The following is a 67,241-nucleotide window of genomic DNA, read 5'->3' on the forward strand; positions in this document are numbered from 1 at the left end:
TCTAGTTCCTTCACCAGGTTCGGGAAGTTTTGCATCATTATTTCTTCAAATAGGTTTTCAAACCCCTGCTCTCTCTCCTTCTGGTACTCCTATAATGCTATTGTTGGTGCACTTGATGTTGTCACAAAGGCCCCTTAAAGTTTATTTATTTATTCATTTATTTATTTATATATTTATTGCTGTTCTGATTGGGTGTTTTCTGCTACCTTATGTTCTAAATCATTGATTTGATCCTCTGCTTCATCTAATCTATTATTTATTCCCTCTAATGTATACTTCATTTTAGTTATTGTAGTCTTCATTTTTGACTGGTTCTTTTTTATGTTTTCCATCTCCATTTTTATGTTTCCTATCTCTTTGTTGAAGTTCTCACTGAGATAATCAAGCATCCTTATAACCAGCATTTTGAATGCTGTGTCTGGTAGATTGCTTGTCTCCATTTTGTTTAGTTCTTTTTCTGGACCTTTGTTCTCTTCTTTCATATGAGACATTTTATTGTCTCCTCATTTTGGCTGACTCATGTTTGTTTCTATGTATTATGTAGGGCTGCTATGTTTCTATGTATTATGTATGGCTGCTATATCTCCCAGTCTTGGTAGGGTAGCTTTATGAAGTAGGATCCTGTGGGGCCCAGTGGAGCTGTCTCCCTGGTCACCTAAGTCAGGTACTGCATGTGTGTCCCTTGTGTGTGTTATGTGTGCTCGCCTGTTGTTGTTAAGCCTTGGCTGCTGTTGGCACGTCAGTGAGTGGGGTTGTCCCTCAGGCTGACTGGATATGAGTAGTGGCTATAACTACAGTAGAGGAACTATTATGTGGGGACTGACCCACAGAGCACAATTCACTTTTCTGGGGCTTTGGTGCCTGCCCAATCTGCCTTTTGGGTGTGTCATTTGTGGAGGTGGTTGTGTGGAGCTCCTATGTGATCTGAAGCTGGCTACCAGGTGTGTTTGTTCTAGGGCCTCTAGGGAGGGGCTGTGTTGCAGGCCAAGGTCAGCTGCTTGCTGTGTCCAGCCTAGGGCCACCTGGTAGGAGCTACAAAGTGATCTGTGGTTTATAGCTGTGTGTGCTAGGCTTAGAGGTGTCTGGGAGAGGCTATATTGCAAACCGAGGCAGACTTCAACTAGTGCTAGGCTTAGGGCCACTTAGCAAGAAGTACATGGCCTGCTGAAACCAGCTGCTGCTTGTTTGAGGTTTGTGGACCTTTGAGAAATTTTTGGAAAGTCCACAGTGCAGGCCCAGGCCAGTTGCTTATATGGTATATGGATTTGCCTCTGAAAGAGGTTCAGGTGGAGTATGTGAATTGGGTAGGGGTGGGGTCTCAGCAAATCACCAGTGTGGGGCAAGAGCAGTGTTAACCAGATTAATGGAGACTCAGATTTGGTGCCTGACTGGGCCTGCAGGCTGTGTTTGTGTGTGTGTGGGGGGGGGGACTCAACAAAAGAACACTGGTGCCTGTCAGCACTTTAGTCCCAGAGAGAGCTCTTCCTCCAACCTTCACCCCACAGCCAGACAATTCAGTTCCTCCCCATATGTGCCTGGTGCTTTTTGAGTCCCTTCTCTGGAGCTCAGAGCAAGTGTTTGTGAGTGAGTATGTGTGTGGGCATTTTAAGAGGACACTTGTGTTTCCAGCAGCCTTTTGTCTCATCCAGATGGAATCCGTGCTGATTGTCACAGCCAGATGTTGTGGAGGTTCCTCTTCCCAGCACTGGAACACTGGGCTGAGGAGCCCAGTGTGGGGCTGGGGTCCCTTGCACCTTAGGGGTACCTCTGCAGTGGAGATATCCCTCCAAATTCTAAACTGCCATATGCGGGTGTGGGATCAGCCTGTTCCACGTCTCTGCCCCTCCTACCAGTCTTGATATGGTTTCTTCCGTATGTCCTTAGTTATAGGGCTTCTGTTGAGCTCGAATTCATTTGGCTCTCAAGGGTGGTTGTTCTATAATTTAATTGTAATTTTGGTGTAGTTGTGGGAGGAGGTGAGCACAGCATTGACCTGCTATGCCATCTTGACCGGGGGCCTTATAAGTATTTATTTGAGCCAAATTGACGACAATTGCCAGGAAGCAAAATCTCAACAGACTGAGAAAACGCTCTGAAGAATGGCAGTTTTGCAGCTTATTTTATACATTAGAATCAAAGGAGGAGATGTAAGTAAGGTTTCATGAAACCCATTGGTGGTAGATTAAGAGGATGGGAAAAAAATAAAGCCAGGAAATAGCTGGGATTGGATAAAAGTAAAATGGACAGACACATGCTTCTTTTACATTGGTGGGTGCAAGACGGTTAACATTTATAGCACATACAGCAGCTATGCCTTCAAGGGCTCTGGAAAAGAAAATTACTCTGACATTTCAAAGATATGATATCTTAGATCCACAAAGACAATAGACAATTTCAAAGGTAAAAGCTGACATTTGTCAAGGAAGCTACAGACCTAGGGCCTACACATCATGACTGCTTTCAGTTAGGAGTTTTTATGTTCAGGCCACCCTTTGTGGTTTGGTCCCTGTGTTTGTAAGGCCCACCATACGGGGCTTCTCTGAGCTTGTCAGGTTTAGTATGTGGCCCCTTTTACAACCACAGTAGTTAATTTTATTTCCTTTGTTTAATTGCTATTATTTTGCTGAGTAGTACTGAATATATATACATACATATGTATATATGTATACATATATAATAGCTAATGGATGTAAAGAGTGTTGACTTAATAGAAAATTTTGTCAGAGTTTATTTGAGCCAAACTGAGGATATATGTGGGAGTAAGATCTATTCTCAATGAATTGAGAAAGTGCTGTAGAGAATAGCAATTTTGCAGTTTTTTGTTTTTTGGTTTTTATTTTGCATTTGCAATCATTGGAGGCAACATAAGATTGCCTGAAATCCATTGATGGTAGATTAAGGAGATGAGAGAAAACAAGGCAGGGACCTTTCTATTATTGGATAAAAGTAACATGGATAAAGAAAATATTTAATATTTATAGGATAGTTAACATTTATAGCACATAGAGATGGTATGTGGGCAACAAAATAACAATATGGTCTCATGCTCTGGTGCTTATGTCAGTAGCTCATGAGTTCCTTCATCAATCTCATAGGTCAACCTATTATTATTTCAAAAGGTGACAATTGATGTTTCCTAATTTAATACTTACAGTAATTAGGGATGGTATACAGGCAACAAGAGCATGTGATCCCTTGAAGGGTCTGGAAAAGGGGGCCACTCTGGCATTTCAAAAGTTTGTAACCTAGATGTACAAAAACAGTGGACAGGGCTTGCTTAAGGCAAAGACAAACCTTTCACTGAAAAAGTAACAGGCCTGGGGCGTGACTACTCACCTTGGTCTGCCCAATTAGGAATATATGGTCAGACTGTCCTATGAGGTTACTTTTTTTTCATAGAACCCCTTGTTCATCCACAATTCCCCCTTCTGGTAATAAAATGACCAACCCTGTGGTTGGAGAGTGTCATCTCACAGCTCTAGGAAGGCTCATTCCTAGGAAGCCTCAGTATTGATTTCGTCCTGTGGAAATGGTGAACCATTGGGATGGGGCAATATCATACCCACAGGATGTGGACTGAGACTGAATTTTCCCACAGGGAAGGGCATGTAAATGCCCTTAGGAAGTCAGTCCTATACACCTTCATTACAAAAACACTCTGGATCATTTCTATCCTGTAAACTATCATGACCAGAGTTTTGCTGTCTGTCACACTTTTCTGTATTTTGCATCTAGTATAACATTACATAAGCCATAAAAAGAGTATTAAATGTTATTTTACACATCTTCGGCAATCATTAACAGTTGGGCTATATAAGAATGAGGTTTGAGAAAAGCCCAAAGAACAATTATAACTATTGTTATGACTAATATTATTAGCAGATATGTAAAGATAATTAAACAAATGGGGTCTGAGTTCAACACCAATTCACAGGTATGCAGGCCTTATCAATGTCTGGGGATAGTTGTCTACCTCTGACATAAGTGGCTTCTCAACCTTGAGGAGTCTTTGATGTCTATTGTAGGCGAGTGCCAGCAACAGGGATAGATGTCCATTTGTGGTGAGGCTTCTGATAATGTCCCTTCCAATGAGGTTGGAGAGCGTCTTTTGATGTCTTTTCCAATAAACAAAATCTCCAGGTGGCAACCCGTGATTTTAAAATATTTATCTCCTGGGAGCTCACTGTGAAAAGAAGCAATTACCAATTTGGCATTTTCTTAAAGTGACTTTATCAAACCTTGGCAATAGTGTAAGATGTCTCCTTTCAATAATGTCAGCTCAAAAATTTCTTCATCTACTCTCATAGGTCAAGCTGTTATTTCATAAGGTGACAATTGATGTTTCCCATAAAAGGTTGAATTCACAAGTTGAGGATTACCAAGGGGAGAGCTTTTGGCCACAGAGGGTAAAAATCATCTGTTAATTTTGCCAATTGAGTCTATTGTTCCATGGTTTGTGCCACCAATCCTGAGGACTAGGGGTGATAAGCACAATGGAAATGATACAGTATGGGCCAAAGCTCACAAATATACCCTTTTCCTCCGAAAATAAGACCTTGCCGGACAATCAGTTCTTATGCGTCTTTTAGAGTGAAAATTAATATAAGACCTGGTATTATATTATATTATATTATATTATATTATATTATATTATTATATTATATTATATTATATTTAAGACCTAGTCTCATATTATAGGAAAATAAGACTGGGTCTTATATTAATTTTTGCTCCAAAAGACACGTTAGAGCTGATTATCCGGCTAGGTCTTATTTTCAGGAAAACATGTATTTAATCTCTTGTCCAATAAAATGAGTTCTGTCGTTGTGTAATTTGGAGAGAATTCCCCGTGTGGGAATAATTTCTCTTCCAATAACATTTTTCCTGTACTTTATGCTATTTCTCTTCTATAAAGACAATTATAATTTTGTCTATAACTCAACCCAATGCAAGGACATAGAAATTAATACTAATATGTATTTGTAACCTTGAGATGATGGCATTTGGATGAAATCCATTTACCATATCTCAAAGATCCAGGGGTTAAAGGAAAATACCCCTGGGACCCATGGAGGGGTTTTCCAGGGTTGTATTTAGGACAAACAGAACAATGGTTATAGTTTGTGAGTCATCATGGAGGGAAGTTTCAACCCATCTGGAAAATATACATACAAGAAGAATATATTGATAACCCATACTAAGTGGCTGTTGAATGAAGTCCAGCTTAAATGCACTAAGATGCATGGAGGAATGCAAAAACAAAAACATAGGGTTTGCTAGGCAGCACGAAAGAACTAAGCAGCCATTTTTCCCATAGCCACAACTATTTGTTTAATTTACAGCCATAGTTTAACCATACAATACACCCTATGAGTTTTTCATAATTTATTTTATAACACTTCCCATGCAATTTAACATACCAAATTAGTTTAAATTAGTTTAAAATTTCATTTTTGTAAGGAGAGAAAACAAATCTTTTGGGTGTTCCAGAGGTTCTTCTGGAAAACCTCAAAGTTATTCCAAGTAATTTTAATTACTTATATTGACATTTTAACCCTTAAAACCTCAATTTATAATGGAAACCAAGAAGTAAGCAATTAACATTCTTTAGCTTGGCCAATTTATGAAGACATTTAATAACCTCTAGAAACATAGGTTCTTCTACTGGCAAATATAGTTCGTGATGAGATAGGCAAAGAGTTAGCAGAAGCGAGCCTGTAAGCTAATAGGATGAGACTGGCAAAGACTTAACAGGAGTGAGTTTATGAGCTAGCAGGAACAAGCTTAAAAATTAACTGCTTGGCTCTGAATCCCCTGGTTAGTACTGCACCTGCAAGCTGACAAGCACCCTACATCTGTCTTGGCATAGAATTAACCCCTGGTCGTTTGCAGAACATGAAAGAATTCATAAGCCTCTACAAGAGTAAGAAAAGATTTATTGAAAGTCAAAAAGAGAGAGTTCTGTTTGGAACTGGCAAAAAGAGTTTTGCCAGGGCAGTCTAATAGAAAGAACTGCAGCCGGTTTCTGTTTAGCTCAGGTTTTATATTTTTCTAAGCAGGATGTAGGGTGCTTGTCAGCTTGCAGGGCGCTGCTATTACACTTGCCTTTTCCTGAGAACTGTCCTATTCCCATCTATGATGGATATCAGCTTGCACAGGGTTGCGGTTGCAGTTGGGGACTGTTCTGTTTTCATCTATGATGGGTGTTTGTTAGTTTGCAGTGGGTTGCCATTGCAATTGGGAACTGTTTTGGTCAAACTTCTGATGGATGTAAGGTGCTTGTCAGCTTGCAGGTGCAGTGCTAGCCAGGGGATTCAAAGCCAAGCAATTAATGTTTAGCTCATTCCTGTTAGCCCACAAGCCTGCTCCTGTTAACTCTTTACTTGTCTCATCAACACCCATCATAGTGGGAATAGAACAGTTCCCAAAAGAAGACAATTGTAACAGCAACCTTCTGCAAGCTAGCAAGCACCTGACATCCTGCAAAGAAAAATATAAAACCCCGGCTAAACAGAAACCCATGGCAGCTGTTTTATTCTTGACTCTGCCCCTGGCAACTCCTCTGCTGGTGGGTGCTTCTCTCTTTTCTAAACAGAAACATGTGCCAGCTGTCTTCTCTAGACACTACCACATGCATCCTCCTGCCAGACTTTCAATAAACCTTTTAAGAGTCTCGTGAATTCTTTCACTATCTTCAAACAACCAGAGATATCCAAAAAAAAAAATTAAAAATACAGTTCTTAATTTCAACAAAGTACAAGATATTTCATTTCATTAACAGATCCAAATTTATCTTTTAGTTTCTCTGTAATTAGAGGCCAAAAGTATGTAAACCTACGTCTAGTAATTAATGTTTCAGTATTTTATCTTATTTGGAAATGATCTAGATATTCAATAATTTCTATCTTTTAACTTAACTTAGTAAAACTCTAAGGTTTCAAGTTACCAAAAGTTTTTGGGAATCCGATTTTAAGTACACATACTATAAAGCAGCTTTCACTGAAAAGTTTCACACACACACACACACACACCTTGTATCCTACTTATAGCTATTTAATTTATTAATCCTTAATAATTATATTTAGATTACCCATGAAAACTCTATAAGACATCAAAGTCAATTATTACCCCAAGTTATTTTCCTGATGACAAATTTTGTAACAGAGATAACATGAACTTATTTTTGTAAACCCATGTAAAATACAAATATTTTATTTAATATCAATAACTCGAAAGACATGTCTGTCCCACTTAAACCAATAAACTTAAACTAAGTTTTATATACTAAAGATTAATCTTAGATCATGTGAACTTGAAAAGCATTTGGGTTAGTTTCTGTGTTTCTGAGAATTTTAGAATACCCAGTCCTTCCTTACATGTGATTGCCTTCAAATCAATTAATTTTAATTTACTGAATTAACTTGAACAGTAACATCCAGAGGTAGAAAATTATCTCACATTTACAACATGCTATCAACTGAACAATAACATTGACTATGTAGTCTGTCACTAAAAGGATTTATTCGGGAGAAAGAAAAAGTACTGCAGCAGTAGAGAGCCATGCAGACCAGTCAAGCCACGTGCATTCTGCCGTATGCAAAGATGGTAGATATACACACACACACACACACACACACACACACATATATACATATATATACGTGTATATATGTGTATATATGTGTATATATATATATATATATATGTGTATATATATATATATATATATATATATATATATATATATATATTTCAGGGAGACAGGAAGTTAGACTTGCCAACGAGAAAACATTCAGCTAAAGAAAATGCTTATAAGAGTTTATTTGAGCCAAACTGATGACAATTGCCAGGAAGAAAAGTCTCAACAGATTGAGAAAATGCTCTGGAAAATGGCAGTTTTGCAACTTATTTTATATATTAGAATCAAAGGAGGAGTGTTACATGAAATCCATTGGCTGTAGATTAAGGGGGTGGGAGAAAACAAAGTGGAAAAATCCTGAGATTGGATAAAAAATAAAATGGAGAGACACACACTTCTTTTACATTGGTGGGTACAAGATAGTTAACAGCATTTTACAGCACAGAGAGATGGTATTCTGGGAGCAAGATAACAATGAAGAATTCTGTAGTTTCCTGCTCTGGTGTGGTGGGTTGTGCCCCCTGGGGGGTACAAAAAAAGGGATTACTCTGACATTCTGTTAGGTAGAAGTTAGAAAATGTAGGAGGAGGAAGGGTGGGAGGGGGTCCATAGCCTTCAGAAAAAAACTCATAATTAGCTTTGATTAACTTCCTCCAGCCATGTATCTGTTTTTAAAATAACATGAGAAGAGCTGATCTGGAGCAAGGAAAGGATCTAAGTCAACAGACCTCCACCCATCTTAGGATGTCACGCCCTCCCATGGAAGAGCACGCACCACTTTTCCCACCAAATCAATATGTAACTCCCTCACCCCACCCAGCAAACTATAAGTCCTCAGGACAAGAGCACTCTTTCTCTCTCTCTCTCTGGCCCTCGAGCTCTGGCCCTTGCTCTATCCCCCTTTCTCTCTCCCCCTTTCTCTCTCTTTTCTTCTCTCCCTCTTCCCCTCTCCTCCACCTCTCCCTCTTCCCCTCTCCACCATTCTCTTCCCTAAGAATGTATCACTAATAAACCCTGCTTGCATATTAATCTGCTTGCTGACCTTTGATTCTTCACTGTGGCAGCAAGAAGAACTGAGACTCCCGTAATATTTTGGTGCAGTGACTCAGATTTCACCCTTTGTCTCAAACCATTTGGAAGGCACTGAGTATGGATCGGCAAGCTTTTCTTGCCTTTCCCATCTTCAGAAGCGATTCTTGGCCTTTTCAGGCCTCTTTCTCCTACCTCTCAAATTTGCCTCTCCAATCCCTGAAGGCTATGCTGTTTTTGAACACTGTTGCCTAACTAGGGGTGATGCTAATACCAACAGACCAATAGGTAGAGGAATAAAGGGACAACTGCTTGCATGAGGGCTTGAGTACTTCCTTTTGGGTGAAATAATCAAAATCATACCCTGGAGTTTCCCCATTAGTCCTCTATAATTTCCCTCTCCTGACCAAGCCTTTTTTGACTCCCAGAAGAACACGGGAACTACCAGAAATCTTTCTCAACCCCCAGAAATCCTGAAAAGGGGCAGGACAGTCTCGCCACTGTCTCAAGGGGCAGTCTTGCTACTGCCCAACACCCCAGTGGACAGTCTTGCCTCAGCAAATTATATGGTGTTTTCCCTTTTCTAGATGGGAAATCAAGAGTCTATTCCCACTGGTACCCGCTTGAGATGTATCCTTCCTAATTCGTTGCAATTTGATTCTCAAAAAAAAAAAAAAAAAAAAAGCCAACTAATCTTTTTTTTGTAACACAGCTCGGCCCCAATACCAACTAGGGAAAGGGGATGTTTGGCCCCTTAATTGGACCTTAAACTATAACACAATTCTACAACTCAGCCTCTTTTGTAAACATCTTGGAAAATGGTCAGAGATTCCTTATATATAGTATGTTTCTATTTGAAGGGCCATAGAGATTTATGTAAAAAGTGTGACTTAGCCCTACTAATGATCCCTAAATGCTCACTGAACCACTCCCAGCCCCAGGGACGCCAAAGAAGGCCCTTTCACTGCCTTCTTCACTACCCCTGTACCCAGAGTCCCCAACACAACCACTCGTCCCTGCTTCTCCTGCCCCTAAAGATGTGATGACAACTATGCTCTTGCCCCTGATAGAAACAGCAGGAGAATTCGGCCCCATCTAATACAAAGACCCATCTCCCTCATTGAGCTCAGGCAAATTAAAGCTCATCTTGGGAACTATTCGGACAATCAAGACAAATATGTGGATGCTTTCCAACACCTTATTTTGGCATGTAGATTGACCTGGAAGGATGTGATGATAGTTCTGGGGACAAACTTTATCAGACATTAAACAGGAAAAGATAATTAAGAGACCAGAAAATATGCTAACAATTTACTCCTGTCTGACAACAAATACCCTATAGGAGAAACAACAGTCCCACCCATGCACCCTGAATGGGGTTACAATGGTAATTTCCAAAAGTGGGAGAGAAACCATTTCTTACTCTGTATTAAGGCAGGACTCAGGGAGGGCAGTCTGTGGGGGCAGAGTCCCAGAGAGCAGTTTCCAGGCTCTCGGCCTCACGTGGAAAGGTGCTGGCTCGGGTAGTTGATGGCCATCAGCTGTGGTTAGTTGGCTATCAGCAGTAATCAGTTAGCCAATCAGCCACTAATATAACTGCCGTGGCTGCATTGGTTGGTTGGTTGGTTGGTTGGTTGGCAGGCAGAGAACTGGGCGGCAGATTGCGGGTCATATGGATCCTACTTCGTGTTTCTCGTCTGGCTGCCAGCAAGACTGGGTTGCAGGAAGACTGTGGGGACAGAGCCCCAGAGAGTAGTTTACAGGCTCTCGGCCTCACGTGAAGGGGTGCTGGCTTGGGTGGTGAATGGCCGTCGGCTGTGGCTGATTGGCCGTCGGCTGTGGCCGGTTAGCCAATTGGCCGCTGGTATAACTGCTGCAACTATGGAGGGCCGAGGAGAGCAGAAGAGGAGGGCCGAGAGAGAGGAACAGAGTCGAGAGAGTGGAGAAGAGTCGTCGGTCGGTCGGTTGGCGGAAAAGCGGACAGCAGGTCGGCGTCCGGTGGGCCCAGCCTCCAGTGAGACCGTGGTGGTATGGCTCCCCTACCTATGGCTCCGTGGGTGTTCCTTTTCGGCCTCACCATATCCTGCGTTCTTGTGTGGGGAGCGGGAGCAGAGACCCCGCAGGCCGCCCCGCCTGAAAGATGGCGCGGCGGGAAGGCCTCCACGCACGACAAAGACCCCTTGTTGGGGTACTGGTGGATGTTTGCTCCCTGTGTCTCCAACCCAGCCACCAGCAAGAATATAGTGGTATGACTCCCCTATTTATGGTTCCATGGGTGTTCCTTTTTGGCCTCACCATATCCTGCATTCTTATGCAGGAGAGGGACCAGAGCCCTTGCATGACACCATCAAAAGGCCATTTATTATTCTAAGGTGTCTGCCATTAGCCCGAGCCCAGATGAAACTCCTATTACCTTCTTGGAAAGGCTGAGGGAAGCTCTCATTAAACATACTAATCTAGATCTAGAGTCTTATGAGAAACAAGTAATATTAAAGGACACATCAGTGGCAATGGGTGTTCAGCTCTGGAGGGTGATGGGAGGGTGGAGGGCACAGGACTGTGGTAGGTGTCTACTTGGCTTTGCAAATAATGAATACCTGTGGCACCAGGGCCAACTGGGACCCCCAGTTCGCTTCCTTCAGCGTGACATCAAGGGCATAACTACGACTGCTCCTGCAGCCCAGAGGCACTTGTACTTTCATCCTTAGCCTAGGGTCACTGTCAAGCAGGGACTCAGCTCCTACTCCCAGCACAAGAGTGCAGGATATGGTGAGGCCAAAGAGGAACAATAATGGAGCCATAGGTAGGGGAGTAGGATCGACATGATCTGCAATCCGCCGTCCACTTCTCTGCCAACCAACCAACCCCCTGGTGTAGCCATGGCAGTTATATTAGTGGCTAGTGGCTAACCGGTAACAGCTGATGGCCACCCAGCCACAGCGGATGGCCATCTGATTATAGCTGATGGTCATCTAATAACTGAGCCAGCACCTTTCCATGTGAGGCTGAGAGCCTGGAAACTGCTCTCTGGGACTCTGTCCCCCCAAGCGCCTTCTGCCATAAGGGCTTACTGCAGGTCTGGGCAGCGCACCCCTCCAGCCAAGCATTTGTGTTTCTGAGAAGGCTCAGCCCTGCATCTTCTTGTTTCTTTAAGCACTGAGTGAGAGGCTGGAACTGCTCAAGATTTCAGTTTCCCAGCAATAGAGCTCTGAGGTTAGGATACCAACATCACAAGGTGGCAAAGACTTCTGACTTCAAATGGGTCCGATTGCACTTTCCCACTTTAAGGAAGGGGAGCAGGTGCGGGGACAGAGCCAGGAGAGCAGTTTCCAGGGTCTCGGCCTCATGTGGAAAGGTGCTGGCTCGGGTGGTAGATGCCCATCAGCTGTGACTAGTTGGCCATCAGCTATTACCAGTTAACCATTAGCCACTGATATAACTGCCGTGGCTGAGCCAGCAAGTGTGGATTGCAGTTCGCAAGGGGTTCATTGGTTACCAGAAAAGTGGACAGAAATTGCAGCTAGCAAGTGGGGTCAGCTAGTATGGATGGCAGATTGTGGATCGTGTGGATCCTACTTTCTGTGTCTCCCCTTTCCACCAGTGAGACTGATGTGCAGGAAGACCCCTTGTTGGGGTACTGGCGGATGTTTGCTTTTGTGTCTTGACCAGCTGCCAGTGAGAATATAGTGGTATGACTCCCCTATCGATGGCTCTGTTGGTGTTCCTTTTTGGCCTCTCCATCTCCTGCATTTTTATGCGTGGAGCAGGAGCTGAGATCCCACATGACACCCTGCATGACAGCAGGAATAAAGCCTACTACTGGTCCTTGAAGAAAGAGGTGGGTGAATTCAGAGGGTGAAGAAAGGCTGGATTTGAAGTGTACCAGGTGTGACAATTAAGTTCGCAAAATTGTTGCTAATCTTTTTTAATATCAGAGGGATTATTCATTATGAATTTGTACCAACTTGAAGAACAGTTAACCAAAGTTACTATTTGGAAGTACTGAAAAGGCTGAGTGTAAAAGACAGAAACAACCTGAACGTTTTGCCAACAATTCATGGTTCTTGCACCAGCTCACATGGCACTGTCTGTGAGGGAGTTTTTAGCCAGTAAAGAAATAACTGTACTGAAACACCCTCCCTACTCACCTGATCTGGCCCCCAATGACTTCTTTCTTTACCCAAATGTAAAGGAAATATTGAAAGGAAGACATTTTTGTGACCTTCAGGACATCATGGTTAATACGACAACAGCTCTGATGGTCATTTCAGAAAAAGAGTTCCAAAATTGCTTTGAAGGGTGGACTAGGCACTGGCATCGGTGCATAGCTTCCCAAGGGGAGTACTTTGAAGGTGACCATAGTGATATTCAGCAATGAGGGATGTAGCGCTTTTTCTAGGATGAGTTCATGAACTTAATTGTCCGACCTCATATGTGCGTGTAGTAAAAGGACTTAGAGAGCCAGACACATGTTCTCAGAAGGAGGCTAGAGAAGCATGGGAGGACCTCAGAGAGTGGCCAGAGTCAGAGCAAAGCAGGGTGCAAGGACTGAGAGGAACTGTCCAGGCTGGGCACTGCCCTCACTCCTGGACCCTGCATGAGATGCAGACACTGAGACACCGTGGGAGACTCTGCACATCTGTTCCTGCATCTTTCCTTACCTCTTCCCATACACCTAAGTATTTATCCACCCATCTTTCCATCCATTTGTCTGTCCATCAGTCTGTTCCTCCACCAATGTGCTTGTGATGAGCTAGGCTTTGTGCAGAGGGATTGACTTCTGGTTCAAAATAAAGAAGACAGGGCATTGAGCTACTGTCTTACATATTACTGTAAGACTTAAAGGGGTCACAACAAACTATTTCTGGTGATGAGAAATGGAGAGGGAAGGTGAGGCAGGAGGCGTACAAATGATTCTTCCCTCTGTGTTTTCTTACACCATCTCAGTCATAACGAAGGGGGAAATTGGCCCAAATTAAACATAAATCCTAAGACTGGAATCAAGGGTACATTTATGTATTGCCTGTGTGGATACACATAAAAAGTGAATACACAGTTTTTAAAAGGTGTGTAGGGGTGAGGCTGACCCAAGAGCATAAGGCCACAGCCAGACCCTCTGTCCTCCACTGGGGGAAAAGTGCAGAAGACAATGCAGTGACAGACTGCATTAGTCAGCTCAGGCCACCACAACAAAATACCACAGACTGAGTGGCTTAAGTAACAGAAATTTATTTCTCACAGTATTGGAGGCAGGAAGTCCAAGATTCAGGTGTCGCCAGGCTGCTTCTTCCTGAGGCCTCCCTCTTGGGCTCGCGTGTGGCCACCTTCTTCCTGTCCTCACATGGCCTTTCCTCTGGGCCCACATCCCCTTCTGCAATCTGACATCAGTCAGATTGCACAGGACCCAGCCTAATGACCTAATTTTAGTTTTATCACCCCCTTAAAGGCCCTATCTCCAAATACAGTCACATTCTGAGGTCCTACAGGTTAGAATTTTTAACACACACATTTTGGGGAGATACAACTCAGCCCAAAACACAGACAATAACTTCAACAACAATAAGAAAATGACCCTCAAGAAGCTCACACTTTCCATAGGCTCCTACAGAGAAGGGAGCTGAGCCACAATGAATGGAACCCTGTCCTGGGCAGCTGTGGAAATGCAGGATCAGAATCTGGGGAACTCTTTAACCTCGATAAGCCTTGGCCATCTCAGAAATGACATCTCGATGTCTGTGTGAGGCTTGGGAAGCTGGTAGATTGCCATGCACATCTTGGAGACTGCTGGCATTATAAACAGTGCCCTCATCTATCTACCTATCTATGTATCTATCAATCATCTATCTACCTACCTACTTATCTGTCATCTACCTACCTATCTACCTACCAGTTGAGAAAAAGCAGGAGAGGAAATGAGGCAAAATAGTAACCAATGTTGTATCTCTAGTAGAGAAAACACCTGTGCTGCTGTATCGTTGTTTTTATTATTTTAATCTATTTTCAAAGTGAAAAGGTAGGCATAGAGGTGGAGAACTACCTAACTTCTTTCCACAGCGACAGTTGCCTGAGCCATCCTTAGGAGATAAGAGCCTCCCAGGCTGCCCTTTAGGTGACTGGTGCCATCCTAATGGTATTTTGCATGGGAAATTTCTTGACCCCAGGACTAGAAAACCAGACCCCTAACCAGATCTAGGGTTATCTTTTTGACCATTTAGTGCTGCCGTTTCATTCTTTCCTTCCTAATTAAGACTGTAGAAATAGGACAATGCCTGACACAGCTGGCGCTTGTTAAGCATTATGCTCCCCTCTAAAAGCTTTTTGCAGTGGAAAAAAACCCCAACTTCCCTGACCGGGAATCGAACCCGGGCCGCGGCGGTGAGAGCGCCGAATCCTAACCACTAGACCACCAGGGAAACAACTGGCTGTGTCTTTTGTAATGTGCTAGACTAAATTTCTGACGCTACGTAAGCTGGGCGAGTGAGTATAATTGGAGGAATTTCCAGCACTACCTCCCCCTGCTCCAGACAACCACTTAGCCGCCACATACCCAGAAGAAAGGGCCACAGATGGAGAACGGACGCCTCTGGAGAAGAAAAGAAAGCAGGGGCACGGCAGGGTAGGGTCTGTAAAAGGTTACCCTTAGGGGAAGGGAAGAAAGAGGTGTGTCAGAAGTGGGATTCACCACACGTCTCTTTGGAGAGACCAGAACGCCCACAGGCAAGGGGACACCTGGAGCATGGCGCCGTAGGCCACTGGGCCATCCTGACATCAGGAGCCCCCCTCTGATGCTAGCCTGCTGTGTGCACCTGTGCCGCCCTCCCGCCGGCAGGTTGTGGGGCCGCGGGGCAGGCGGCGCAGCGCCGTCGGGGACAGGGTCTGCAGGGCGCGGGACCGCCCGCTTGCTCTCCCGCGGAACCGAGCCGGACAGAGTTGGGGAGAGGCCTGCGCAATCGGTTAGGAAACCCGAGGGGTCAGTGTCCGCCCAAGGGCGCCCGACCCCGAAAGGCAGGGACCTGGCAGCAGAAGCCGCGGCACACGGTGATTTCCTCCATTTGTCCTCACGTTGGACCCTGACTCCAAGGCAGGTCGTGGGCACTGGGACAGCCGAGGGGGCGCAAGTCCTCTGCGGACCAGCCGGATGTCACCCGTGAGGTGCCGTGCGCCCCGCGCGCCCGCTTCTCCCTGCCCTGCTCCACCTGTGCCCGGGAGGGCTGGACCGTGCGGCGCGGCTCACAGACCCCGCGCAGAACCGCCCACTGCCACACAGACTAGACCGCGCTGCGGTGATGAGCACTGCGGACAGAAGCAGCAGGCGACGGCGTAGGGAGACGGGCGACTCGCAGCCTTTCGGGAGCGACCGGAGAAAACACCGGGGAAGAGGGCTCCGGGGACCAGGAAGAGCAGGTGCAGAGTCCAGCAGAGCACGCGGCTGGGACGGAGTGACAGGGCCCGGGTCGCCTGCAGACCGCGCGGAGCGGGGAGCGTTGTAGCTGAGTTGAGAGGCGGCCCCTTTGTGCAGAGCAGACCATGGAGAGCGGGAGGGACGCGGGAACAGGACAGCAGCTGAGAGCCTGCTGCAGGCCCTGACTTGGCGTGATGGCAGCAGACCAGGTGTTGACAGATTCTGGACAGATTTTGAAGGTGGTGCCAACAGGAACTGACCAGCGAAGGGATGGCGCGCAACTCGACCTTTTCGGCTGAGCTGTGGAGGAAGGCAGTCGCTCTTTGCTGAGACCCGTCGCTGCGGAGACGCAATTTTCCACCTTCGGGTTCAGATGCCATTATAGGAATCAAATAAGCAGAGGCACAGGAGCGTCTATTCCGGCGAGAGACGTAAACTAGAAGATTGTTGGCCAATGGCTTGTATATAAAGCCATGAAACGGGATGAGCTCACCATGAAAGTGGGTGTCGAGGACTGAGCCCTGGGACATGCCAAGAAGTCGAGGGAGAAGAGGAAGCGGTGTAGCAAGCTGGGGAAGAAGGGCTACGTGAGGATCACGGGGGAAAAAGTGCAGTTGTGGAAACCATGCGGAGAAGGATGGACAAAGCAGTGAGTCACCATCCAATGCTGCACAGAGGGGACCCAGGGGACCAGGGTTCTGGTGAGGATGGAGGACAGATTGGAGGAGGTAACCGCACATATTAATGCCCAGTGGGAGGCGTCAGGTTATAACGGGGACCAGTAAAATGGAATGTTAGTAGCTACAGGAGACCTCAGGAAGGATTCGGGTTGGTTCGAAAAAAAGTTACAGGATGTGCAGTACTGATGGGAATGATGCAATGTTGTTGGGCTTCTCAACATTCTTGGACCCCTCTGACCATGTAGTGAAAGCCACAGAAAACTTTTCATGTTTTTTTTTAAACTGAGGTGGAAATGACATAACATTAAATTAACATTCAAAGTAGCATTTAGTACATTCACAATGCTGTGGTACCACCATCTTTATTTAAATTCCAAAATATTTTCATAATCCCAAAAGGACACATTACAACTGTTAAGCTGTTATTCCCTGTCTCAGTCAGCTTGGGCTGCTGTAACAAAATACCATAGACTGGGTATCTTAACTCACAGAAATTTATTTTCTCACAGTTCTGAGGGCCCGGTCCTCATGACCTCATCAAATTATTTTCCAAAGACCTGATTTTAAAATACTGTCACACACTGGGAGTTAGGGCTTCAACGTGTATATTGGGGGCGGGGGGACGCACAATGAAGTCCATAGTACTCCCTATTCCTCCTTTCTTTTAGCCCCCAGCAATCACAGATTTCCTTCCTATATCTATGAATTTACCTATCCTGGGTATTTCATATAAACGGGGTTATGCAATATATGACCTTCTGTGTGTGGTTTCTTTCACTTGGCACACACCCTAACCCTAAGTGTGCATCCATAGTGCAACATTTATCAGTATTTCATTCCTTTTTATGGATGAATAATATTCCATTGTGTGGACAGACCACGATTTGTCCATTGAGAGACAATGTAAGTTACTGTGAATAGAGCTCCTATGAGCATGAGTGTTCATGTGCTTAAGTCCCTTGTTTTACTTCTTGGGGTCTATACCTAGGAATAGAATTGTCTCTGTCATTAGTAATTCTATGTTTAACTTTTTGATGAACCAGCAATCTACAGCAGTTTCTCAAATAACGTTGTTTCATTATAACATTGATGAGATGCCATAGTAACTTAACTCTTTATATCAATTAGCCTGTAGTAAAACTGGTTTCACTATACATCTTTTTCTGAAAGTCACAGACCTATTGCTAATATTAAGTGAGGACTTTCTGTATTTTCCTCAGTGGCTGCACCACTTTACATCCCACCAGCAATGTATGAAGGTTTCAATTTCTCATATTCTATTCTTATTATTGCCACCCTAGTGGGTGTGAAGTGCTGACTCATTGTGGTTTTGATTTGCATTTCCCTAAAAACTAATATGCTTGTTGGCCATTTGTATAACTTAAGAGAAATGTCTGTCCATTTGTCAATTTTTAAAATTGGTTTGTTTGTCTTTGTTATTGAGTTGTAAGAGTTGTTGATATATTCTGGGAACTAGACCTTCATTAGCTATATGACTTGCAAATATTTTCTCCCATTCTGTAGTTGTCTTTCACTTTTTTCATAATGTCCTTGATGTACAGAAGTTAATTTTGATTAATTAATTTATCTATTTTCCTTTTGTTGTTCATGCTTTTGGTATACCCAAGAATCCACTGCCGAATTCAAATCATGAAGATTTATCCCTACTTTTTCCTAATAGTTTTATGATTTTAGCTCTCATATTTAGGTCACATTTTGAGTTAATTTTGTACGTGGTATGAGTTAGGGGCTCAATTTCATTCTTTGCAGGTGGATATCTAGTTGTCCTAACACCATTTGTTGAAGAGACTATTTTTCACCCATTGTTCAAAATCAATTGACCATAGATATATGGACTTATTTCTGGACTCGCAATTCCATTTCAGTGGTCTATATGTCTATCATTATGCCAGTACAACACTGTTCTGATGACTTTTGTTGTAGCTTTGTAGTAAGTTTTGAAATCAGGAAGTGTGAGTCCTCCAGCTTTGTTCTTTTTCTTCAAGATTGTATTGGCTATTTGAGGGCCTTTGCAATTACAGCTGCATTTGAGGATTAGCTCTTCCATTTCTGGAAAAAAGAAATCAATTGGAGTTTTGTTAAAGATTGCACTGACTCTGTACATCACTTTGGGCAGTATTGACTCTTAACAATATTGTGTTCCAGTCCACAAACATGGGATATCTTTCCATTTATTTAGGTCTTTAATTTATTTCAACAATGTTTTATAGTTTTCAATGTACAAGTCTTTCACCTTCTAGGTTAAATTTATGAATAGACATTTTATTCTTTTGGGGCGATTGTAAATTGAATTGTGTTCTATTGTAAATGGAATTGCTGGTGTATAGAAACTCTACTGAATTTTGTGTTTTAGTTATGCCCTGCAACTTTGTTAAACTTGCTTATTAGTTCTATTAGGTGGGTGTTTTTTTTTTTTTTGGTTTTTTTTTGGATTCTTTGGTATTTTTTTAATATATAGGATGATCATGTCATGTGCAACTAGAGAAAGTTTTACTTCTTCCTTTCCAATTTGGATGCCTTCACTTTTTTGTCTTGCCTAATTGCTTTGGCTAGAACTTCTTAGTACAATATTGGATAACAGTGGTGAAAGTGGACATCTTTGTCTTTTTTTCTGATTTTAGATGGAAAGCTTTTAGTCTTTCCCCATTGACTATGATGTTAGATATGGGTTTTTTCATACATGCTTGTTGTCATGTTGAAGAAATTCCCTCAGTGTTTTTAAATGCATAAGACAAAATAAATAGGATTGCAAAGGAAAATAATTATGTTGAAATTCTGTTATTAAAATACTAAAATAAATGTGATATAGTAATATGTGTGCTTATTTATTAACACATTAAATAATAAGCTATAGTAGCATTTTGAATAAGTGATAAATATAAATGACATTCTGAAATGTTTACAACTCTAATGTGATATGAAAATAGCTAAGATTTTTATTCATGACAGTAGGTCCTGCTAACACTATTATGGTTTGCTGTCTCCATTGTTAATGGAAGGAAATGTTCAATTGCAGCTAGAGTTTAGTGAAGATAAAGACATAAATTTTTTCCCATCCAAATTCATGGACCCCTGAGTTCTATCCACTGGAATCCCAGGTTAAATCTTTAGAATCCCTAAAGTTGAGAGAAAATAGGTGATAGAAAAGATGGACATGGCTGAGGTGGAGGTGTGTGGAGAGGGGATGCTGCTCTGCTCAGGAAATAGTTGGTCATCTGTTGTCACACAGCAGCCTACCCATCTGTCCCCTCATACCTACCCCTAAAGAAAGAAGAGTCTGTGAGACTGATCCTTTCAGGGACTTTGCTTCACCTTTGTGCTTACACCTTATGTCTCCCTGTTTGGCCCCAAAGGATGGCTGGTTAGTCAATGACCGGTAAGATTCCTCAAGGGAGGAACAACCTAAGACAGCACAGTCGCATAGGGGCCATCTGGAGAACTCACAGGATTGATAGAGGTGGGCATAGACCCCTACCTCCCCCCGGCTAAGGAGAGCTTCTGCCTCTGTGGCTATATTCCTTCCCACAACCTGCTTGGGAAGAGATTCAATGATGTGATAACATCAGTTCTCCATCTATTCATATCAGTAAGTTTCAGCATAAAGGTTTTGTCCCTTGGGGAGGTACATACAACAATTACTAAGACATCCTGAGACTTACGGTTCTGCTGTCTGCAGGCAAGGGTGATGGGTTTGAATCAGTTTCCTAATATAATGTATGAAATTTACAGACTGTGGAGAAAACAATGTTACTTCCTTGTGTGTACATCAAAAAAAGTAATAAGGTGGCCCAATTCAGGGCTGTCAGTCCTTTGAGGCTGGGAGACCGTTGGCCCCCAGTGCATAAATCTCTTGACTTCTGTTTCTTTCTTAATCCTTCACCGCCCCTTCTCGTCCTCTCACTGTCCGTGTTGTGCTGGACACGACAGTCATCTGAGTGCTATAGGGACAGTAGCAAAGGCTTCTTGCCAAGTGATTAGGACTCAGGGAAAGGATAAGGACATAAGGGTGTGTGCCAGGGGAGTAACTACTATGGTAGAACCTAGACTGGAAGGTGGGTAAGGTGGTGAGGGAGGACAGAGGTGGAGTGGGTCAGTGATAAGGAGTCAGGCTGGAGCTCGAGTAGGGTCAAGAGTGGACCAGAAGGAGTGAACTAGAAAGACAGGTGGTATTAGAGAGGAAGATGCTTGAAATACCTAGAATACTATGTGAGACGTGACGAAATGTTTTCAGGTAGCAAGAAGACACAGCTTTTAGGGCTGCCTGGGAAGGACTGAGGAAAGCTTTAAAGATGACATTGGACTAAATTGTATTGCTGATGGAATGCTTTATTTCCTAGAGTCATTTCCTCTAGAATTTTCAGTGCTAAAAAAAAAAAATGTTTGAATTCAGTAAAACATTTCATGCATAAACTAAAATGTGTACTTACCAAACAAGTATATTGCACTTTGCAGTTCACACTTTGTTTTGTTGTTTGGCTTCCAAGCAAGTGGCTATGTAGAATGACAGAATTGTTAAACCCAAGTTGATTTTCCATCTTCACAACCTATGGTTTATTTTGAATCCACTTAAATGCAGGTATACATGTTACCTTCAGCCATGGAGACACCATCTGTGCTCAAAGTGAGTTCAGATGGTTCCAAACCAAACTGCTACAAATTTACTTTGGAAGTGAAGATGTGTAGCTGAGTTGGTCTGTGTCCAGAGCTGACTCAATAATGGGAATTCTCCAAATTAACTTCCATGTAGAATAACTTTATTAAAGAATAAATGATGAGAATGTGCTAATTGAAGAATAAGGATCTTGAGATAGACAAACTAAACTGTTATTCTACAATTGTTTACAACTTAGACCACCAGACAATTTTATGTGGAAGAAGTGTTTTATCACAGACGTCATTTATGACTAAAGGGTATGGTGATAATAAACAGCACACTGACTTATTTGGTATTTAAATTCTTCACAGGCTCTGTCCCTGGCTCTGGTTTGAGCTCTGCTGCCTCCTTGCTGTTCACCTCCTGGGAGTAGTTGCACATTTTGAGATAAAAATGCCCTTGGACTTGTGTTAAGGGGTCTTTTTACCCTGTAGAGAGTTGGGGTGAGGGAAGAGGATGGACAGGGCAGGATGTGGGGGTGGGCTGAAGAAGTGATGCCAGGCAGGGTAGGGTAGGAGTTGTGGGGTAAAGGATGGAATAATAATGACAAGGAAGAGTTTGAACAGGGTCATCTGATTTGGATTTAGAGAGGTCCTTTCTTCCTGCTCTCAGACCTCTTTTGCCCCATGTGTTTTTGGTACCTTGGGGGTGCTTCCCTCAAGCTTCCTAGTTGTTTCTCTGCTCTCCTTTTATCTTCCTCCTTCCCAGTCCTACCCTCCCCCAAGGTAAGAATCCCACAAGATAAACTGAGCTTTGATAAGTCAGAAAGGCCCAAACACTCAGTTAGTAGCAGCCTTGGCAATACTCACACAGCATCACACCAACCATCTCCTAGGCCTCAACATATGATGTTGGCAGGGGACTCAGGAAGACTAGATGTTCAGGTTACAAAATAAGGATCTTACAGTCTGCCTTGAAAAGCCTTCCACAGAACTCTGCCTTCCTTCTTCCTCTCTCCATGCTGGACTGCAGTGGTGCATGGGGCAGGGGAGAAGGTTTCCTCCAAGCCATTCTCTGTGATCACCCCCACGTCACTGTTCTATCCTTCTCGCCATAAAGCCCTCCGAGGAAATACAGCCTTATTTTTGTCACAATGGAGATGTGAACCACCTCACTTCTCTCCAACAGTTTTTCTTTTTTGTCTGCCCCTTGAACAGCACCCACTTCTTGCCACTGAGTAACTATCAGATCCCATCTCCTCCCAGTGTCCATCCAGATCTCAGTTCATTCTAGTCTGATATTATTGCCTTCAAATATCAAGACTTCAGTTAATAAAGTTAAAATACTGGGTGTCGTAGTCATCTCAGTAGATGCAGTAGCCAGTCTTGGATTTTCCTGGCAAAGAAGGCTGAGAGGCAGGCATTTCTCTTGGGCATCATGCTGGGTGTCTTTACAGCCCAGGGAAAGGGTCGGCATAACCAGAGGCAGACCTTACAACAAAAGTTCTTCCAAACACATGTCCTCACCAAACACTTTTCCTCACCTTATTTTACTCCTGGGGCTGTTAGCATGTTACCTCCTTTCCCCTTTTCTAAATAGGGCTATGGAAGGGACATTGACGGGGACCATTTTTACACACATCTATGGCAAGCTTCCGGGATTCTTAGAGATGCTTTTGCAATCAAGTCCTGTCCATTTGGCTCTTAAGGTAGAGCATCTTTCATTAGAGTTCGGGTCTAGGAGAAAAGGGATGGTGTGGCTAGCCTCTGTATGAGTTTAGGAGAAAGCCTAAAAGGTGTCAAGGTTGATGAGGTATGAAGCCCAACACTCTGATCCAGCAGACTGCAGTCTCTGCTCAGGGCTCCAAATGGGAAGCTTAGCTACAAGTTGTAGGTGCTACTGGAGACAGTAAACTGAAGACGGACAGTGAGGAAATATCAATGTTTCCCAGAACTTACTGGTGGAAGGGGCTTCAGTTCTCACCAGCTGAATGGCAGTCTCCCAAGGGCAAGATTCACCAGCTTCTGGGAGGTACAAGCAAAAGGAGATGGTCATTTTGGGAACCACCCAGTTATGGCCTGCTGAGTGGCCTGAGCAGACCAGGAGGGGCATGCAATGAGAACAGAATCAGGAGAAAGAACTTAGACTCTTGGTAGTTCACAAGTTCTGTATTAGAAGCCTGATGTTGGAAGATGACAGTAACAGATAGGGTGAATCCATTTTGGGTCGAACTGTAAAACTTTCTAAGTACAGAGATGAAAGAATGAGGAAAAGAAAAGGGAAGACACAAGGAAGGAAAGAAAAGGGGGGCAAGAATATAAATGAGGGCCAGAAAGGAAGGAAAGGAGTAGATAGAAGTAAAAGGAAGAAATGACAGTAAATGGAGAGAACAGGAATGAGAGGACAGAGCCGAGCAGGAAAGAACAAACAGGAGCAGAGCAGAAGCGAGGAAAGCAGCAGGAATTCTATGTGGAGTCTTAGCTCACCAGGAAGTAGCAGGATAAAAGGTAGAGAGAGCAGTGGGGGGAGGGCTTCTCTTCCTCTAGGAAGCCTGGCTTAGGGGACCAGTGTTTTGTCAGCACACTGTTCTTGCCCTTCTGGCTTCTTCATCTCTCATCTCTCATGTGAATGCGCATAGGTGTGACAGTGTCCAGGTCAGTGCAGGGAACAAAGATGATTAAGAGAAGAAATACTGCACTGAGAAAGGCGGTGGGCCGGAGAAGGGGGCTGGCAGAGAGAGAGCACTTCCTCTACCAAGGAACCCCATCTTTTAGCTCTACTCACCCCTCCACTCCACAAATCAGCATACGAGCCAGGTTCTACTGCGAGCCAATTAGATTTCCCTTTATCTCCGGCTTTGCCAGGGGTGAGGCATCAGGATTAGTGGGGCGCCTGGATTCTAAGCCCCCATGTCTGTTGGACCTGCGCCCATGACTTCCCTGAGTTCCAGTGCTTTTTTTCCTTCCCTGGGCACATATTTTAGAAATGCTTTCAATTCTTCTGCAACACACCGAAGGTCAGGTGTGCAGACCTCCGCTGCAGCCTCGGGTGATTTCCAAGTTACATTCCTAAGTTGCAGTCTTCTGCAGTGCCACCGGTGGTGGTGGGGTGGACCAGTGGGGACGCAAACACGCACCTCAGAGGGGGGGCCCGCCAGCATGAAGCGCAGCTGGAGGGGCAGGAGCAGCCCAGCAGGGCCGTATCCCCACAAGACCCAGGGCCCCAGAGATGGCTCTGCTGCCAGGTGCCCTCCTGCCTGAGCCAGGTCACCTCCCTGGTGATATGGTCCAAAAGATCCTGTTGGGAGGAAAGACCTATACTCAGAAAATTATAAGACACTGAAGAAGATACAAATAAATGGAAGCATATACAGAACTCATGGATGGGAAGAATTAACATCGTTGAAATGTCCACACTACCCAAAGTAATCTACAGGTTTAATACAATCTCTGTCAAAATACTGATGGCACGTTTTTAACAGAACTAGAACAAATAATCCTAAAATGTCTATGGAATCATAAAAGGCCCAGAATAGCCACAATAATCTTGAGAAAGGAGACCAAAGTTGGAGGTATCATGCTACCTAATATCAAACTATACTACAAGTCCACAGTAATCAAAACAGCATGGTACAGGCATAAAAACAGACACATAGATCAATGGAACAGAACAGAGAGCCCAGAAATAAATCCATGTCTATATGGTCATTTAATCTATGATGGAGAAGACAAGAATATACAATGGGATAAAGACAGTCCATTCAATAAATGATGCTGGGAAAACTGGACAGATACATGCAAAAAAATGAAACTGGGCCACCTTCTTAACCATATACAAGAATAAATTCTTGTATTAAATACAAGAATTAAAAAATGGATTAAAGACTTAATTTAAGACTCAAAACCATAAAACTAAAAGAAAACATAGGCAATAAACTCTCTGACATTGCTCTTAATGATATTTGTTCTGATCTATCTCCTCAGGTAAGGGAAACAAAAGAAAAAAATAAACAAATGGGACTACATCAAACTAAAAAGTTTTTGCACAGCAAAGGAAACTATCAAGAAAATGAAAAGACTGGGCCAGCCTGGTGGCTCAGGCGGTTGGGACGCCAAAGGCCGCCGGTTGGATTCCCACATGAGCCAGGGAGCTGCGCTTTCTACAGCTAAGATTGTGAACAACAGCTCTCCTTGGAGCTGGGCTGCCGTTAGCGTCCACAGGTTGGCGTGAGCTGCCATGAGTTGCCATGAGCGGCTGGCAGCCATCGTGAGCTGCTGTGAGCAGCCAACTGAGGATGCGGGCCAGGCAGCTGTGTCCTGCATAACTAGACTGAGAAACAACAGCTTGAACCAGAGTGTGTGTGTGTGTGGGGGGGAGGCAGAAGAAGGGGGAGAAATAAGTAAACACATAAAAGAGGTCCCACTTCATCACGTGCAGTATGACAATGGTGTCTCCAGCAGCCACTGCTTCAGCACCTGCAATGCTAGGTCTCCCCATAACCCCGTTGCAGACGGAGTCCCAATGTGGCAACATTTCCCCTGGGGAGTCCCAAGCCCAGCTCCCTCCTCCTTAATGTCTCCAGCCCTGTGGACTGCAGCAGGTCCGTGCTCCTCAGATCCCTGCCCTTGTGTCTTATTTATGGTCCAGTCTGGCCACCACAGAGGCCAGGCATGCTCTGGTAGGATGGACACAGGGCGAGGGCACCTCCCAGTGGTTGTCAGGAGGCGAGGGTCCTGATGCTGATTGGCTGGAGGAAACAGACACTGACACTGAGTGGAGGAGGGCCACACAAAGGGGAAGGACTCCTGTGGATACGACTTGGGACCTGAGCTCCGCTGAGGGTGTTTGGCATCTCCTGAAAGTCAGGGTACAAACTGCCTGCGAGTGCACCTTCTATGGCCAGTGAGTCTTGGCCGGGTTTCAGAGCAGTGGATGGATTACAACGCGGTGGCAGTTTGTCTCTTCCCTTCTTGGGCCTGGGGAATGAAAGGTGTTTTTTTCTGTTTGGAGAGAAGGTATTCAGAACTAGAGGATACAGCAATACTATTAGATTTGGCTTTTCCAAGGAAGGAGCTAAGAAGCTAAGAAGGAGGCCAGGGCACCACTAGAGTACAAGAAAATAAATGTTATGAAGATAAATGCAATGTCCTCAAATGGACCTCCAATACCTACTTCATATGAGGAAGCTCAGAAACTTCACATGTGAAAAAGAATTGGCAATTTTAACAGACCGTGAACTCTGTAACTCAACAGAGTTGAAGCTGCAAAAAAGCTCAAATTTAATTTTAGCCTTTGTAATGGGCTAGAGTTCCATGATAAAAATGTAACTCTAAGTCTCAGATTGGGCTGAGGTAGCACTAAAGGCAGAGAAAAAATAGAGAGATTCCTCCCGCACCTCCATGCAAAAGAAGGCAGTGCTTCTCTTCAGGGCCTTACAAGGGAGGGACTTGTGAGTATTTTGAGAGACGTGGCTTATCCCTTACTTCAATGATGTAGGGAATTGAAGAGAAGCTGAGAGGAAAAAAGAGGGTTACTTTGGAGGTTAAGGCAATTAGTTTAATTATTTTGACCAGCATCAAACAAGAGAACCAAGAGTGTTCTTTGGTTTCAAAGCAAGTAAAGGACTTATCATTATCAAGAGTAACCAAAATTATGGTACTTGCTTGTGCTTTCATCCACAGGACAGAGGAACTAGGACTTTGCAGATGTCTATGAAGGGACCAGGAGAGTTGCACCTTCATTAATGAGTTAAGTATCTGGAACAAGGTGGGTGACCTTCCTTCCTACTTTATACTTGACCATGTTGAGTCATTGGTACCACAAATTAAGATGACATATGAGCAGGGCATACTGGGCTTATCCTAAGGGTGGCTCATGATTGGACATAATGTCATTTGAGCTGTTTAGACCACAGAGGAGAAGCCAACAATCATCATACAGGCAAGTAAGTCCCGAAAATTATTTCACAGAATGATAAGTACACTGAAGGAGATAGAACAGTGCCCAGAGGGGCAAAGAATGACAAAAGGGATCTTTTTCCATGGGTGGTCTTGTGTTTTCACTCAGCAGCCTAACCATCTGTCCCCTCGTGCCTATCCCTAAAGAAAGAACAGTCTGTGAGACTGTTCCTTTCAGGGACTTTGCTTCACCTTTGTGCTTACACTTCATGTCTCTCTGTTTAGCCCCCAAAAGATGGCTGGTCAGCCAATGACGGATAAGATTCCTCACAGAAGGAACAACCCAAGCCAGGAGCAACCACGCAGGCACCACCAGAAGAATTCACGGGGTCAACAGAGGTGGGCACAGCCCCCCACATTCCCCCAGCTAAGGAGAGCTTCTGCCTATGTAGCTATATTCCTTCCCACAACCTGCTTGGGAAGTGAGTCAATGATGTGATAACATCAGTTCTCCTTCCATTCTTATTAATAAGTTTCAGCATAAAGGATTTGTCCCTGGGGAGGCACATATCATAATTGTTAAGACATCATGGGGCGAGGTTCGGGAAAAATGGCGGCGTGAGGTGAGCCTCTGTAAAGCTCCCCTGGAATTTACAAAGAATCGAACAACAAAAACTCCACAAAGGATTCCCTGCACAGCAGACAGGCAACACGAAGAGGCCCACTACCTACTGAAATCACCTACAGGTGGGAGATTCGCGCGAGTGGAGGGAGGAGGAAAGGGAGAAGTGCGTGGAGACGGAGCCGCGCGGGCACAGGACGCAGACCTAGCTCAGTGCTCCGAGCTCGCTGCTTCCCGAAACTACCGCAGCTGCTAGTGAGGGAAGAACCCGGACTGCTAGGGCTCCGCCTGGGCTCCACAGGGCTGAGGGGACAGCATATACCACGGCTGAACCCAACGCTCATGGTAGAGACCTCAGAGAAAAGACTGAGGGAAAAAGGCTGAAAACGGTGGTTTAAGCCCTCACTGCCGAGCAGAGAACGGAGCCTTAGGCACTGAGACTAGCCGCCCCCTCCCACCCCTCCCAGAGCTCGCCCCGCCCCCACCTGCCCGGTGCTAGAAGCGAAACAGTAGCAGTGTCAGATCAAAACAACAGAAAATTTGCTGTTTTGAGAACTGTGGAACACAGACACAAATTCACAGCACAACTAGTTCCGGCAAAGGGGAGAAAGCTGTGGAAGCAGGACCGGCTGTGATGGTGGTCGCTGCCATTGCTCTGGGCCACCTCTCACAACTCACCCCGCCCCTGACCCCACCTATCTGGGCGGATCCCTGCAGGAGTAAACAGAACTGCTGAAACATACGGGCTCTGAATCAGGAGCTGGAAGAGCTTTGGAATATCAAAAGCTCTCCGCATACCCACCAGGACACTGCGCCCTGTGACCTAGACGAACTATTAACAGAGGAGAAGCCCGTCTCCCAGGGAATCCCCCCATTGTGTGAGAAGCAGGAATAGTGCAGAGAAAACAGCACTACCGTGTGGGAGAAGAAAAATAAATTGCAGTTGGAGAAATAATAAAACATTCTACCAACAAGTACTGGAAAACAAAAGAAAGACCTCTTCCTATCAACCTGTTGCAGAAGTCACTCCTGTAGATGTCTAGGAAGAGAAATAGTAAACCAGTAATCGCCATGAATAACCAAGGCAACAAGATAGCTCAGAAAGAAAGTGAAAAATCTCCAGAGAAGGCACTTAAAGATACAGAAATATGTGACTTAAATGACAGAGAATTCAAGATTGCAGTTCTGAAAAACTCAACGAGATACAAGAAAACACAGATAGGCAGTTAAATGAACTCAGAAACTCAATCAAAGAACAGCATGAGCATTTTACGAAAGAGATTGAAATTTTTAAAAAGAACCAAATAGAATTTCTGGAGATTAAGAACTCAATAGAAGAAATTAAGAATGAAATAACCAGCTTAGGTAGTAGAGTTGACCAGATGGAGGAAAGAATCAGTGACATCGAAGATAGAAACCTGGAAATGACACAGATAGAAGAAGAAAGAGACTTGAGACTTAAAAGAAATGAAAGAACTCTACAAGAACTTTCTGACTCCATCAGAAAGAGCAATATAAGAATAATGGGCATACCAGAAGGAGAAGAAAGAGAGTAGGGAACAGAGAATATATTCAAACAAATTGTCGATGAGAACTTCCCAAATTTGTGGACAGAACTGGACCCTCGAATCCAAGAAGCAAATAGAACACCTAGTTACCTCAATCCCAACAGGCCTTCTCCAAGGCACATTGTATTGTAGCTGTCTAAAATCAACGACAAAGAAAGAATCCTCAAGGCAGCCAGGGAAAAGAAGACGGTAACCTACAAAGGAAAGCCCATTAGATTATCATCAGATTTTTCAGCAGAAACTCTACAAGCCAGGAGGGAGTGGAACCAAATATTCAAACTATTGAAAGAGAGAAATCATGAGCCAAGAATAATATATCCAGCAAAGATATCCTTTAGATATGAAGGAGGAATAAAGACCTTTCCAGACATACAGAAGCTGAGGGAATTTTCTAATACACGACCTGCACTACAAGAAATACTAAAGGAGGCTATTCGACTACCATCAACAGGGACAATTTGTGGCAACCAAAACTCAAAAAGGGGGAGAGTAAAGGCCTGAACCGGAATATGGGAATGGAGAAAGTAAGCGTGCTGAAGAAAATGGAATACTCTAAATATCAAACTTTCTTTTACATAAACTTAAGGGTAACCACTCAAAATAAATCCAGAACTGAAATAAAAGAAGAAACAGAGGGAAACATCATAGAATACCACCACACAGAAATAATAAACAACAAAAAGGCAAAGAAACAATGGAGACACAGCCTTACCAGAAAACTAAAGATAGAATGACAGGAAATCCTCACATATCAATAATCACCCTAAATGTAAATGGACTGAACTCACCAATGAAAAGGCACGGAGTAGCAGATTTGATCAAAAAACTAAACCCAACAATATGCTGTCTCCAAGAGACACATCTCAGCTACAACGACAAGCATAGACTCAAAGTGAAAGGGTGAAAATTGACACTCCAAGCAAATGGCACCCAGAGAAAATCAGGTGTAGCCATAATGATATCAGATGAAACGGACTTCAAGGTGAAAACGATAACAAGAGACAAAGATGGACATTTCATAATGGTGAAGGGGACTACAACAAGAAGACATAACAGTCATCAATATTTATGCCCCCAATCAGGGAGGACCGAAATACACCAAGCAACTACTAACAGAACTAAAGGGAGAAATTGACCAAAACACAATTATACTAGGGGACTTAAATACACCATTGACAGCTATGGATAGATCATCCAAACAGAAAATAAATAACGAAATAGTAGCCCTAAATGACACATTAGATGAAATGGACATAATTGACATTTATAGAGCACTTCATCCTAAAACATCAGACTATACATTCTTTTCTAGTGTACATGGAACATTCTCAAGGATAGACCACATATTGGGACATAAAATCAGTCTCAACAAATTTAAGAAGATTGAAATCATACCATGCATATTCTCTGATCACAAGGCTTTGAAATTGGATATCAACTGTAAAAAGAAAGCGGGAAAAACCACAAATACATGGAGATTAAACAAAATAATTTTAAAGAAGAACTGGGTCAAAGAAGAAATTAGAGGAGAGATCAAAAGATACATAGAAACAAATGACAATGAAAATACATCCTACCAAAATTTTTGGGATGCACCGAAAGCAGTTTTAAGAGGGAAATTTATCTCATTACAGGCCTATCTCAAGAAACAAGAAAACTCCCAAATAAATAACCTCATGTTACACCTTAAAGAACTAGAAAAAGAAGAACAAGTAAAACCCAAGGTCAGCAGAAGAAAGGAAATAACAAAAATTAGAGCAGAACTAAATGAAATAGAGAACAAAAAGACAATAGAAAAAATTAATGTGACAAAGAGCTGGTTCTTTGAAAAGATTAACAAAATTGACAAACCCTTGGCTAGACTTACTAAGATAAAAAGAGAAGACACTGATTAACAAAATCAGAAACGTAAAAGGGGAAGTTATCACGGACACCACAGAAATACAAAGGATCATCCAAGAATACTATGAAGGACTATATGCCACCAAATTCAACAACCTAGAAGAAATGGACAAGTTCTTAGAAACATATAGCCTTCCAAGGCTGAACCATGAAGAACTGGAAAATCTAAACAGACCGATCACCAGTAATGAAATTGAATCAGTCATCCAAAACCTTCCCAAAAGCAAAAGTCCGGGACCAGATGGCTTCACTAGTGAATTCTACCAAACCTTCAAAGAGGATCTAATACCAATTCTGCACAAACTCTTCCAAAAAATTGAAGAAGAGACAGTACTCCCTAACTCATTTTATGAGGCCAACATTACCCTGATACCAAAACCTGGTAAGGACAGCACGAAAAAAGAAAACTACAGACCAATATCTCTAATGAATACCGATGCAAAAATCCTAAATAAAATTCTAGCAAATCGAATACAACAATGCATTAAAAAGATTATTCATCACGACCAAGTGGGGTTCATCCCCGGGGCACAAGGATGGTTCAACATACGCAAATCCATCAATGTGATACATCACATAAACAAAATAAAGGACAAAAATCATATGATTATATCAATTGATGCAGAAAAAGCATTTGACAAGATACAACATCCATTTATGATTAAAACACTTAATAAAATGGGTATAGAAGGAAAATACCTTAACATAATAAAGGCCATATATGACAAGCCCTCTGCTAATCTCATAATTAATGGAGAAAAACTGAAGCCCTTTGCTCTACGTTCAGGAACACGACAGGGATGTCCCCTATCACCTCTGCTTTTCAACATAGTGTTGGAAGTCCTTGCCAGAGCAATCAGGCAAGAGAAAGAAATAAAAGGCATCCAAATTGGGAATGAAGAAGTTAAATTATCACTCTTTGCAGATGACATGATGCTATATATAGAAAACCCTAAAGACTCCACCAAAAAGCTAGTAGAAACAATCAATGAATATAGTACAGTTGCCGGCTACAAAATCAACGCACAAAAGTCAATTGCCTTCCTATATACTAACAATGAAATCTCAGAAAAAGAAATACAAAAAACAATTCCTTTTGCAATTGCAGCAAAAAGAATAAAATACCTAGGAATAAACTTAACCAAGGATGTGAAAGACCTATATGCTGAAAACTATAAGACATTTTTGAAAGAAATGGAAGAAGACACAAAGGAATGGAAAGACATTCCGTGCTCATGGATTGGAAGAATCAACATAGTTAAAATGGCCATATTACCCAAAGCAATATACAGATTCAATGCAATCCCCATCGAAATCCCAATGGCATATTTTAAAGAAATAGAACAAAAAATCATCAGATTTGTTTGGAACCACAAAAGACCCCGAATAGCCAAAGCAATCTTAAGAAAAAAGAACAATAACGGAGGCATCACACTTCCTGACTTTGGCTTGTACTACAGGGCTACAATAATCAAAACAGCATGGTATTGGCAGAAAAACAGACACATAGACCAATGGAATAGAATTGAGAACCCAGAAATAAAACCACATAAATGTGGACAGATAATTTTTGACAAAGAAGCTAAAAACATACAATGGAGGAAAGACAGCCTCTTCAATAAATGGTGCTGGGAGAATTGTTTAGCCACGTGCAAAAGAATGAAACTGGACTGCTATTTGTCACCATGTACCAAAATTAATTCAAAATGGATCAAAGACTTAAGCATAAGACCTGACACAATAAACTGCATAGAAGAAAACATAGGTACTAAACTTATGGACCTTGGGTTCAAAGAGCATTTTATGAACTTGACTCCAAAGGCAATGGAAGTAAAAGCTAAAATAAACGAATGGGACTATATGAAACTTAAAAGCTTCTGCACAGCAAAAGAAACCATTGACAAAATAAAGAGGCCACCAACTGAATGGGAGAAGATTTTTGCAAACAGTGCCTCCGATAAGGGGCTAGTATCCAGAATATACAAGGAACTCATGCAACTCAACAACAAAAAAACAAACAACCCAATTGAAAAATGGGCAGAGGACTTGAAGAGACATTTCTCCAAAGAGGACATACAAATGGCAAATAGACATATGAAAAAATGCTCAACATCACTAATCATCAGAGAAATGCAAATCAAAACCACAATGAGATATCACCTCACCCCAGTCAGAATGGCTATCATCAACAAGACAAATAATAACAAATGTTGGAGAGGCTGTGGAGGAAAAGGAACCCTCATACACTGTTGGTGGGAATGCAGACTGGTGCAGCCGTTATGGAAGGCAGTGTGGAGGTTCCTCAAAGAATTACGAATAGAATTGCCGTATGACCCAGCAATCCCTCTCCTGGGTATCTACCCAAAAAATCTGAAAACATTTAGAGATAAAGACACGTGTGCTCCAATGTTCATTGCAGCTTTGTTTACAGTGGCCAAGACATGGAAACAACTAAAATGTCCTTCGATTGATGAATGGATAAAGAAGTTGTGGTATATATACACAATGGAATATTTGGCAGTAAGAAAAGATGATATAGGAACATTTGTGACAACATGGATGGATCTTGAGAGAGTAATGCTGAGCGAGATAAGTCAGACAGAAAAAGCAGAGAACCATGTGATTTCACTGATATGTGTTATATAAACCAAAAACAACAAAAGAACAAGACAAACAAATAAGAAACAGAAACTCATAGACACAGATAATAGTTTAGTGGTTGCCAGAGGGTAAGGGGGGTGGGGGGGGTGGGGTGTGAGATGAGGGTAAGGGGGATCGAATATATGGTGATGGAAGGAGAACTGACTCTGGGTGATGAACACACAATGGGATTTATAGATGATGTAATACAGAATTGTACACCTGAAATCTATGTAATTTTACTAACAATTGTCACCCCAATAAATTTAATAAAATAAAATTAAAAAAAAAAAAAGACATCATGGGACTTTTGATTCCGGCTATTTGCAGGCAAGGGTGATTGGTTTGAATCAGTTTTCCGGTATGATGTATCAGACTCACAGATGGTAGAGAAAACAATACTACTTCCTTGTGTGTATATCAAAAAAGCCAGAAGGCGGCCCAATTCAGTGCTCTGAGTCATCTGAGGCTGGGAGACCCTTAGCCCCATTTCATAACTTTCTTGATTTCTGTTTCTTCCTTAACCTTTCACTGCCCCTTCTCGTTCTCTCACTTCCTGTGTTGCGCTGGACGTGACAGTTTTGGAGCTGAGATTTACATTCATAAGAAGGAAACAGCCACATGAAGAGCTGGGGTGTGAGCACTCCAGAGAGAAGGAATTCCCTCCACCATACTTGGCATACTTGAGAAATAGCAAGAAGGTTGGGGTCACTAGGACAGAGTGGACAAAGTGAAGAAAGGCAGGGGAGGAGGTCAGAAAAGCAGCCAAGGGCCACATCACACAGGGCCTGGAGACCATGGTAAGGGCTTTGGATTGCAGTAGAAACCACTGAAAGGTTTTAAGCAGGAAATTTGCTCTTTGAGGTCACTCTTTGTATTTTGTGAGGGTAAGAATGGAAGTAGTAGGCTGATCAATTAGGAGGAGCTGGCAATAAACCAGAAGAAAGATGATGGTAGTCTGGTAGACTTAAAAAATGGTCCCAAAAAAGATATCCACATCATAATCCTTGGAGCCTGTGAATATTACCTTATCTGGCAAGTACTATGCAGATGTCACTATTTTAGTATATCAAGATGGGGAGATTATTTGGATTATCCAGGTGGGTCCTAAATGCTATCATTAGAAAGAAGCAGAGGTAGATTTGATACAGACAAGAGAAAAGGAGGCAATATGACCAGGGACATAATTATTGGAGTGATGTGGCCCCATGTCAGGGAATGCCAGCCACCACTAGAAGGTACAGGAACGGAAGTATTGTCCCCTAGATTCCTTATAGGGAGCATAGCCCTGCCAACCTCTTGATACTAAGATATATGGCTCCAGAACTGTGAAATAATGAATTTCTGTTTTCAGCCACCAAGTCTGTGGTGATTTGTTATAGCAACCACGGAAAATACATATAGGTGGCTTGGAGTAGGGTTTTAGCAGTGGACAGGGCCAGAAGTGATTGGATTCAAGATCTATTTTTGGAAATAGTATCAACAGGACTAGCTGATGTATATGGTGTTGGTTACAGAAGAAGAGTCTAGGACAATTCCCAGGTTTTCGTCCTGAACAAGTAGGTGGCTGATGGCAACATGAACTGAAACAGGAGAGAGGGGCAGAGATTATTGAGTGTTTTGTGTTGGCCATAGTCATGTTTGAGAAAATATCGAGTAAACATGTATCACTGCTATGTGCCAGGCACTCTTCTAAGTTCATAACCCGGTTATCCCAGGAGAATCCAGCAGGCAGTTAGATATGAGTGTGGAGCTGAAAGAAGGCTAGGTTGGCTAAATAAATCTGGGCGTCATGACATCTATTTAAAGCCATGGGACCAATTCTATCACCCAAAACGAGAGAAGAAATGATCTAAGGCCTGAGCCACGGGTCTAGTGTATGTTTTGGTAAGACAGTGGAGGAGGGTCCAACAAAAGAAAGGAGGTGCCAATGGGGAGGGAGAAAAACAGCAGTGTGTGAAATCCCAGAAGCGAGGGGGTGGTGTTGGGGAGGGAAAGGTCTGCATGGTCAGCTGTTGCTCTTATGGTGGACAGGCAGAGAACTGCTATTTGGGAACGTGGGTGCCACAGGTGGCCTTAAGAAGCACCAGTCCCTCGACTTGGTGGCGAGGAAAGCTCCATTAGAGTGCACTGAGAAGAAAATGGGAAGTGAGGAAGGGTCCACAGCTAATCTATGCAAATTTTCTGAGGACCTATGCGAACAGGAGCCTTGGGGTGCAGACAGCGATCTAATTGGTTTGTAAGGCGGCCAATTCTGCAGCACGTGTTTGCTCATTGGTGGCAATGGGCGGGGTCGGGGGGGTAGGTGATTAAAGGTGAAGAACAAAGTAGGAATAGTTGCAAAGGCGACATCCCTGAGCAGGCTGGGGCGTGGGTCGGCGCACGGGAGGAATGCCTAGGCCCGTTTGCTCCATTTCTCCAAGCCTTTGGACCTCCAAAGTAGGCGTGCGCCGGGGGCGCAACCAGCACTGGAACCACTGCTCCCGGCAGGCGTTGCGCGGGGCGGCAGTGCGCAGGCTCGCGTCGCCGGCCTCGCCAGTCTCCGCCCGGTCCTGGCCCAGTTCCGGGCGGGAGCCACCGATGCGCAGGGGGCGGGTTGGTCTTAAAAGAGAAACGGCGGCGGCGCGCGCGAGGTGGGCCCCGGTGTTCCCACCGCTGTCCAGGCCCGCGTGAGGCGGGGCGCAGGCGCAGTGGGTGTGGGCCGTGGGGCGCAGGTAAGGCCGTGCGAGAAGGGCGGGCGGCCTTTGCAACCAGCCGTGCCACGCTCTGTGCGCGGTAAGTGGGGCGGCCCAGACCCCAGTCCGGCCCCGTCCTGGCATTTGGAGCGGTTCCCACCGTGCTCCCGCCCCGGGATGAGTCCCCCTGGAGGTCTCACACCCCTGCGCGGCCGCTCCTGTTCCTTCGCCTCGGTGGGCCAGCCGGCCGTATGCTGACTGGCCGTGTCCCCCACCTCCCATCATGGCGCCCAGTGGCAGCGAATGCTGTGATAACGGTTTGGTTCTGCCCCCGCTCCGCGGTGAGACGGCTCTGGCCGGCCCACTCCCGTCCTCCGCCCCGCAGGCCCCGGGCCATGGCTGCCTCCCCCGCGGACGCGTCCCGCAGGCGGCGGGAGAACCGGCGGCAGCTGGATGCGCGTCGCAGCAAGTGTCGCATCCGCCTGGGCGGCCACATGGAGCAATGGTGCCTCCTCAAGGAGCAGCTGGGCTTCTCCCTGCACTCACAACTCGCCAAGTTCCTGCTGGACCGGTTAGGACCGGGCAGGGATCTGGGGGAGGGCACCCAGCGCAGCCCCCAGCCCCCAAGTGTTGGCCCGCTGCTTCTTCCTACCAGCCCATTTCCCACTTGGGCAGTAGGCCTGTGTGATATGTGGCCTCCCAGGGTCCTGCCCCACTCCTATTGGTCTCCAGCGAATAGGGCACTTAGGGCTGGCCCCTTAGGTGTGTGAGGGCCCAGAACTGAGGGCAGTTGTTTTGACTGGGGCCTGACCTGACCTGCCTCTTTGCCCCTGGCAGGTACACTTCAGGCTGCGTGCTCTGTGCAGGTAGGTTGGTAATCTGGCAGACTGGGCTCAGGAGCCAGGGAGAGAGGATGGACAACAGGGAGTGGTGTGACCCAGAAACACCCTCCTGAGGGGATTAGATCCAAGTGAGTTTGGTAAGAGTGGAGCACACGGCAGTTTGATGGGGTCAGCCTGTGGGGAAGGGTGCCTCATCTCAGGACATTGGGGGTTCTGGGCTCTGAAGAATGGTAAACTGGACTAGGGACCAGGGTTGTCCATGCGGGGTTAGGGGCAGCCCTGTCTGGGCGTGGCTGTCCATGGTGAGAGTAGGAGGCATCCTAGCTCCTCTGACTGTCACCTTCACCCCTCCAGGTCCCAAGCCTTTGGCCCCCAAGGGTCTGCAGTATCTGGTGCTCCTGTCTCATGCCCACAGCCGAGAGTGCAGCCTGGTGCCTGGGCTGCGGGGGCCTGGGGGCCGAGATGGGGGGCTTGTGTGGGAGTGCTCAGCGGGCCACACCTTCTCCTGGGGCCCTTCTTCAGGTCCCACACCTCCAGAGGAGGCCAAAGCGGCCCCCATTCCAAGTACTGCTGGGACAAACTGGTGCCTGCAGGCCAGGGGCAGGCAGGAGCCTGCAGGTAGGCCTGGGGAAAGGGTAGTTGTGGAGAAAGGGAGGGAAAAGGGTCCCTCTTGTGGAGCTCAGAGCCTATTTTCTAAAAATGTGCCTTTCTCAATGGAAAAACTATGCTGGCACGGAAATATATCCTCAAATATGTTTTTAGATATAAAAAGCAAAATACAGAATAGGATTATGGTGTGTTAACCACTCGTGGGAAAATAAGGAGAGAAAGTCTGTGTGAGTGATGAAATATCTCTGGGAGGATGAGTAGATAGATGCCTGTGGGACCAGCTAGCCACTGGGGACAGTATTGCCAAGGGAATTTCAGAGTTTACTTTCCTGTACTTGTATTTTTGAAGCATCTCTAAAATAAAATACCCTCTCCCTCTGCCCCTTCCTTCTCCTTCCTAAGAATCCTCCCAGAATTCAGACCTTAGTCTCCATCTGTCCTCATCCCTCCAGCCCAGAGTTTCTGCCCCTTTGACCCCACCTGTGCCAACAGGTTTGGAATCTGAGCATGAGGAGAAGACTCAGGAGACCGGGTTGCCCAGGTGAGGTTGCGGTTGAGAGGGACAGGATAGACCGGGGTGGACAGTGCGGGTTGGGGAGCAGGACTAAAGGCTTGTCTTCCTTGGACCTGCAGGAAGTTGGGACACCCACCAGAGTCCTTCCTGCCCCCAGAAGAAAAGGTGGAGGAGGAAGATGAGGGTGAAGAGGAGATGCTCAGTGATGCCAGCCCATGGACCTACAGCTCCTCCCCAGACGAGCAAGTTGGGGCTGAGGGAGGAGTAGGAGAGGGAGGGCACAGCTGGAAAGGACTTGGTGGGGAGGGGAGAAAGAACTGGAGGCTGGGAATTGGGTGGAAAAGTGAAGTTAGATTCCAGGGCAGAATGAAGGCTGAACTCAAGGTGAGTGGAGGCCTGGGGCAGGGTTGTTTGAAGTTGCGGATCTTTTCAATTTAGGGGTGGAGTGGGCCTGGGTCTGGCTGAGGGCCCAGGGAGACAATGCTCTCCTCTTCATTCTGCTTTCAGCAGTGAGCCAGATGCCCCAAGACCACCCCCTTCCCCTGTCACCCATGCACTTAAGGAGGGAGAGACACCCCCAGCTCCTGCAGCTGCCCCCAGCCCTGCTGGGCCACCCCCGCCGGCATCCTCACTGTGTTCTGGGGCTCCTCCACCTGTGGGAGGCAGGGCACAGCCGGCGCTCAGCGGGACCCCTCAAGCAGCCCAGCAAACTGAGGTCCTGGCCAGGTAACCTGATGGCTGAAGGTGTGGGGAGGGGGGTGTACCCTGGGCCGTGCACTGCATTGAGGCTCTTCCCACTCTGCTGCTCGTAGCCCTGGGAGTCCGTCCCTGTCTGCTCTGGCTCTGGCTTGGGAGGAGGACGCACAGATCGGCCCTCGGAGAGTTAGGTAGAACTGTGGGGGCCCTGGGGCGGGCTGAGAGGAGGGAGGGCAGCTAAGAGAACCTGAGTGGTCCTCATGCCTCTCCCTATCCTGCCCCCAGGAAAGCAGCCAGAAGAGAGCTGCTGCCCTGTGACTTCCCAGGCTGCGGAAGGATCTTCTCCAACCGGCAGTACCTGAATGTGAGGGTGTGAGCGGCCCAGCTTGGGTTCTGTGGAGGAGCTAAGGCTATGGAGCCTAGGGCGGGGGGTGGGAGCCAGGGAGAGAGGGCTGCCTGCAGTTAACAGTCACAGGCCAACCTCAGACACACAGCTGCTGCCACAGTACCTGAGGACCACAGAGGTGACAGCAGTATCTTCCTCAGGTTCTCTGGGTGATAGCAACTTTTCTGCACACTTAACTATTGGTCTTGGCAGTGACCCAAAGGAATAGGTACTGCTACTGTCCGTTTTTGTAGATAGGGAAGCTGAGGCACAAGCTTGAGCATTGCCCAGGGGGCCTCAGCTAGTATGTAATAGTGTGGAGTCCTGAGTCCACACTCAGCCATGTCACCTGCAGGCTGGGAGCCGGTGCTGCCCCCAGCCTCACTGCAGGACAGGTTGGAGGCACAGGGCAGGTCCCGAGGTGGGCCCACACTGAGGGCTGCTGCTTGCGGGGAGGTAGGCAGTCCCCAGGTGGCAGAGAAACTCGTGACTGTATGGGAACCTGTTCACAAAGGAAGCAGCTCCCAGCTGCAGTTAACTTGGGGAAGGTAGACTGGAGTGGGACCCCACACAATTTGGTGAGGGAGATGTGAAAGTAGATTGGAAAGAAGAGAGATCCTAGCAGTAGTTGGGCCTTCTAGGCTGAAGAACACACTGCCCAGAAAGGTGCTCCAGCTTGACAGTGGGCACTTCAGAGCAGGTACAGGAGAAAAGTGCATGATGTATTCCTCCGTGAGCTAGTATGAAAAGTAGGCCCACAGTGATACTGTTGTACTTGGATGATCATGCTGCCATGACGTGTGCCTGTCCCCGCACGCAGCACATCCATGCTTAGGGAACTGGAAGTGCACTTTGTTCAGGTTACTAGGCACGGGAAGGGACGTTGTGGCAAAGTGGTGAGATCATGGAAGTCGAGGGCAAGGTTCGCAGTCGGGGTGGAATCAGGATGCTTGTGTGTAGGTGACAGAGAACTGCTGGGGTCAGTATGGGACACAGGAGACCACCTGTGGGGTCAGCTCAGGCAGTGTCCTTTCCTAGCACCACAAGAAGTACCAGCACATCCATCAGAAGTCCTTCTCCTGCCCAGAACCAGCCTGTGGGAAGTCCTTCAACTTTAAGAAGCACCTGAAGGAACATGTGAAACTGCACAGCGGTCAGTGGGGAAAATGCCTCCTTACCTCCCCCTGTGGGCCCATCACCTCCCCTGTGGGGTCTGTCACCTCCTCCTATGGGGTTCATCACCTCCCCCTGTGGGCCCCATCACTTCTATGCAGGTCCCCTCACACCCTCTGTGGGTGACTCTCACGCAGACACTGCTCCTGTGTTCCCTGTGTTGAGCACTGAGACTGTTGTGGGTTCTAGGAGCTCTCAGGGAATGAGCAGGCAGCCCTCACCTCGTGAGATGTGCCCTCTGGAGATAAGAACAGCCACAGATATGAATGCAGGGCTAGTGAGGAGGGTGGGGGAGAAGTTGCTCTGTGGAAGGGAAGGTGCTCTGAACAAAGGCCTCAGTGAAGGGGTGAGGGAGACTTGTCTACCAGTGTGGGCATGGGAAGAAAGGTACTGTGGGCCCTGACTACCATGAGGATGGCTTGGCTCCTGGCTGCATGAGATAAGCCATCTCAGTCTTGAGCAGTGGAGCAGCTGACTTTAAAAGGAGTGCTGTGGCTGTCATGTGGAAAGTAGGCACTGCAGCAGTGTTTAGTGGGCAGTGACGGTGTCCTGGAGTGTGATGGTGGAGCCAGGAGGGCTGCTGTGGGAAGGACATATTGGCCACAGGTGGGACTGGCAAGGAGGACTCGGGGGTGACTTGGAGGGTTCCAGTCTGAGCAACTGGGCAGAAGGTGATGTGAGTTCCTGAAATGAGGGACACGTGGGCTTTAGGAAAGTGACATTTTATTAGGGCCGTGCTAAGCAGGCATCTCAAAAGATGTGACTTGAGTTCGGGGAGGTGTTGGGCTAAGAAAAGTTTGTTCGTTATGAGCACACGGGTGGTGTTGGAGTTGTGGGTAGCATGTTGCACATGGAGGGGTGAGCCCAGGTAGAGGAGAGGTCTAAGTAGGCGGGGGCTGTCAGGCAGGGGTAGAGACTGGGATCTGAGGAGCCAAGTGAACAGAGTACTGGTGGGCAGTGGGCTTTGCCTGTGCCACAGGGCTGAGCAAGATGATGAGGACAGGCCACCAAATGTGGTGGTGGGAAGCCAACCTTGACCAGATGGTATGTGACAAGGGAGACGACAGCCAGAAGGGAGTGGATTCAAGGCAGGAAGGATCTAAGGAAGTGGAGACAGTGAGTCTGGACAACTCTAGAGTTTCAAGCAAAGAATTGGGGTCTTATCTGGAGGGCTGTGAGCTTGGGGCACAGAAATGGGACTGGTCGCCCAGAGAGGAAAGGTGTGTTGACCTGGGTGGGATGGGACACCACGAGTCTGTGAGAAGGAGTGTGTCTCAGGCACAGTGGGAGGGCGGCCACAGGGGAGCAGCAAGTAGTCACATGTTGGCTGGTGGATTAGGTGGCGGTGAGGGTGGGCATTTTCCCTTGGTCTCTCTTGGTACTGCTGAAATGGGGCTCGTGGAGAGAAGGTGGCATGAGCATGGCCTTGTGGACTCCAGGGAGGGAAATAGTTGACCAGGGAAGTACAGATGCATGAAAGCACTTGAGACTTGTAGCTGTGCATTAAAGGAAAGGCTAGGAGGTATGCCTTCTCAGCACACATGCCAGGCCTGAAGCAGGCCCAGAGTTGTATTTATCCTGAGTTGGTTTTAACCTAGTGGGGGCAGCTGAGGGAGAGAGGGACAGGTGAATCACTGGTGTCAGTGAAGGAAGGCTACACACGCCCTGGAAACAGAGCTGGGTGTTGGGTGCGGAGGAGCAGGGGCATTGTGGGAACGTGTTGGGCGCTGGACTGGCAGCCTGTATCTTGGGATTGTCATACTGGGACGAGGTAAATTATTGTAGTGTTTTCTGGTTGGAACTAGGATACTTAAATTGCGATTTCAAGCTGGTGTGGTGATGGGAGTGGTGGTTGAGAGGGGTGGGGGACCAGGTCAGTGGAGGTTGGGAACAGAAGTGAGTGCTGGTCATGTAGGAAACAACCGACAGCATGAGTGGCTGGGGAGGCCCAGAGTGCAGGGGCGTGATGCGGATGACAGCTGTGTGTGCATGTGCACATGTGTGTGTGGTCTGATGGCAGGGTATATGGAGCTGTGGTGGGACAGGTCTGAAGAACGCCTTGAGAAGCTTGGAGGTAGCAGGGGCCTGGTTCAGGGAAAAAGGAGATGGGTTGCTGCTAACAGCCACAGGGCATTGCTGGGCAGGGATGGTGGTATATGCAGGCTGAATGGCGGCAGGTGAGTTCGGGGGGCCAGGAGTGGCCACACTGGAGATGGATGCTAGGGTGTCCCCATGCCTCACAGACACCCGGGACTACATCTGTGAGTTCTGCGCCCGATCTTTCCGCACTGGCAGCAACCTGCTCATCCACCGACGCATTCACACTGGAGAGAAGCCCCTGCAGTGAGTGTGTAGAGGTGTGGGAGGGGTGATGGGACAACTGGGCAGCAGCCGAGACTCCTTCCTGCCCCCACTGTCTCTGGCTCAGGTGCGAGATCTGCGGGTTCACCTGCCGCCAGAAGGCCTCCCTGAACTGGCACCGGCGCAAGCACGTGGAGACCGCGGCCACGCTGCGCTTCCCCTGTGAGGTCTGCGGCAAGCGCTTTGAGAAGCCAGACAGTGTTGCAGCTCACTGCAGCAAAAGCCACCCGGCCTTGCTCCTGGCCCCACCGGAGTCTCCGCGCCCACTAGAGCCCTGTCCCAGCATCTGTGCCCCTGCGCCCCTGGGGTCAGGTTATGGGTGCAGGCCCTCTGGGGTTCCTCAGGCTCTGACCCTGCTGCCTCAGCAGTGACCCCCAGGCACTGAAAAGGAGCAAAGAGAGGCCGAATGCCTGGTCTTTGGGAACTAGGGTGCAAGAGAATAGGCTGAGGGCAGGACTGGACTCTGGGGGAGCCAGGTTGCTTTAGTCTTCCTAAAGGACAGAATAAACCCAGGATTTTACATGGACATGTGTGGACAGAGCAAGTGTTTTTGACCCTGGGGCACAGGAATCCTGATTGCTTTGGAGGCAGAATCTGCTAAGTGCGCAGCACAGGGCAGGCCCTTTTTCTGTCTGCAGGTCCCCACCTGCCCCCACCTGAAGGACCCAGCTTGCTTTCCCATTTTGGGCCCTTGGGTCCTTTACTGTGGATTGTGATACTCATTCTTGCACGGTGACAGAAGGGAGAGCACTAAGTCATTCTGAAGGGATAGATGAACAGGACTAGAGGTATGTGACCCTGGGCCATGTTTGTTCTCTCTGCTGACCAAGAGAAGCAAATGTACAGTGCCCTGAGGAGCCATGCAAAATCCAGGAGGCTGTCCTAGCAGTGTTGCTGAGCTGCTTTGGGCACTTTGAAAGGGCCTGGCTCTTGGATCATTCCTGAAATCTGCAGAGACGCAGCCTCAGGCTGGAGAAAGGAGCCTCTTGGCATCTGGAACCCAAACACAAAACTCTATTTCACCTGCCATAAGCAACAAATTGCTGGCAGGTCCAGGGAATTTTCCACCCTTCCCTGTTGCCTCCATGGAGACGTCCCCTGTGACTCAGAGCTTGACTTAAAGATGACAGACGCTCCACTGGGCAGTGCCTGGCTTTGTGGACCCAGGTGGTCTTGGCCCAGGTCCCAGGGCTAATGTCTCCTACCTGGTTGGAGAACACTCCTGAGAGGCGCCTTGATCTGGACACCATCAGGTCTGGCCTGGGGGACAGGAGGCTGGCCATGCTAACGGTTCCCAGCCACCTTCCCATGGGTGAGTCATCTCTCCAAGGCAGCAGGCTGGACACTTCTGGCATTCAGACATCCTCCAGTGATGCGAGCTCCGCCACCATCTCTGCAAACTCCCCATCTCTCAGAAGCCCGGAAGGAAGCAGCAGAGAGGCTAACAGGTGGAACCAAGAGGCGAGAAGGGCAGGTGGGATGTGCCAGTGGTCACGTCTGTGATCATTACCTGAAGAGGCAAGCCAGTAAACTACCAGGAAAGGAGTAGAGCACATTTAGGCTAGAAAAGGAGGAACAGAGAAGTCAGAACCTACGTGGGGGACACAGGAAAGAAGCACTTGAGAGTACTGCTGCGATGGGGGTGGGGATATCCCCCCAGGCTCTCCCGCAGGGTATGGGAGCTCATCCTGATTCCACCACCTACCCCACAGAGAGACAGAAGGGCTGGGGACAGGAAAAGGGCTGACGAGGGAAGTAGGTGTAGGGATGCGGCAGGAGGCCAGGAGAAGGGCTACCACCTGAGATGGGGAAAGGCAACAGTCCAGGCATCTTTCCAGACCTCCCATGTGTGAATTGGCCCCATGTCCTGTGCTTGCCCAGCCCACTCCAGGGAAGCTTCTCAGCAAAGCTCCGTCAACTGGGACACAAGAAGTCCCTGATTTTCGTGTCCTGCCAGCTCAGTAAAGATGAGGGCAATGGCTGCAGTGGCCTGGGTGGCGGCGGCGGTGCGAGCACACGCGTGGGCCCGCTGGTGCTGAGACAGCGAGCGGCTGTAGCTGAAGCACTAGCCGCACTCGGCACATTGCGCCTGCCGCTCGCTCAAGAGCGTCTTGCGGTGCAGCGCCAGCTTGGAGCCCACACTGAAGGCCTTGCCGCACGTGGGACACTTGTGGGGTTTGTGGGAAGCATGGTTGGGCCGGTGCACCGTTGAGGTTGAACACGCACGTGAAGCGCTTGCTGCACATTTCGCAGCAATAAGGCTTCTCATCTGTGTGCATGCGTCAGTGCTTGGTGAGGTCCCAGCGGTCACTGAAGCAGCGGCCGCACTCGGGGCATGAGAAAGGCCTCCCGCCCTGGTGGCTGCGACGGTGGCACAGCAACGTGGAGCTCTTGCTGAAGTGGCGCCCACAGTCGCCACACGCGTAGGGCTTCTCACCTGTGTACGTGCGCTGGTGGCACACCAGTGTGGCACTCTCCAAGAATCCCTTGCCGCACTCCGGGCATTTAAAGGGCTTCTTGCCCCAGTGCGTCTGCAGATGTCGCGTTAGCGTGGAGCTCTTGCCAAAGTTCGTGCCGCACACACCACATGAGTGCGCCTCTGGAGCGCGTGGCTGCCATGGGGCAGAGTTGCCCGGGGCTGTGGGCCAAGTGTTGCGCACATGGTTCCACAGCCCCACCCTACTACAGAAGGCCCGAGGGCAGTGTGTGCAGCAAAGCGAGCTGGTGGTAGTGCCCCTCAGGTGCGCCCGCGCTGGTGGAAGCGCAGTGCACTCTAGTGGAATGTACGAAAGACAGCGGCGGGGCCGCTCTGGCAAGTGCGAGCGGCGCCAGTGTACCAGCAGAGCCCGGCGGTGTAGGAAGCGGCGGCGGCAGGAGCGGAGGAGCCACTGGTGCACGTTCTGGTGCAGGTCAAGGTGGCTGCTGTGGCGAAAGCTCTGGCCGCATTCGCTGCAGATATAGAGCGTCTGGCCGGCGTGGGTGCGTCGGTGCATGCACAGCTCGGCAGCTCCGGCACAGCGCTCGCCGCAGTCCTGGCAGCGGCAGCGGCGGTCGCTGCTGTGGGCCCGCTCGTGCCACAGCAGCACCGAACTGTAGCCGAAGTTCTTGCCATACTCACTGCACGCATAAGGCCTGTCTGCAGCCGCTTCTGATGCAGCAAACATGGTGAGACACAGGTGTGCGCTCTCGGGCTACAGGCTGGGGGCCCTGCTGTCTGGGAAGAGTGCCGCTCACGCTCTGGTGTCCATCTCCAGCTGCGGGTTAGTTTCAGTTTTCTTAAGACCTGGAAAGGGGTTGATAGCAGAGGGAAAACGGGGAGACCTGGAAAGTCGGTCTGTGGATTTCAGGGTTCCTTTTCTCCTGGGCAGGAGCTGTGGCTGGCCTGCCATGCACCATGAGCCCTGCAGAGAGAAGGTCACTGTGAGCCCCACCGACAGCCGCACCTGCTACAGTTTGGTGTACAGAGGTGCGATCACAGACTACCGATTCCATTCTCCAAGAGGAGACAAAGCAATGGGAGTCCTAGAAATGTGGCGTGGGGGTCTTTGTGCCACCGTGAAGGGCAGGAGGGACTTGCCTTTAGGACACTGCTCAGTTGAGGAGGAAAGCCCAGCCTTCTCTGGCCTTAGACTGGGCTCTTGGCGTGGAGACGCACTCGGAGATGACCAGGGCAATGAGAAGGCCCCTGGGCCTGGACCACAGTAACACCTGCCTCTGAGACCGTTTCCCGAGGCCTGGGTTGGAAAGCATGAACACATCCAGCAGCGGCAGCAGACGGGGCTAAGGCTCAGAAGAGGATGGAGCCTGGGCAAGGGAATACTTCCCTTCTGAAACCCCAAAAAGCATTGCTCCCTGGCTTTGGACAATGTCTGACAAAGTCACTCCACACCAGTGTGCAATTGGGATGTTCCCTAGCGTAGCGGTGAGAAAGCAACTCATGACCCAGGAAAGGGTGGAAAGGGAGTGTGGAAAATTCTCAAAGTATTATTAAAAGTTGCTGGCTTATCCAAGAAGTGCCTTTCACACTTTCAGGGGAGGCTGAGAAGGGAGGGGCATCCTTTCTAATTCTCAGGGCTTCCAAGTTGCTTACAAACATTCTAGACTCACTGCTCAGGTCCAGGGATCCGAGAACCTGGAGTAGCACAGAAGCCCCTTCCCAGGGACAGAATCTGCTCTGCTATCCTTTATTTCAAATCATGTCCCCAAGTCCTTCTGACCAGTTGGTCCAGGCAGCTGCCTGGGTGCAGGGTCTCCTGTGCCTATGAGTTAGAGCACAGACGGGCTGTCCTCCACATCTGGTCAGCTTCACCACTGACTGCTTCCCTCAAGGCCAGTGGATCTGTCCCCAGCTCACTTCAGTGGGACACTGGAGATTAGGTATAGTCGCTATTAGTTATAGGCTATGTCACCCAACAGATCAGGGAGAGGAAGCAAAATGGTCAGCAGTCATTTTCTTATTAGCACATGTAAACTTCTAAATACCTAGAGCTCTGGTTAAAACACCCCATAGATGGAGTTCTCATCTTTTGGATGTAAGTGGGGCCAATTGAAAAACGATTGGAAGCCACAAACCTGCAGGCTTGGCTCTGGAGCTTCTGTTCTCCGCTGCCCTGGGCAGGGGTGTCTGGGGAGCAGGAGGTGCTGTGCCCTGCCAGGGTGAAGTAAGAGGGTCAGCATGCATTTAAACTGAGAATAGGGGAAAGAAACAGGGAAAGAAAGAAGTGGCAAATGTTTCAAGGAGGAGGGTATTTTTCAATGGACGTTTTCAAATATGAGAAACTAACAACAGTATCACCTTCACTCACCCACCTTCAGCATCTATCTACCTTACGCTCTTCTGTTTCATCTATGACACTCCCTCTACCCCTCAGACTCCACCCCCATCTGGAATATTTTAAATCCCATACATCTTATTCAAAGAGGATGACTCCCAGAGCAGACTTCAGAGGGAGTCTCTTCTTCTTCCAGAGGGAACTTTCTGCCCAGACACTTGGGCTGCTGACTCTAGCTGGTGGTCAACTTAAAGGAATGTCAGCTTTCATGTGAATAAAACCCTCAAGACTCAGTGGTTGACCCCAAATGCCACAGAGAGCAATGCTCATTTCCCACCTCACCTGGGGACATCCAAGGACCACAGATCTCTCAGGCCAAGTTTCTGGGAACCTACCCTCTGCATATGCCCAAGGAAGGTAAGAAAAGCACACAAACACAGATGTGCACACAAATGGCACCTAACCAAGATATCATTCCCCATGACCGAGGTGGAGTGAGAGACGCTGGTCTCAGAAACAGGTCTGGTGCTTGAGTGCAGGCCACACCCCTCAGGTCCCCCTTCTGTCCCTCACCCCATGCTACAGTTTATCCTGGAAGCAAAGGTGCCTGTGCCTGTGAGGAAATCTGAAAGAAAAAGTAACATAAGACAGTGCCAAAAAAAAGAAAAATTTCGCGACTGTCCCAACCACCACTTTCCTGACTGAGACTTTTAGAGTTGTACCACCAAAGTTAAATTAACCAAAGTTAAGTTTCTTTTACTTTGGAAAAACATAAGTACAAGGTTAGAAAAAAATAAACTTGGAAAGAGGTAAGGGGATAAATAGGTGTGAATTGGTGACAAGTCCTAATTGTTCAATGCTTTAAAGTATTTTACTAACTTCCAAGCATTTAATACTTACAAATATTTACAAACACTATAATTATTAAAATACCAATACTGGAGTGATGTCATAGGAATGGTGGCAGCGGGGCACACTTTTTGAATTCTCCTCCGGATCTTATCAGAAACGGGACATTTATAACCCATCAAAGGACTCTCTGCTCATCACGCAGAACAGCTAAGAGACTCGTGCAAGGATTACTTGCAGGTGGGAAAATAGGGCGAGTGGGGGAAGAGGGAAGGGAGCGGAGTGGAGATGAGGTCCGCATCTGCAGTGGTGGAAACGCGGCCGACATCCACACCTGCAGAGATGCAGGGGATCCCGGGACGGAACAGACAACACAAAAGCCAGGAGGTGGGCTCTTTCCCTGTGTCCCACAGCTGATCTCTCCTGCCGAGGGGGCAGCATATCCAGCATTTGAGGCAATAACCTCAGCTGATACCTCCAGTTAAGCACTAGGCCGGACAAAGGACAAAACTCCATAACTGGGCCCCTCTCTCGCTCTTCCAATCCTACCCCCACCCTTCCAGAGACTTGAACTGGCCCCTGAACTGAGGAGTGGTGTCAGACTGCAGAGGAGCCTTGGTGCTTGGGCTCTGGGAAGCTCTGGCCCAGGGAGGAGGACGGGAGGAGTGTGGTTTTTGCTGGGCGAGGAGAGAGGGGACTCCTCCGCCCCCAGCCACCACCTTCTCTGGCCTGCAGGAAGAGTGTGACTCAGCTGGGCTGGGAGAGAGAAGAGCCCTCCATTCCCAGACGCCACCCTTTCTGGCATGCCTAGGGCGGGGCAATTACATCTGTGGAGGCACTCCCATGGATCAGCAGTAAGTGGCAGACGCAGCTCTGGGCTTTCAGCAGCTCAGAAATCTCCTGCCCGCCACACACACACACACACACACACACACACACACACACACACACACACACACGAAAGGAGTGCCCTAAGACCCAGTAGAACTGGACACAGGGCTGGTGGTGCTACTCTCATTGTGCATATATGCAGGCAAGAGCAGAAACTGCACTGGCTTTGTAAAAACTACCATCCAGACCCCTCAGCATCACGCATCTAAATCTGCAGTCCCAACGTCACTCTGGGCACCAGGAGACCGGCTCTGCCTGCACAACACGCAGGGGACTCTTTGGTACAGCAGAGGACAACCTGGAGATTACTTGGTGGGCTTAAGCCAAGACTGGCGCTGCTTTTTGTTTTGTTTTGTTTTGTCTTTATATCTTTGATATCTTTGCCTGTGTTGAGTGAGGATTGTCGGTTGTTTTTACATGTGAATGTATTTGATTTTTTCTTTGTTGTTGTCATTGTTGTTGTGCTTGGTGATTTGCTTTGTTCTGAAATTTCCCTACCAGGGCCCAGCTTAAGCGGCAAAAGATTCAACATACCCAGAGGCCAACTCCAGTCCAAACCAGAGTAATACCAGGTTTGACCTACAAGTGACACACCCAGAGGGAATTCTCTACAGGCACAAGAGCCCATAGAGGCCAAACCATATTTAAGCAGTCAACCCTCACGCAGCAGAACACCCTGCAGTCGGCAGAGCCAAGTCTCACAACTAGTCAGCCTAGGAGTTAACCCCACCTACTCATAAGCAAAAAGCAATTAAAGATCTTCTTTAACAGGACAATATACACAACACAAGAGTCACCTTTGGAGCACACGCAGAGGAGAAGAACGAAGTAGTGCAAGTCAAATATAAAGGACACATACTACATAAGATAACCCAGCAAGAACTAAGAACTCTAGGGGATCTACCTAATACATCGAAGCAAACACAGAGAGTCAGCCAGAATGGGAAAACAAAGAAACATGTCCCAAATAAAAGAACAGAAGAAACCTCCAGAAATGGAACCAAATGAAACAGAGGTAACCAACCTATCAGAGACAGAGTTCAGAACACTGATGATAAGAATGTTTAAGGAGCTTAGAGACGACATAAAGAAGGATGTAGAAATCATAATGAACAACCAGTTAGAACTAAAGAACACAATTACTGAAATAAAGAACTCACTTGAAGGAATTAACAGCAGGTTAGATGAAGCAGAGGATCGAATCAGCAACTTAGAAGACAAGTTAGCAGAGATCACCCAAACAGAACAACAGAAAGAAAAAAGAATAAAAAACAATGAAGATGGTTTAAGAGAACTATGGGATAACATCAAGCGCAACAACATGCGCATCATAGGAATACCAGAAGGTGAAGAGAGGAAGCAAGGGATTGAGAACATATTTGAAGTAATAATGTCCAAAAACTTCCCTAACCTGATGAAGGAAACCAACATACAAGCCCAGGAAGTGCAGAGAGTTCCAACCAGGATAAACCCAAACAGGTCCACACCAAGACACATTATAGTTAAAATGGCAAAGGTTAAAGACAAAGAGAATCCTAAAAGCAGCAAGAGAAAGACAGAGGGTTACATACAAGGGAACTCCCATAAGACTATCAAATGACTTTTCTGCAGAAACATTGAAGGCCAGGAGGGAGTGGCAGGAGATACTCAAAGTGATGGAAAACAAAGGCCTACAACCTAGATTGCTTTATCCAGCAAGGCTATCATTTAAAGTTGATGGAGAGATAAAGAGCTTCCCAGAAAAGAATAAGCTAAAGGAATTTATTACCACCAAGCCAGCATTGCAAGAAATACTAAAAGGACTTCTGTAAATAGAAGAAAGATGAAAACAATCTAACTACAAATTTTAAAATGGCAATAACTATGTACCTATCAATAATCACTTTAAATGTAAACGGATTAAATGCTCCAATCAAGAGACAGAGGGTGGCTGAGTGGATAAGAAAGCAAGACCCTTGTATATGCTGTATACAAGAGACTCACCTCAGATCAAAAGACACACTCAGGCTGGAAGTGAAGGGTTGGAGTAAGATATTTCATGCAAATGGAAATGAGAAAAAAGCTGGAGTTACAATATTTATTTCAAACAAAATAGACTTTAAAATGAAGAAAATATTAAAAGGCAAAGATGGGCACTATATAATAATAAAGGGATCGATCCGACAAAAGGACATAACCCTAGTAAACATCTATGCATCCAACGTAGGAGCACCTACATATATAAAACAGATATTGACTGACATAAAGACAGAGATCAACAGTAACACTATCATAGTAGGGAACTTCAACACACCTCTGACAACAAGGGACAGGTCTTCCAGACAGAAAATCAATATGGAAACAACAGCCTTAAATGATACATTGGACCAATTGGATTTAATCGATATTTTCAGAGCATTTCACCCCAATGCTGCAGAATACACATTCTTCTCAAGCGTACATGGAACATTTTCCAAGATAGACCATATGTTAGGCCACAAAACAAGTCTTGATAAATTTAAGAAAATTGAAATCATACCAATTGTCTTCTCTGACCACAGTGCTATGAAATTAGAAATGAACTACAGGAAAAAAACTGGAAGACACACAAAGTCATGGAGGCTGGATAACATGTTACTAAATAATGAATGGGTCAAGCAGGAGATCAAAGAAGAAATCAAAAGATATCTCGAGACAAACGAAATTGAAAACACGATGACCCAAAATCTATGGGATGCCGCGAAAGCAGTCCTAAGAGGGAAATTCATAGCATTGCAGACCTACCAAAAGAAACAAGAAACATCACTAATCAACAGTTTATCTTCACACTTAAGGAATCTGGAAAAAGAACAGCAAAATAAGCCCAAAGGGAGTACAAGGAAGGAGATAATAAAGATCAGAGCCGAAATAAATGAAATAGAAACCAGAAAAACAATACAAAAGATCAATGAATCCAAGAGTTGGTAATTAGAGAAGATAAACAAAATTGACAAACCTTTAGCCAGACTCATTAAAAAAAAAGAGAGAGGACCCAAATTTATACAATCAGAGAAGTGACAACAGACACCGCAGAAATACAAAAATTTTTAAGAAATTACTATGAGCAACTATATGCCAACAAATTTGACAATCTGGAAGAAATGGACAATTTTCTAGAGGCGTACAACCTTCCAAGGCTAACTTAAGAAGAAACAGAAAACCTGAATAGACTGATTACCACCAGAGAAATTGAATCAGTAATCAACAATCTCCCAACAAACAAAAGCCCTGGACCAGATGGCTTTACAGGTGAATTTTACAAAACATTTAAAAAAGAATTATCACCTATTCTCCTCAAGTTCTTCCAAAAAATCCAGAAGGAGGGAAGACTCCCAAATACTTTTTACGAAGCCACTATCACCCTGATCCCAAATCGGACAAAGACATCACAAAAAAAGAAAACTACAGGCCGATAGTGCTAATGAACATAGATGCAAAAATCCTCAACAAAATATTAGCGAACAGAATTCAGCAATACATTAAAAAGATCATACACCATGATCAAGTGGGATTCATCCCTGGTATGCAAGGGTGGTTCAACATCCACAAATCAATTAATGTGATACACCACATTGATAAAATTAAAAATAAAAATCACATGATCATGTCAATAGATGTAGAAAAAGCATTTCATAAAATCCACCAGCCATTTATGATAAAAACCCTTAAGAAAATGGGAATAGAGGGATCATATCTCAACATAATAAAGGCCATATATGATAAACCCATAGCTAACATCATACTCAATGGGGAAATGCTAAAACCATTCCCCTTAAGATCAGGAATAAGGCAAGGTTGCCCACTTTCTCCACTTCTATTCAACATAGTGCTGGAAGTTCTAGCCACAGCAGTCAGACAAGAAAAAGAAAGAAAAGGCATCCAAATCAGTAAGGAGGAAGTAATATTGTCATTATGTGCAGATGATATGATACTATATATAGAGAACCCTAAAGGCTCCACCAAGAAACTATTAGAGCTGATAGATGAATTTAGTAAAATAACAGGATACAAAATTAATATTCAGAAATCAGTTGCATTTGTATATACCAATAATAAAACATCAGAAGGAGAAATTAAAAAAGCAATCCCATTTACAATTGCTCCAAAGACTATAAAATACCTGGGTATAAATTTAACCAAAGTAGTAAAAGATCAGTACTCAGAAAATTATAAGACACTGAAGAAAGAAATTAAAGAAGATATAAACAGATGGAAACACATACCATGTTCATGGATAGGAAGAATTAATATCGTTAAAATGTCAATACTGCCTAAGGCAATATACATATTCAACGCAATTCCTATCAAACTACCAACGATGTTTTTCACAGAAATAGAACATATAATCCTAAAATTTATATTGGACCATAAAAGACCCTGATAGCCTTGGCAATCTTGAGAAATAAGAACAAAGTGGGAGGTACAACAATATCTGATATCAAATTATACTACAAGGCTACAGTAATCAAAACAGCTTGGTACTGGCATAAAAACAGACACATAGATCAATGGAACAGAATAGAGAGTCCAGAAATAAATCCATGCCTATAGCCATTTAATCTACAAGAATGGAAGCAAGAATGTAAAGTGGGGTAAAGACAGTCTGTTCAATAAATGGTGCTGGGAAACCTGGACAGACACATGCAAAAAAATGAAGCTGGACCACCTCCTTACACCATGTACAAAAATAAATTCAAAATGGTTTAAAGACTTAAATGTAAGATCTAAAACCATAAAATTCCTAGAAGAAAATATAGGAAGAAACTTCACAGACATTACCCGGAGTAAGATTTTTACTGATATATCCCCTCGTGTGAGGAAAGTAAGAGAAAAAGTAAACATGTGGGATTACATCAAACTAAAAAGTTTTTTCACAGCAAAGGAAACCATCAATAAAACAAAAAGGGATCCTACTGAATGGGAAAAGATATTTGCCAATGACATATGTGATAAGGGGTTAATATCACAGATTTATAAAAAACTCACTCAACTCCAAAAACACAAACAACCCAATTAAAAAATGGGCAGAGGACATCAAGAGACATTTTTTCTAAAAAGGACATACAGATGGCAAACAGACATATGAAGAAATGCTCAACCTCACTAACCATCAGAGAAATGCAAATAAAAACCACAATGAGATACCACCTCACTCCAGTCAAAATGGTTATCATCAATAAAACAACAAACAACAAGTGCTGGTGTGGATGTGGAGAAAAGGGAACGCTTGTGCACTGTTGGTGGGAATGCAGATTGGTGCAGCCACTATGGAAAACAGTATGGCGGTATCTCAAAAATCTGAAAATGGAACTACCTTATGATCCAGCTATCCCACTCCTAGGTATCTACCCGGAGAAATCCAAAACTCCAATTCAAAAATCTTTATGCACTCCTATGTTTATTGCAGCACTATACACAATAGCCAAGACATGGAAACAACCGAAATGCCCATCGGTAGATGACTGGATTAAGAAACTGTGGTACATTTATACAATGGAATATTATGCAGCCATAAAGAAAGAAATCTTACCATTTGCAACAACATGGATGGACCTAGAGAACATTATGTTAAGTGAAATAAGTCAGACAGGGAAAGACAAATACCATATGATCTCATTTATATGTGGAATCTAAAGAAAAGAATAAGTGGATGAACTAATCAGAAACAGTTTTGGAGACATACAGGAAAAACTGAGGGTTGCTAGATGGGAGGGGGGGTGGGGATAAGGGGAAGCTGAGGGGATTAGAAAATAGTCGGTAACCACAAGATGGCCACGGGGTTTTGAAAATTAATTTGGGGAACGTAATCAATAATGTAAAGATTTTTGTAGGGTATCCGATGGACACGTGTCCCATTTGGGAGACCACCTCAGGGATGATGCAGATGCCTGATCTTTGCACTGTACACCTGAAGCTGAACAATAATGAATGCCAACTATAATTATATATATGTATGTATATGGTTACAGGAAACAGAGTACAGCATTAGGAAGAGACAGTGGAAATGTAATGGCTCTGTGCGATGTCAGAGGGATAGTGGATGGGGGGAGGGGGGTTCACACAGTGTGAGGGATATAAATGATAAACATCTAAGTATTGCTTTGTCTTGTGCACCGGAAACTAATAAAATAAAAAAAAATTATTTAAAAATAAAAAATAAAATAAAAATAAAAATAAAAAAATAAAATACCGATACCAAGGGGTAAGATAAACCGGTGGAGAAAGTTAACATTCACAGTAGGTTAAAGATAAACTAGTTTTATACATAACTTTATTTTTGTTTCTTAACACATGTGCAGGTATGTCACATCTAACTGACCACATCTTACAGGTCGAGTGTAGGAATCAGTCAGGATTGAGCACATTTACTAACACTGTGTTATGAACAGCTCTGCCATGCTTCTCCTCAGTCAGCATGAACATTCTCTTCCCCCTTAAGTGCTCCATTGAGCCTACATTTCCGGGATGGGATGAAGACCAGTGCACCTTGCAATTTCTCCGTCCGGAAGCCAGACTTGGGGCAAATGGTCTGGGCTGCAGGGGTGGGTCTGAGGACTGTCCCAGCTGTGCTGTCCATTAGCCAGAGCCATGAACCACATGTAGGACTGAGCACTTGAAAGGTCCAAATGGAAATGTGCTGTAAGGGTCAAGTACACTCCTGATTTCGAACACTTAGTATGGAAAAAGAATGCAAAATATCCCATTAATAATGTTTAATGTTGATTATGTTGAAATTTGGAGATATATTGGGTTAAATGAAATATAGCATTGCAATTAATTTCACCTGTTTTTAAGAAAAGTGACGATTACAAATGCAGCTCACATTTTCTTCTATCAGATAGTGCTTGCCCAAATGGCTTTTCCGAATTCTGGGACAATTTACAAAGGGAGGGGGCTCCGGCTCACAGCCTCTGGGGGTTTGCCTGGGAGGTCACTGACTGCCATGATGCTTAGAGCCTCAGTAACCAAAGAGGGTCATTCCTGTCATTTCACAAGACTCTGCGCCCTGGCTACCCCTCCCGAGGGGTCCATCTGCTCTCCTGGAAAGCGGATGCATGCACTGTTCCCCAGGTGTTACCAGCATCAACATATGATGACTCTCACAAGGAGAAAATTCTGGCATGTTCGGAATTAAATTACAGCAGCTGGGCAATGACAGAGACAGGACTGCAAGTCTGTTAATGGCTGCTGACGAGCTAGAAAAAGATATCACATTCCTGTGTTGCCTGCTGGAACTTTGGATTAATTTCCATAGATTTTCTCAGCCGGGCACCATCTAACCCCAGGAACCCCTCTTGTTTTCATGAGGGCTTTCCAGATTGCTGCCCAGCTCATCCACGGCATGGACATTTCTTGCCATAGTCTCTGCTAACTCAGAACTGGTCCCACATCACTTTCCTCCACCCCTTTGCCTAAAGGTCATGAAAATTCTTTCAGACTATCTCCTTCTTCCCCTTTGCCCCTAATAGAAATGCTTGCAAAACTCTGGGATGACAGACAAGCTTTCTTTTCTACCTACCCATGCTGCTGGTGCTTTAGACACCATGCCCCAAGAGCCGTCTTTTATCTGGCATTTTGGCTTCATAAAACATTGAGTAACAAAAAGACTTCAGTCGTACAAGTTACAAATTTTTGATTTAACAACTCTCATGTGTTTTCCCCTTTTTATACTCCCAGTAGTCCTTTGAGGTGGGTACTACTGGTTACCCCCATGTGACCTGAGGTCCTGTGCCAGCTTGTCCAGTCACCAAGCACAAGCACAGCAGATGGGTACTGGGACAGGAAAGGGATGACAGACCCCATGTGTGGCCTATGTCTAGCTAGAGTGGCCTATGTCTAGCTCTGCCAACAGTACCAACCCTTCTTGGCTCCAGCTGCTTGGCAGCAGTTCCACAGAAAGGCCTAGGCAGCCCCAGGGACCACACCTCAGGGACAGAGCTGGGTCTTTGTGCACAGCGTTGATCCCTTGTGGCCCGGGGGAAAGGAAACTGTGGGCATTGGCAGAAGTGGCTTAGGGTGCGGTACCTGCATTTGGGAGGTTATTCTTCTGCTCATCTGTCTCTGGATACTTAATCCTCACCCCTACCCCAGCCCCAATGACACTGTTGTGTCCAGGATTCTGAGACAACTCTAGAGGATGCTGAAATCTACATCCACAGAGAAGCAAATTATCCACTTTTCACTCTCAGATGGGGGAGGAATAAGGTGGTGGAAAAGTTTACTTGGCCCTCTGAAGCCTGCTTTGGGGCCTTTCTACTTATTGTGCCTTCTACCTAGAAAGCCCTTTCCCCTCACATTCAGGGCTCTGGTCCAATAACCTCTGCAGAAAAGCCCCATTGAGCATCCCACCCCATACCCCACCCTGTACTTGGCTTTATTCTGAGTTATCAGTGAAAGCAACAGGAAACAGTGATTCCCATCCACTCAGGAAAGGCTTCAGCATCTTTTCTAGGTAAGGATGAGATGTGAAATCCAGAGCTGGCTTTCTTCTCCACTAACAGAATCAAGGTCCAGCACTTCAGAAGGTGACCTTCCGGCTTCAGAAACAATCTCACATGTTTAAGGAGCTGGTGGAAAAAAGAATGACAGCTCCCTCCTACCCCCAGTATTCTGATCCAAATACATTCTTTTGGACATTTTCCCTTCACCAAGATTTTCTATGAAATCTGCCAAGTGTGAAGAAGGTACATATGCTAGGTGGGAGAGAACATACAAAGTTTACTCTCTATGTCCCTTTGACACTTGGTCAAAACTGCAGCCCAGAGGAGCCAGAGCACTCAGAACACCCTCCCTGGGCTTGGCAAGAAGTTAGGCCCACGTAAGTCCTTCAGTGCTTTTTAAAAATGCTGTATTAATCTGGAATAGGGGCATGGGTTCCTGAAGGGGGCCTGTCTCCAGTCATCCTATCCATAGCCACATCCGCTGTATATACTGCAAATACTCTGGTTTATTGGGTGGGCACTGCATGCAACCTGTGTAGGGGAACCAGAAAGGCAAGCGTCCAATTCTGGTTCTTCCATTACCAGCTGTGCGACCTTGGACAGGGGAAGTCGGGTGTTTGACACGTCTGCCTGGGAAGACTCAGTGAAGGACTACTGCAATGTTTCATGTGAAAATAAGGAGGTCAAAATATGTGTAAATCTGAGAACTGCGGTTGCCGAAGTTTTAGGATGTACTCTCCTCAGGACATTACTCAGAGGAGGGCACCTGAATAAGGGGTCTGACTCCCACTCCTACCTCCTAAGCATCCGGCACGTTCTGCAAGACCTTTGAAGTCCTCCCCCCGACCGCAGTGAGCACTTCTTCACACGGTTAGAGCAGCGTGGGCCCTCGGTAGCCCCACACCACACCCCGGGAGCTTCCAGAGTAGATGACTCCTTTTAAGACGGCGCCACTCTACGGAAGGTGAGCACAACTTTTCGCGGAATGAGGAATGCCGTGCTTCAGCTGGTAGCCTTCCCTGGCCCTCCCGCAGCACAGCCAATCCCGGGTGCCGCAGTCCGCTTTCGTCAGGAGTTGCTGGGCAGATTCTCTTTTGGCGAAACTCTTCCCACCCCCGGCCCACCGCAGCTCCCAGCCCTCGGTGCCAGCCCAACCAGAAGGCAAGACCAGGGATCAAAAACGTGGGGGTGATTGAACGCCGCGGAGCCAGGTGGCTGCCGCTACCCTTTTAATACGGCTCGATCTAGTGATGTCTGCGTCGTGGGGCCGTCGGCCCCGAAGGTCACAAGGCAAGGACGCGAGAGGACGCGCGGAGGGTCAGGTCGGGGAGGAGCGGGCCGCTCTGCGGCCGCGGGCATGCGCCGGCCAATCTCTTGCCCCGCCGCCCTCTGGCGTCAATCGTTGCCGGGGCGGCGCTCGCTACCGCGGCAGAAGGGAGCCGCCCGGAGCAAAGAAGCAGAACAGTTAGGGACAGCTGCCCACCGCCAACCCTTCCCTCCCGGTCCCTCGGTCCCCTCACCGGTTGCCAACTGGCTCTTCGGACACCGAGCAGCTCCCACTCAGCGGGCTCGCCGACTCCTGCCTACCAGTCTGCCGGACTGTGGCGGGGAAGGGATGGAAGGGGCTGGCCGAGCGCGCGGCCGCCGAGGAGAGGGAACAGGGAGATGCCTCGGGATAGTCGGTCACGCTTCAGCCCCGCTCTCCGGGGTTGGCCAGTGGCGGCCTCACGCTGGCCGCGTCACTGGTTGCCGGGAGGACTGAGAACGCTCCACTCACTGCTCAGCCCTGCAGGCCTGGCCCAAATCCCGACGAGGGGGCGGGGCTAAGAGGGAAAGAAGGGAGCCTGCGGTCCGGCCTTCCTCCCACGTTTCACCAATCCCTGCTCCTTTGTCCACTTCCGCGCCCCAGGGCCTCGTCCGCCCAATCAGAGGACCGGGCGCTGAGCCAAGTGCACCGCGTCAGCCCCTGTAGCTGAGTCTGGGGTGCCGGCCGTGGTGTTCCCTTGACTCGCGTGAGCCCACGGAACTACGGACAGTTGTCCTATCGGTGATGCCACCCATCTAAACCGTCCCGGTAGTAAGTTAGTGACTTACTACAATGAGACCAGGCTGTTATCCTACAGCTCTGCCCAGGCGGCTCCTACAAGTTCATGGCTAAATACAATGTTTTCATTCTTCAAGCTTTCCTTTCAGCCTCATATACAATGAAAAATGGTATCTTCTGGTGCTTCCTCAAATAACTCCACAGATACCAACTGGCACAGTTTCCCAATAGTGGAAAGAACCAAGTACAGAGAAGTGAAGTCTAACGATCTGGAGTAATGAGAACAGGAAAGAATGCTTAAAGTTAATGAAATCCTGTATTGTAGATCTTTTTTTTTTAAATGAGGATTTTTATTAATTTCAAGTTGCAAACATAAAGTTGTAAAGCCAGATTAAAAAGGATTTCAGGAAATGAAAGAGGAAAACAAGGGCAAACTTACAAATTGCATCAATAACACATTTTAATGACGTGACATGGATTAAATGTCTTTTAAAATAATTTAAAAAGAACTCAGTAGAAAATGATTGGAGGTTGTGCTGCTTACATTGTGCTGCCAGCTTCAAGGTCTCAGACGCTGATTACATCAGAGACTGCTACTTATTTTTATATTTATGCAGGTAAACTAATTGTGAAGAGCTATAGTAAACTTGATACACTTGGTACAGCACAAAAATAGAATATTTGTTGAGAGTGTTGCAGGAAAAAAGAGGGTTCTTGGCTTCACATGGGAAAGATTTCAAATGTAAGCCAATATAGACTTTAGAGTAAAAGTAAGTTTATTTAGCAGAGAGTAAGTAAGAAAACAAAGGCCACCCCATAGAGTGATGGTCTCTAATCACTAGTGGAAGAGTGAGACTCCCTCCATCAGCTGGGCTGGGGTTAATATGTGCTTTCTGTTTCCATGGAAAATTTGTTGGTATGGGGGGAAGGAGGAAAGAACAACAGTAAGTTTATTTTTAACTTCTGGAAGATACAAGAAGAATAAAGGCAGGTTTGTTTTTAACTCTTATAAAGCACAACCTCTGTTTTATTTGCTGTGTGCTTAACTACAGGGACAGTCCTAATGGAATCTCTACATATAATTTTTCTGTGTGATTGATTAACCTCTGCCTGAGTTCTGTGTCTCTCAGGGAAACCAGAAGGCAACCGAGTCCCGGGCTTGTGCTGCCTGTGCCACTCAGCGATTAGACTGACAAAGAACTTGGGCTACAGAATAAACGTTTATTGGTGATCTGAGAAGACAGCAGGTTAACACCTTCAAAAACTGACTTAACATTCTCAGACCAGTTTAGGGTATTTAAGGGGAAATCTGGGCGTTCCTCCAGAGGTTATGTGAGGGTTCCAGGGTTTCTGCATTGAGTCTTCCCTTTGGCAATATTTGCCCAAGGTGGTCAGCAACCCAAGAACAATGACGGGAGTAGCCTGGAAAGAGTGCTAGACCATAGAGATTGTGATCAATAAGCCTAAGGGTATTAATAAGTCTAAGAGTATTAATCATAATGATACCAGTCAAGCGAGTAGCCGCCCCACACTGAAAAGCTTTTAAGTTTTATTTCGTATAGGAATTTTAAGTTTCCCTTTCCTTAAATTCCCTTACCCCCAGTTTCTTAGCTCCCTAGTTCCTGATCTTAATCACCTTTCAAATCAGCTTTTTCCTAGCCTGAATCATAGGAAGTCCCCTGGCCCCTGCTTAAGGCCATTCCAGGCCCAGTTCCTGGGTGAACACCGGATTAACGAGAGGAGAACACCACAGCCTCCATGAAGCTAAACAGAATTTCTATCACACAACCCTTGCGTCAATGGCTTTGGGTCCTGCTTCTTGCGCCAACTATTTAACTCTGTTTAACCAAAATCTATTTTTCCTTATTTAGGGGCCTTGGGGATACAAGTGATACCCCAGCAAGATTACTACTCCTAACCAAAGAAGCCAACATGGCCTTCCAAGCAATTCTTGGTCTTCCAGGTGGATCTCAAGACTCATTCCTCTCATCTAAGATTGGATAGGGCGAGATTCTGTGAATCCCCCAATATGTAGGGACAGCTCTATGCCCCTGCCCAGCAGGAAGCAGATACAGAAGAAAAGACCTCGTTCCTTCAACTTCCCATAGAGATTTCATGGGGATCACATCTCTCAAGGGGAAAACAAGGCAGTTAGAGATAGGCATCGGGTCTCTGCATTCCTACACAACCCACAAGATGCAACTGCCCAAAGACCTCCCCTCTCTGCCCAAAACTTCCCCTTTTCACTATAATTATCTACCCCTATGTGAAAACAAATAGGTACAAAATACCCAAGTAGATTAAACCGGCCACTCACACCTGCGCAGTAAAGGCCACAACGACCTTCATTTCACCTGAGCCTCATTATACCATCATTATAATATAATGCTGTCATACAGGGTGTCATGAGGGGGTCTCAGCTCCCACTCCCCACATAAAAGCGCAGAATGTGGTAAGGCCAAAAAGGAACACCCACGGAGCCATAGTTAGGGGAGTCATACCACTATATTCTCGCTGGTGGCTGGGTTGGAGACACAGGAAGCAGGAGCCACAGGGTCTGCAATCTGCCGTCCGCGTCCCTGCCAACTGATCCACTTACTAACTGCAATCTGCCCTGCTAACTGCAATCCCTGCTTGCTAGCTTAGCCACGGCAATTATATCAGTGGCTAATGGCTAACCAGTGTGGGCACAGAGCCAGGAGTGCAGTTTCCAAGCTCTCAGCCTCACGTGGAAAGGTGCTGGCTCAGGTAGTAATTGGCCATCAACTGTGATTGGATGGCCATCAGCTGTGGCTAGTTGGCCATCAGCTGTGGCTAGTTGGCCATCAGCTGTAACCAGTGAGCCATTGGCCACTAATATAACTGCTGTGGCTATGCTAGCAGCAAATGGGGACTAGCAAGAAAATGGGGCTGAGCTTGCAAGTGCGGATTGCAGCTAGCAAGTGAGGTTGGTTGGCAGAGAAGTGGACAGCAGGTTGTGGATAGTGTGGCTCCTGCTTCCTGTGTCTCCAAGCCAGCCGCCATCAAGAATATAGTGGTATGAGTCCCCTATCTAGGCAACGTGGGTGTTCCTTTTTGGCCTCACCATATCCTGTATTCTTATGTGATGAGTGGGACGAGAGACCCTGCATGCCACCCCTCATGACACATAGCGCAGCGAGCAGAGTACGGTGCCGGCCAAAGCTCTCCAAAGGGCAGAGGAGCAGTTTGTGCATGTGGGGACAGAGTCCCAGAGAGCAGTTTCCAGGCTCCCGGCCTCACATGGAGGGGTGCTGACTCGTATTAGATGGCTGTCAGCCGTGACTAATTGAACTTCAGCTATAACCAGTTAGCCAATTAGCCACTGATATAACTGCCACAGCTGCGTTGGTTGGTCGGTCGATTGGTTGGCAGGCCAAGAAGCGGACAGCAGGTTGCAGGTTGTGTGGATCCAGCCTCCAGTGAGACTATAGTTAGTGCCTTCAGCGAGACTATAGTGGTATGACTCCCCTATCTATGGCTCCATGGGTGTTCCTTTTTGGACTAGCCATATCCTGCATTCTTATGTGGGGAGCGGGACCACAGACCCCACAGGCTGCACTGCATGACAAATGGAGCGAGCAGGGTCTCCCACATGACAAATGGAGCAGTGAGCCGGGTATGGCGCCGGCCAACGCTCTCTGAGGGATGGTAGAGCAGTTTGTGCGTGTGAAAACGCAGTCTCGGGAAGGCCATGAGGAGCAGTGCCAGAGACTGGGAGCACAGTCTGCCTGGGAGAGACGCGACCCCTTGGTGAATTGGTGGTCCTCTCGAGCCACTGGATGGCATGCTGCCCTGTTGGACATAGCAGGCATTACCAGCTTTTTAGTGGGCTGCTGCTGTAGGCTTCGAGGGTTGCAAACATCTTACACCGAGGCCTCCACCCAATCGGACGCCTGGCAAGCCGAGCAAGATTCCTGCCAGGTAGGAATGGCGTCTGACTCTGGGCAGGAGGACAGGTGGCCCCCACACAGTGTGTTGTGCCTGGTGGCCACTGTTCTCAGGATTTGGATCTCCAAGGCGGTGTGGGAGGACCTGGATGGCTCTCCAGCCAGCGTAGAGAGTGCCCTGCAGGTTTTAGCTGACTGGTTGCCAGAGGATGGCTACAGCCAGCCATGTGGGCTGAATGTTCCTCATGGCCTGAGTCTCAACACAGAAAATGCGCTTGAAATAGCCCAGGTACTGGACCAGGTGTTATGGTTGGAGGCGCTGGAAGCTCGGGTCTGCCTGTTAGAGGAGGGGCCCCACAGTGGAGACTCTGAGGCAGAGGCGGAGGAAGCGAGTGGAGACAATGTAGCTCCCAACTCCCAAGTCCAGCCAATCTTGAAGCAAAGGGTAAAACGTAAGCAAACTTTGGGCCCCGTGGACATTGCTACAGGCAACCCAGCTGTGACTAAGTTCACAACCTACACCCCTTATACTCCCACTGAGTTGCAGGAGCTGGGGAGGCGGTACCAACAGCACCCTGGAGAGCCAGTCTCGGCTTGGCTACTGCGTTTATGGGATGAGGGAGCAGACAACATTCTCTGCTCCCCAGGCGAGATGGAAAGCTAACCTTTGTGACAGTGCATCGTCCCTGTGACAAAGTTTACAGAACTGCCATAGGTTGGCCACGACCAGGGCAACCATTCTCTAATGGAGTGGCTCACTGCTGCGGTATGTAGGAGCCTGACTCAGAGAAACTATGCTATCCGGCAGCACATGACCTAATTCCTGGAACAGTAAGTTTGCCCTTAAAAGGTCACGTCTCTGATAAGTAAAGCCCCTTCCTCATTCCGCTCTCTCCTTCCTCATTCACTCCCCGCCCAGTTTACCCTAACCCATATAATCTTGTAGCTGCAATAAAAAATTTGAGGCTTGATCAGAACTTTGTCTTGCCTTCATTTCTTCGCGCCTCCTATTTTCTTTTTTCAGGGTGTCTCCCTTCGGTCCCTGTTGAATGCCCCGCTGGTCGGGGCAGCGGTACGCACCGTATGGGGACAGGCTGGCAAGCTGCCAGACACTGTGAGTCAATGGCAGTCATATACGGAATTTACGCAAATCATCCGTGAAATGGGTATGAGAATTGCTATTTTCAACCCTGATATGCGGGGGCAAGATGACGAGCTTTTTACAGCTAGCATGAGCAATCTGGTTTTGGATACTGCACCTGCAAGTGCTTTTGGATCCTTGGTTGCCATTCTTATGCCCTGTGTAGGGCAGCGGATCCATGAAGTTACAATTGCCATGGCCACCCTAGGGGATGTTGAAAGCTGGAGGCAAAGGGAGTTAAGACAGAAGGTCCAAGCAATTGAGACCTGGAAGCCCAAATTGAAAGTAAAGTGGCGAGGTTGCGGGCCTCAGAGAGTAACACGTGCACAGATGTGGCATGATCTCGTGGCAGCAGGGGTCGATCGTGGCAGCAGGGGTCACTGACAACCCAATGCACTCTTGTTGGAACTTTGGAAACAGTTGCGTCCAGAACAGCAATTCCAGAGAAGCCTAAAGAAGTCTGGGAAAGCGCGACCCCTGTCCCCCCAGGACTTCATGGGACCGCTTGAGGCTCACTCCTTTCAGCTTGATTAGGGGTGGGGCCAATGTACCCGATCAGAGTGGATGAGCAGGGACCAGAGGCCCCACGTGGAACTGTGCATACATTGGTCCCCTTCTAATGTGCAGAGGGTTTTGGCCCTCATTGACACTGACATACACTGCAATCTTGTTTATGGGAACCCAGAACTGTTCCCTGGACAAGCAATCTGCATTGATAGCTATGGGGGAAAGACTGTGACTGTAAAAGCTGTTTCCTTACCACTGGGTATAGGAAGGCTTCCCCCTCGTTCTGGAGTATATTCTAGGGGTGGAAACGCTACATGGCCTCAGCTTACAGACGTCGGTAGGAGAGTTTTGTCTCCGGATCCGGGTGGTGAAAGTGATGACACATGGGCATACTCACCACCCTCCTCAAATGTTGCCACAGCCCCGACACATGGTTACAGTGTAACAACACCACCTGCCAGGAGGGCAAGAGGAGATTGGTGGTACCCTAAGAAGCCCAGGAAGTCTGGCTGTGCCCAGAAGAACTGGTGGTGCCCTGAGAAACCCTGGCTGTGTCCAGGATATTGCATTCACCTCTAGGCTCCTCGCACAGGGCCCCTCACGGAAGACGCTTGTCACGTAGATTGTGAGGCAAGACCCGGTAGGGGTGGAGTGTGGGGAGAGAGCCCCAGAGAACAGTTTCCACACTCTCGGCCTCACATGGAAAGGTGCTGGCTCTGGTAGTAGACGGCTGTCAGCTGTGTCTAATTGACCATCAGCTGTAACCAGTTAGCCAATTAGCCACTGATATAACCACTGCGTTGGTTGGTCAGTCAGTTGGGTGGCAGGCAGAGAAGCCGACAGCAGGATGCAGGTCGTGTGGATCCTGCCTCCAGTGAGACTATAGTGCCGCCAGTGAGACTGTAGTAGTATGACTCCCCTATCTATGGCTCCGTGGGTGTTCCTTTTTGTCCTAGCTATATCCTGCATTCTTAGGTGGGGAGCGGGAGCAGAGACCCCTCCTGATGCCTCGCACGACAAATGGCGCAGCGAGCAGGGTCCCCCACATGACAAAGTCCTCACCCATCAGCTCCTCTTGAGCCTTGCCTTTGTTGGGGCCCCATTCCACACCCTTTGGAGTGCACTTTTTCTTCTAATAATGGCCCTTGAGCCACTGTTTTCTGCTCGGACCCACTTTTGTTTCTTTGAAGTGTACTTTTTCTTCTAATAAACTGCTGTTTCACTACTTTACCTCAAACAAGAGCCTGGACACCATGCCAAGGAGGGCCCCACTCTCCAGTAACAGTAAGTTTCAGGGTAATTTTCTAAAATAGGGAACTGGGACAGGGGACATTTATAGCTCAAGCCCCAGGAGAATGATCTATTGTTAAGCTACAGGTAGGTCAAGGAAAGGTGAGGCCAGGGATGCAGTGAGGCCTCTA

The 67,241-nt window shown here is 46.6% G+C and overlaps 2 protein-coding genes, 1 long non-coding RNA gene and 1 other non-coding gene across 24 annotated transcripts; 2 read left to right on the plus strand and 2 right to left on the minus strand.

Annotated features, from left to right (window-relative positions):
• Positions 1–15,009: 15,009 nt before the first annotated feature.
• Positions 15,010–15,081, minus strand: TRNAE-CUC (transfer RNA glutamic acid (anticodon CUC)). The gene has a single exon. It is a non-coding gene; the product is annotated as a tRNA-Glu (tRNA).
• Positions 15,082–15,168: 87 nt separating this feature from the next.
• Positions 15,169–28,011, plus strand: LOC141567251 (uncharacterized). Its single transcript, XR_012489743.1, has 3 exons — positions 15,169–16,798; positions 27,047–27,112; positions 27,548–28,011. It is a non-coding gene; the product is annotated as an uncharacterized LOC141567251 (long non-coding RNA).
• An 8,315-nt stretch (positions 28,012–36,326) lies between these two features.
• Positions 36,327–47,262, plus strand: ZNF692 (zinc finger protein 692). Of its 21 annotated transcripts, none has more exons than XM_074313300.1 (12): positions 36,327–36,433; positions 37,055–37,240; positions 37,507–37,535; positions 37,866–38,129; positions 38,523–38,661; positions 38,754–38,876; positions 39,142–39,360; positions 39,447–39,521; positions 39,616–39,694; positions 40,754–40,868; positions 43,132–43,231; positions 43,317–43,775. In XM_074313300.1, exons 2-12 carry the CDS (start codon positions 37,065–37,067, stop codon positions 43,618–43,620), a joined length of 1,623 nt encoding a protein of 540 aa, XP_074169401.1. In that variant the 5' UTR covers positions 36,327–36,433; positions 37,055–37,064; the 3' UTR covers positions 43,621–43,775. The 21 variants fall into 21 exon arrangements, with proteins under 21 accessions (XP_074169401.1, XP_074169407.1, XP_019575292.2 ...); XM_074313306.1 differs by having other exon boundaries at positions 36,415–36,433; positions 38,573–38,661; XM_019719733.2 differs by lacking the exon at positions 36,327–36,433 and adding an exon at positions 36,525–36,627.
• On the minus strand, positions 41,595–59,968 carry ZNF672 (zinc finger protein 672). The gene is given in 4 exon segments (XM_019719745.2): positions 41,595–45,455; positions 45,457–46,650; positions 47,822–47,897; positions 59,741–59,968. Coding segments are annotated over 2 exon segments (1,263 nt in total). The 5' UTR covers positions 46,414–46,650; positions 47,822–47,897; positions 59,741–59,968; the 3' UTR covers positions 41,595–45,149.
• Positions 59,969–67,241: the final 7,273 nt, after the last annotated feature.

The sequence above is a fragment of the Rhinolophus sinicus genome, linkage group LG10 (assembly GCF_036562045.2).
Source record: "Rhinolophus sinicus isolate RSC01 linkage group LG10, ASM3656204v1, whole genome shotgun sequence".
Taxonomy (NCBI): domain Eukaryota; kingdom Metazoa; phylum Chordata; class Mammalia; order Chiroptera; family Rhinolophidae; genus Rhinolophus; species Rhinolophus sinicus.

What these genes read in the sequence shown, in the direction of transcription:
- ZNF692 (XM_019719736.2), top strand. Translation starts at nt 36,921, where the DNA reads ATGCTGACTGGCCGTGTCCCCCACCTCCCATCATGGCGCCCAGTGGCA. An exon ending in ACATGTGAAACTGCACAGCG is followed by an intron (nt 40,869 to 43,131) that starts GTCAGTGGGGAA and finishes CATGCCTCACAG; the next exon opens with ACACCCGGGACTACATCTGT. An exon ending in ACTGGAGAGAAGCCCCTGCA is followed by an intron (nt 43,232 to 43,316) that starts GTGAGTGTGTAG and finishes TCTCTGGCTCAG; the next exon opens with GTGCGAGATCTGCGGGTTCA.